Below are 72,089 nucleotides of genomic sequence, written 5' to 3' on the forward strand. Positions count from 1 at the left end.
TCTCTAAATGTCCCTGTACAATTAAAATGGAGCACATTTTAGTTTGTCCACTCCTACAAAATGTTTATCCCACAATCCCTATGCACTGCAGAAGAATCTGCATGTTACATATAGCAAAGCCCCAAATGTTGTTCCCCCCCCCAAAAAAGAGAAGCTTTAGGATGTTAGACTTCGAGTGATGGAGGGTAGGATGGGGAGGAAACATGTTAACCCTTTCTTCACTGGCTTCACCCAAATATCCAGAAGCCTGTTACAAAAAAGGGTATCGTATTTTTTGCTCGATAAGAATCACTTTTTCCTTCCTAAAAAGTAAGGGGAAATGTGTGTGTGTCTTATGGAGCGAATGCAGGCTGCGCAGCTATCCCAGAAGCCAGAACAGCAAGAGGAATTGCTGCTTTCACTGCGCAGCGATCCCTCTTGCTGTTCTGGCTTCTGAGATTCAGAATTTTGTTTGTTTGTTTTCCTCCTCCAAAAACTAGGTGCGTGTTGTGGTCTGGTGCGTCTTATAGAGCGAAAAATACGGTACTTGGGACAGAGTGGGGTTTGTTTGTCTTTTAAGCTGTTTGTTTGTTTGTTTGCTTGCTTAATTTGCATACTGCCTTTCCTCTGAAGATCATAGGACAATTCAAAACATCAAAATACAAAATGAGAACACAATCATCATCATCATTCTCAATAACTCCCCTACCCACAAACACTTTTAAGAGGCCATACAATGTTCAATCAGCCCAAGACCTGGTTATAAGGAGCTAATAGGGAAATAAAACTACCATGACAATGACAACATCTATCCAGCTCTTCCTTGCAAATGACTCCAGGGTGGCAAACACCAAAACGTTAAAACGACCCAATCAAAAACTAAAATTTAAAAAATACCTAAAACAGTTAACAACTAAAAACATTTCAAAAGAATCACACACCTAATAATGTCAAGGTTGCCAGAAGCAGTATATTTCAGTTATCAAATGCCTGGATAAACATGAACGTTTTAAAGGCTTCATGCTGCAATATTTGCACATTAAAATCAGAGTGATTTGCAGCATTGAGAAAAGAGTCTGGCACTATGAAGGCTATATTCAGTTTCGCAGGCTTATTTCATCAGTTTGGTGACTTAATCAAATCCAGATTCATTTGAGACACATTTATATACATGCAATTCAGTGCAAACAAATGTAATCCTTTTGTTTTCCTATGTCCGTATCGGGCGCAGATTTGCATGGATAAAAATGTAAAAACTCTGGGCAGATTTTAAAATGTTCCAGATTGCAGTTTGTAACAAAATGTAGGTTTGAAAACCTACACAAAGCATTCCTACATACAAAAAAAGAAACAATTAGAGGAAAATGCCAGAGCGGAAACAGCATAGAAGCCACACCTGACCACACATTTTAGTTGAGTGTGCACAATTGCACAGGGACTTCGCCGCAGTGAGATGCAGAAACCCAGCCTTCTATTGTTTTTGCAGCCTAATTGAACACATTGATTCCATTGGTCAGAATGGCATTCTATGATTGTGTATATCCTTGATGAGCAATGTCTGGAAAGGTTGCTCTAGTTTCTCATCTGTAGGATATTCCTATATGTATGCATTAATCTCATTACACACTTCGGGGTTGATTTTTCATGTTAAAATTAGGCTTGAGGGCTAAGGGTTGGGTTTAATTTAAGCCTTGAACTCAAGCACCAACTTTCCCTGATATCATGTTTGAAAACAACTTGAGCTTTTCCTCATCCGATAGACTGTTTTTAGATATCTAATTATCTTGTGAGAGATGGTATCTCTACCATGTTGCTAGCCAATGATAGAGCCTTTGAATTCTCATTTAAAAAAAAAAAATAACTACGCCTGTCCATCTATCTATACATCTATCTACATTCAACCATAGTTCTGTTTGGTTGCCTACACAGTCCTGTAATACAACCTGGTGAAGTCATCTCAAGTTCAAAGGCCAGCAGTTCTTTTCTGGAGAGTAAGTCTGCCTCTCTAGGCTTATCCTTATTAATCTGTTTGTCTAAAGAGCTTTTTGCTCTTGAGTTCACTGGTCTTTTGCAGCTTCAGCCAGAGAAAAGGTGATGCAATATGAATATAAGAAAAGCATTGATCTATAATTATATGTACCTGAATGGACAATTCATTTGGAATTTATTTGCTGATGAAGATTCATCCTTGAAACAGTTGACTTATCCCATAAACACTGTTCTGTTCCAGTTCTGTTTGCTGTTCATTACTGCATTCTACACGCAGGGGCGTGGAAAGGGGGAGGGGCGGGCCGCGCCATGTACCATCATGGAGGAGGGTGACAAATTATCAAGGAATAATTACTGCCCTACTAGGGCCGTTCATAAAAAAAAACATTTTTTTTTTTAAAAAAATGCCTGCTCCAAAGGTCTTCTCTTACTACACTAGGGATTATATAGCTATATCTGAAATTTTATGCATATCAGTTAATATCTTGACCTTCCTCCACAAAAATAGCTGTTTTCCTATGTTGTGAAGGCTGAAATTTCAATTCAGTGAAGCAAGGTCACGATATTAACTGATATGCATGAAATTTCAGATATAGCTATATAATCCCTTGTTTAGTAAGAGAAGACCTTTGGAGCAGGCTTTCTTTTTTTTAAAGAAAAGTTTTTATGAACCGCCCTACTGCCCTACCCTCCGCTCGGCTTCCTGGGTCCTGGAAAGTCTGCCTATGTGAAGAAAATGAGACTAGGCCGGGTAGATTAGATAATACAGAGCATGGTAAAATCACAATAAATAAAACCTCCCCTTCAGTAGTTTCAAGCACTACTACAGGTTCCACATAATATCTGTACTCCATTGTTTACTGTGACAGCACCTGCACTTGGGAACTCCCCGCCTAGTGCAGCAAAGTGCGTGCCTTTGCTAGACTCTTTTCAGGCACCTGCTAAAAGCATTCTTCTTTAGGCAAGCATACCTAGATGCTTAGGAAGTTGAAGTAATTTCAATCTTAATATTTCAGCTTTTGTATGTTTTAAGGTAGGATTGTTATTTTTTCTTGATTTTACTGCTGTGGTGTCTTTTTGTTTTTTGTTTTGGTAAACCACTTGCAGGTTTCTTAAAATAATTTTTATTAAATAAATAAACAATAAATATAAATAAAATAACACAAGCCAAAACACAATCCATCCTGTTGATTTAAGTAACTGTCTATAGTCACCTACTTGTTATCAGAGGCCTAGAATCCACATTCCTTTGTAAGAAAATATGAAATAAAGCAAAACCATTTTTGCAGACAAAAAAATAAATAAAAATCAATTGAGGGGGGAGGGGGTGACAATAAATTTTCCGCACCGGGTACCACCTGACCTTCCTACGCCTCTGTCTACACGTTGGCGCACCCACCACTACAATATTGTTGGACATTATCTATTGAAATTCATCCTGCCTTCGTTGTGGTGTTCCCTGATATTTATTACGTTTGCCATTTCTTGTTTATGGACTTATACATACATTATATGTGGAAGTTTATGATTTGTAAATTTTGGATTATGATCTAATCATTAATAATACATTAATAATACTTGTTAGCCACGCATTGCGGTTGAATTTGAGCTGCTCATCTCACTCAGCATCCTGTTCTCAAGGTGGCCTATTGGATGCCTGCGGGAAACCCGTAAGCAGGACCAAAGCACAACAGCACTCATCCCCCGCTGTGATTCCCATACACTGGCATTCAGAAACATTACTACCTCTGAACACCGAGGCAGAGCAGAGCCATCATGGCTAGTTGCCATCGATAGCCCCCTATCCTGCATGAATCTAATTCTCTTGCAAATTGCCATGCAAATTGGTTGCCATCACTGCCTCCAGTGGGAGCGAGTTCCACAGTTTAGCAATGCACCATGTACTTTCTTTCATCTGCTCTGCATCTTCTAACATGCAGCTTCACTGAATGCTCATGCGTTCTAGCACTATTGAGAAAAAACTCTTCACTTTCTCCAAACCATGCATAATTATAAGTTTCTATCCTGTCAACTTACTCACCTTTCATCCAAACGAAAACGACTCACATGCTGCAACCTTTTCCTTCTCATCTGCTTGATAATCTTGGTTGCCCTTTTCTGAACCTTTTCCAGCTCTACAACATCTTTTTCGAGGTAATGCTCTTCAACCAGGTCTTTTCTAATCCATTTAGAGCCGGAGGTGAGTCAATTTAACTCATAAAGGGCTGCCTATTTTTTCTGGCAGGACTTGTGTTGTCAAAGAACCTATTAGACAAGCAGAAATGCAGAAGACAAACAATTCCTCCCATGGAGATGCAGTGATCTGAAAACCTTTACCTAAGGTTTCGCCAGATGACCTGTTTATTGAGCATTCATCCTGAATTGCTTGAAGGGTGTTTATACACTTTCCTGTTAATCCTTTGCTCATGCCACTCTTTTCAAGGAATTTCCCTGCTATCCCTGACCACAAAAAGTCTGTTTCCTTTTTAAAATGTATACGTTGTGCTAGGGCAACAGAATGCTTTAATCCTTTTTAATTGTTCAAGGCAAAATTTATGTATGCACTTAACATGATCTAATGTGTCTTGAGGCACCATGAACTTGTTACACTCCTCTAGCTGTTAAGACACAGGAGACTATACATCTAATTTATCTCCTGGCTTTCCTCCAAGGTGGCGTATGCTCATTTTATTCTCATGGCAACATGGTGATATTGATTAGGCCGAAAGAGCTTAGCCTAGCCAAAGTTTGCCTAGTGTGCTTTGTTTCTGAGCAAAGATATGAACCTAAGTCTTCCACAGCAAAAAACTGTGTCAATTACACCAGACTGGGTCTGTTCTTAATTGTATATTAAAGAATGGTGATCTGCAGAAATTTATTTTAGCATTAGGTTTCAAATAAATGCAGTAGGCTGTATAGTTTATTTTGCTGGTGACTGTTGCAGAACACACTAATTGGATAAACAGGATTTATCGGTTCCAGGCTTCAGCTTGTAGAGTACGAACTCATCGTCTTGTGGTCTTTCATCTCATTGTTCTCTCATTCTTTTTACACTGCTGTGCAGTGTTGATAATGGAGAGAGTTCCAGAACCCTTGGATCTAGAGGCCCAGTGCAAGAATACGACTTTTTGTACCTTGAATGGAAACTTTGCAGAGATAGTATTTCTTACCTGTGCAAGGTATATGCATATGTGTTGGTGTTACCAGACTAGTGTGACTAGTTCATCTTTTCCAGACCTGATCCTACCCTCTCACAAGGTGTCCGAAAGAAAGGAATGGGGGTTAATTTGAGATCCAACCCCCAAGAATATCTTTCTCTTGTGCCCTTGCAATCACAGTCCCTACTGAAAGTCCTGGACGCAATATAGCAAGAGTGGTTAATGAGTTAGAAATTGCTTTATCAAATGTTGTTTATAGATTCATTTTTGTGAAAACAGTAAAATATTCATTTACCAGTGATTTAGTACCAACCACAATTAAGGAACAGAGGCAATTGGCTTTCTAACCATCTTCTCGTCTTCACCTGCTTTGTGAGGATAATGGTGAAGGTTTCTACTGACCAGGGTAAGGTGGAGATAAGTGTCTGCCCAAAGCAAAAAGTCCAATTTCCATTTTCATATAAAAGTTGCAAAACCATTTCAAAATCTGAAAACTGGGTTGTTGTTGTTTTAAAAAAAACTTTTACAAAAAAAGACAACAGAGGCTATTCTGATTATCACCATAAAAATAAACTATTTTTAATAGATACATAAATAAAATGTTTAGAGTTTACCCTTTTTCCATTCCCCCTTCCTCCCTCTTCTTTAAACATCCAAGAGTTTTGCTTCCATAAAGAAAAGTGTGTGACTACACAGCCAGATAACCACTTTAACATGCTTGCAGACAAAACACAGAATGGAAGAATGCACCCAGATAACTCCCCCTCTTACAGTTACTTCTGATTTTACAGTACTTGCAGATTATTGCTACATGAAACAACATTGTCCTAGGAATAACAGTGGACTAACAAATGATCCACAGGAAAACTATGGGAGCAAAAAGTCATTGGTGGGCTGCACCTCAAAATAAATTATGTATGTATTACAAGCTGAAGTTTTCCACTTGTTCACCTTGCTAATGCTGCCAAGTTACCAACCTGTCACAGTTGTTACTGTTCTCCCCTTGTCTCAGGCCTCTTCTTCCCTTGCTTAGCTTCCTTCACAAACAGGACCTACTACAGACTGTTGTTTCAGGGTGAGACTACCCATGGACTAGTGAATAGTGAAAGGGTGGGGAACCTATGGCCCTCCAGATGTTGTGGCAGATCCACTTCCATTAGGCCCAGCCAGCATGGACAATGAAGTTCAGGGATGATGGGAACTGCAGTCCAATATCATCAAGAGGGTCACAGGTTTCCTCTCTTTGGAATAGTGGGAGCTGGCCTTACATCAGCACCCTGAATGGGAAGTTCTGAAGTCTGGAATGGAAAGTGAAAATCCTTATCTTGTTTTCTACTACAGGTGTTGAGGTCTACATAGTGTGGCTAAGGCAGTGGTTTTCAAGCAGTGTGCTGTGGCACCCTGGGCTCTGATGCCCTCTTGCATCTCTGCTTCCCAAAGGCTAACACAGCTGTTTATTGCAGCAGCCTCGGTTACAAGCTATCCAGGCAAATGGTGTCTCTGGCTGGCTAGGCCCCTGTGAGGCAGTGTTAGTAGGCAACTCTATTTGGGGTAGCTGTGGCTGCCCAGAGGACTCCCAAGGAGAGGGGAGAACAGAGGAGTCTGAGGGAATACTCCACAAGGGAGGGTGATCAAAAAAGGGTGACATAACTGGGCTCCTAAGCCCCACAGGGGTGCCGCAGAAAGAATGTAGTTGACCAAGGGAGCCGTGGACTCAAAAAGGTTGAAAACCTCTGGGGTAAGGCATTTGCCAAAAACTATTTTCTGACCTCTCTCTCTTCAACAGAGGAAGCTGTGAACCATATTTAGACTATGCCCATCCATTCACCAGTTGGACATCCTGAATGAGCTTCTTCTCATTATCAGCTGCAGAACGGCTTGTGTTCATGGATCTTTGCCTTCTCCAATCAACAATGGGACCGGGCTGCATGCCTGGCTCTTTCTGCCGCTGGCTACAATCCATACATATAAGCAACCTCTTGCTAAGTCAGTAAGACCTTCTTTTGATATATGCTTCATGGTTGAAGTCTGGCCACCTTACTGCACACAAATCACTTATTAAAGTGAATAGAGAAAGCCTACTTATCTGAAGCTTCATATGTGCTGGAGTGCACACAGCCTTTTGGATTCAGACAGTTGGTATGCAATCTACCAAGCACTGCTGGTGAATACCTTTATAAGGCTGCAATTCTGTGCACAATTCTGTGTATATATTGTATGGGATTGTGCACACATAATCCAGCAAAGAGTTTCAATCTATAACTCTACATCTTTCTGTAATTATAACCATGTATTAGCAGTTTTGTATGTGTGTGCATAGCTTGTTTTTATTGGAAGGAATTGTAGCCTGGCACATTCTGGGAAGGAAAAAATCCTTTCCAGTTGAAAGCTAGGCAAAATTTAATTAGAAGCAGCTTTTTCACAAGTTATTCAGGCTATTTCTGGTAGCTTAATGGCTGGCTGTGCTTCATCAAGATAACATAAGAGGGCAACTCATTTTAATGTTTTATCCCTTTTTTGGTCTTTAGTTTCTCCCAGCAATGGAGAATATTTTACCAGTTTGGCTTTTTACATGGTTGTTAAAATAAACAGGTGCATTCGAACACATATCACCATGTGTTCTACAAAAGTAGGGTACAGAGACAGCATAAGACCACAGGGAGTTGCATTATACCAAGTCAGATCTTTGGTCCACCTAGCTCAGAATTTTCAGCACTGAGTGGCAGCAGATCTCCATGGTTTTAAGATAGGAGAGTCTCCCAGCCCTACCTGGAGTGGCTGGGCGTTGAACAGAGAATCTTCTGCATGCAACACCTTTGCTCTACCACTGAGCTGTAGCCTTTTCCCCTATGGTGTGAGCAATAATGTGTGAGTAACCCTCCACTGTATGGAAGATAAGGTAGTGAGGGCAACTGCATCTGACATATGTCTCTGTTGTTACAACATAAGACCAAAGAAAAATGGCACTTCTACTGTGTTGGTATGTCTGCAAATTATGAATTTTGGGGACTGTTTTGCTCTGGTTTAGCAATGGACTCTTGAGCCTAAACAGTTACCTGGACGTTTAGCTACCACTACATTCGGTAGTCTTTCTCAGTATGTATGCTTAGGATTGCAGCATAAGAAACCATTGCAAAGCTCCTTAGGGAACCACTGAAACTATCCACCTGCAAAGCACCTTAGGGAATGTCCTTTTCTTCTGTCAGGTTTCTTCTTGTTTTTATTTTTATTTTGCTTAGTGTCTGCTTTGTTTTTGCTGGGTTTCTTCTTCTTCTCATTCTCCTTGAACCATGGGCCCCAAACGCCTCCATTAAAATTGGGGTTACTCCTGGGGTCCTTAGGTGGGTATCGGACGGGGACAGCAGTCTTGTTGAACTGCGAAAGCCTACGCAACAGCTGCTTTACCACCTCTGGGTACTTACTGGAAAGGTCCACTCGCTCATATGGGTCAGCTGTGATGTTGAACAGCCACACGGTTTTCCCAGCGGTCCATGAAACTCGTTCGTTGTGCCAGCGACTAGGGCCAACATTACTGAACGACTGCGGAGGGACCCAGTCGCTGTATCCTGGGTTCCCCGTCAATAGTTTCCAGTGGTTCACACGGATCGCTGACTGAATCGCTGTGTTCCATAGCCCAAAGCCAGCTGCCCAGGAACCGTTTTTGGCTTTGGTGTAGATAGGATCAATGTTGTGCAAAATATCCATCCTTGGAGACCGTCGGCCTTCACTTATGGTCTCCCACACGTCATAGCCATCCAGTTCGGTGTCCTCATCAATCTGCCCTTCAGCTAACATGATTAGAGTAGGGAACCAGTCTGTTATGTGGATGAGCTCTTTGCACACACACCCCTTGTTTTTAAGCAGAGGGCTATGAACAAAGCCAACTGCTCGGATCCCTCCTTCCCAGTATGTCCCCTTGCTTCCTCTGAGAGGCCAGTTATTTCCACCGGCTGTGGGCTGCCCTCCATTGTCAGATGAGTAAATGATAATGCTATTGTTATAATAACCGTACCTCTTTAATGCAAAAGTCACATTGTTGATAGCTTCATCCAAGCATGCCAGCATAGCAGCATACCTACGTCGGTTTATATTATTTATCGATCGGTAACGCTCGTAATACTTGCCTGGTGCCTGAAGTGGAGAATGGACAGCTTGGTATGCAATGTACAAAAATATGGGTTTCCTGGGGTTATGGGAGGCTAAGATTTGTTGCACTCTTTGCGTGTACATCTGCGTCGAGTACATGCCATTGTCATGATCCCATGCAGCATTGTCATTCTCATACAAGTCGTAGCCACACATCCGAGGACTGTCGCATTTGTAATGAGTGTAATAATCGCCGCTGCCCAAGAGAGAGCCAAAAAAGGTATCAAACCCTCGCTGTGTTGGCATGCATTCCTTGCGGTAGAAGCCCAAGTGCCATTTGCCAACCATGTGGGTGGAGTAGCCAGCTTCCTTCAGCTTCTGAGGTAGTGTCACATTATCCAGCGGTAAACAGTTAGGCTGAGTGGGCCTTATGACTGAATGCTGAAGACCAGTATGGATTTGATACCTGAATGAGAGAATGAGAGAGAGAGAGAGAGAGAGAGAGAGAGATTTTAGACAAAGGAGAAAAATGTAAAATGCATATATGCTACAAAGTCAGGACCTGGAGTGCACAGAGTACCATGAAGCACAGGCCTATGTTTGTTTACATGGAAGTAAGTGCCACATGGTTCAATGCACAGGAGTAAAGCTTAAAATTGGTGATCTGAGAGATGTCAGATGGAGATTCTGTGTTGCGCACCACAATCCAGGTCTGGCCAAAAAATTATCCATCCCTACTGGCATCTGTGTTTACCAATCGATGTTGCAAACCAGTATTCATTCATTCTTACTGGCATTTTACCTCACTATTCAATGAGAGAGAGAGAGAGAGAGAGGCGCACTCTCAGAGCTGTTCACATGTATACAGTACAGTGGTACCTCGGGTTACAGATGCTTCAGGTTACAGACGCTTCAGGTTACAAACTCCACTAACCCAGAAGTAGTACCTCAGGTTAAGAACTTTGCTTCAGGATGAGAACAGAAATTGTGCGGCGGTGGCGCGGAGCAGCGGGAGGCCCCATTAGCTAAAGTGGTACCTCAGGTTAAGAACAGTTTCAGGTTAAGAACGGACCTCCGGAACGAATTAAGTTCTTAACCCGAGGTACCACTGTACTGGGTTCTGAGGCTGGAACTAACATCCAGTATGTATAGGATTGCATTATGAGGATGGTAATACCTTTTAGAAATGGTATCTATAGTATATGAAATGTTCTGAAATACAATCAGAGTTTAGGGTAATTGTGGAATTTCTATTAAACAGCAACAACAACATATGTCACCCACATGAATACAAAATAGATTCAGCATGACAATTACTAAGTGGTACTGCAAAGCCAAATCAGTAAACACCCATTTGGCTCAGACAATAAGGTATTTTTAAGCTGCAGAAGTCTTTCTATTAGTGAGAAAACATACAAAATATTAAGAACTACATAATGCCATGAAGGCTTATGTCTCTCTCACATTTTGACACTACTTATGCATTAAACATTTCATGTTTCCTCTCTCTTCTTTTTTTAAACAAATGCTCATGCTCCTGAAGAAATTAAACAACTACTTGTGGATCTAGAAATACAAGGACATTAGCATTTTTTTTTGTTATTTCCAGGTTGACACCCTAATTATTCCAAAGCATGCTTTATTATTTTCCCCCAATGCATGCACTTACTGAAAGGGTGCCTGAATGAAAACTTGTATAGAAAGCGACTATCACCCAATTCTGATGCTCTCTGGAGCGGTGTGATTGCAATTGTGCAGTGGTTGCTCCCTGCAATGTCAGTGACTTCCATAAATGCTTTGATGTTGATGAAATGGTTATGTGCTGGCTACCAATGCCTGCCCCATCAGGGTGTGTGTTCATTCTAATATTATGCACCTCCACAAATTCTAGCCTTACCACATGGGCAGAAGTTGCAAGTTTTGCCAGCATCAGTATCCTTGAAGCAAATGCTCTGCAGCTGTACACAAGTTGATTTGTTACGCATCTTACTGACAAAGGTTGCTTTTGGGATTCAACAGAAGACAAGAAACATGTTGTCTGTTTGTTAAAATCATAATGGACAATCTATAGCTGCTCCCTAAAGCACTGGATATGTGTGTGGGGGGGAGGGTTAAATTTAAATCTGCAAGCCGAAACAGAAGTATTTTGCTGAATGGACTGAATTCATTATCTCGGCTAATTAGACACTATTTATAAAGAACAAGCACATGCTAACCAATGATCTAGTAACATATCCTACAGTTTTGCAGGCTTTAAGGGCTGTTAAGAGGTGGGTGATTTGTGCTGTATCTGTAATACTGTATAAATTTTGGGCAATTGTATTTAATTAGATTATTCATTGCCTCAGACCCATCTCTTAGCCAGGACTTTTCGATGATTGTGCTAGTTATGCCAGTTCCACCAATCCAATATAAACTTAGATTAATCTATCATAAGTAGAGGCTTACGTTTATTTAACATAAGGAGAGGTTTACAATATTTATTCAACAATAGTGGAAGCTTGTTTTACATTAATTTCAATGGCACAACTGTTTGTAGAAACAGTACCATAATATTGCTCCCAGATGGATGCAGATGTTAAGCTAGACTTTGTTGGTTTCTGTGCACATGGAACTTTAGTTAAAGTAGTGATGCAAACACTAACAAAGTGATGTTTGTTTCTGCCAACCAGACTGCACAAGCTTTTTAACAAATGGCTTTAGGCCTACACGCAAATCAATCATGTACAACTGGATGTAAAATTAAATCCCAAACCAAGCTAAGATAAAGAGTTGTAACACATTTATTACAATGGGGCTTAAGTTTGCTTAACTTGGGCTAGAGTAGCGGCATACAGGGCAGTACGAGGATTCCTGCATGGGGGCGCCTCATTCATGCCGCTTAAAATTATGTGCCCTGGGCTCTGGCCCCCCTGCCTCCCACATTAAGCCCTGCATGAGACTAAATCTCAGGGTTGTGGAATTTGAGCCCCATGTTGGGTGGAAGATTCCTGCATTGTAGGCTGTTGGACTAGATGACCCTCATGGTCCCTTCCAATTCTATGAAATAACAATAGGCTCATTTTCAGGAATGCCTTACGCCAGGGGCAGGGAACCTTTAGCCCTCCAAATGTTGTTGAACTGCATCTCCCATCAGCTCCAACCAGCATGGTCAATAGTGAAGGCTGAAGGGGGTGGAAGTCCAACACCCATCTGGAAAGCCACAAGTTCCACACTCCTGCAATGTGGTGTAGTGGTTAAGAGTGGTAGTCTCGTAATCTGGGGAACCGGGTTCGCGTCTCCGCTCCTCCACATGCAGCTGCTGGGTGACCTTGGCTAGTCACACTTCTTTGAAGTCTCTCAGCCCCACTCACCTCACAGAGTGTTTGTTGTGGGAGAGGAAGGGAAAGGAGAATGTTAGCCGCTTTGAGACTCCTTAAAGGGAGTGAAAGGCGGGATATCAAATCCAAACTCCTCCTCCTCCTCCTCCTCTTCTTCTTCTTCTCCTGCCACAGACAGATGCCAACCCAATGCCGTCAGCCCCTTCCTTTGTATCTCTCAGGATCTCCAATGGGAAGCTGCCTTTTTAAACATGGCCAGAGAAAGAACAGAGCTACTTGCCATTGAAGGATGCGAGTTGACGGGAGCATTTCAAAGCAATGCCCCATTATCTGCCTACCCGGAATGCAGTTTACCTTGGATGCAGAGAAACATTGTCCATAATCCTTTGTGTGTGCACAGACCTTCACATAGGCATATAATCTGAATGCAGGGGAAGGGGGGATAGGGGTAGAGGAGGATGGTACACACTGAAGCAGGTGGGCAGGAAACAGCACCATTTACTTGGTTTGTACCTGTGAAAGTCAAGATGTGATTCGAAACTGTATAATGCTTTCCACTGCCCACTGAGCAGAAGCCATTCAATCAGGCTAGCTGAATTGTTTCCATCCCAGCTGGTTATTCAAAGAACTTATCTGAAAAATAAGTCATGTCAGACTAACCTGATCTCTTTTTTTGACAGAATTACAAGCCTGGTAGATGAAGGGAACGCAGTGGGTGTAGCCTACCTTGATTTCAGCAAGGCATTTGACGAGGTGCCCCATGATATTCTTGTAAAGAAGCTGGTAAAATGCGGTCTTGACTATGCTACCACTCAGTGGATTTGTAACAGGCTGACTGACCGAACCCAAAGGGTGCTCATCAATGGTTCCTCTTCATCCTGGAGAAGAGTGACTAGTGGGGTGCCACAGGGTTCTGTCTTGGGCCTGGTCTTATTCAACATCTCTATCAACAACTTGGATAATGGACTCAAGGGCATCCTGATCAAATTTGCAGATGACACCAAACTGGGAGTGGTGGCTAACACCCCAGAGGGCAGGATCACACTTCAAAACGACCTTGACAGATTAGAGAACTGGGCCAAAACAAACAAGATGAACTTTAACAGGGAGAAATGTAAAGTATTGCACTTGGGCAAAAAAAATGAGAGGCACAAATACAAGATGGGGGACACCTGGCTTGAGAGCAGTACATGTGAAAAGGATCTAGGAGTCTTGGTTGACCACAAACTTGACATGAGCCAACAGTGTGACGCGGCAGCTAAAAAAGCCAATGCAATTCTGGGCTGCATCAATTGGAGTATAGCATCTAGATCAAGGGAAGTAATAGTGCCACTGTATTCTGCTCTGGTCAGACCTCACCTGGAGTACTCTGTCCAGTTCTGGGCACCACAGTTCAAGAAGGACACTGACAAACTGGAACATGTCCAGAGGAGGGAAACCAAAATGGTCAAAGGCCTGGAAACGATGCCTTATGAGGAACGGCTAAGGAAGCTGGGCATGTTTAGCCTGGAGAAGAGGAGGTTAAGGGGTGATATGATAGCCATGTTCAAATATATAAAAGGATGTCACATAGAGGAGGGAGAAAGGTTGTTTTCTGCTGCTCCAGAGAAGCGAACATGGAGCAATGGATTCAAACTACAAGAAAGAAGATTCCACCTAAACATTAGGAAGAACCTCCTGACAGTAAGAGCTGTTCGACAGTGGAATTTGCTGCCAAGGAGTGTGGTGGAGTCTCCTACTTTGGAGGTCTTTAAGCAGAGGCTTGACAACCATATGTCAGGAGTGCTCTGATGGTGTTTCCTGCTTGGCAGGGGGTTGGACTCGATGGCTCTTGTGGTCTCTTCCAACTCTATGATTCTGTGATTCTATGATAGGCGCTGGAGATTGCTTTTTTCCTTCTCTCTGCTTTTCTTTCATGTGATGTCCTTCATATTGCATGCCTGAGGGATTGCTTTTTATTATTATTATTGATCTGTAAACTGCGTTGAAAGTTGGTGGAAGAGTAGAATTAAAAAATACTTCCTATCATACCTTGATACTTAATCAAGATGCTAAACAGGGTTCTTCCAGGCTGTATATTTTAAACAAATGTTTACTAAACTCCCACTGTTTTATCAACCCAGCAACTCCAGGAGAACACAAAAACTTCCAATGTTATAATCATGAAGCTTTGCTCAAGCAGGAGTTGGATCAGTCACTTTAATGCTTTGCTGAAGAATTTTCTATGCCAGGGATGTCCAACCAGTAGATTGCGATCTACCAGTAGATCCCCGGCTGATCCTGATAGATTGCGGAATCCTTATTGTGTACAAAAAGTTACGGGGGAAAAGCTTACAAACTCTGTGCAATCCTCTCCCCAAAAAGCTCAACAACGCTCCTCCTCCCTCCAATGACAATGGGTAGATCACGGCCAGTTTTTTTTATGCTGGGAGTAGATTGCAGTCTCTTGGGAGTTGGGCATGCCTGTTCTATGCCACGGTATAAGGAGGCATAGCCCAATACTGGCAGGAATATGCTTATTTATTTAGAGCTCTTCAGCCAAAAAGGCTCCCATGCAATCTTACATACAATCAATAAAAATAAGACCTTGCCTGGATGCTTACAATCTCAAACATCAATCATCATCATTATTAGTTTATCATTGATTTTTATTGGGTTTTTTAAATAAATGCTGTAATTATTTGCTTTTAACTTTACAGATACTTTTTAATATCTCTTGCAAACTGCATCTTTCCTACTGAGGCAGCCTGATGGAATAGCTGCTGTCAGGGGACTCTTGAGGGAGAGGGAGGCCTGATGGAGCTGGTCTTTCGGCAGAACGGGATGAAATGAGCCCTGCTTCCTAACTCTGAGGATGCTGCGCATTCCCTGCTAAATGCAAAGCTCTCTGGGAGAATCAGAGCCCAATGGAGCTCTGGATGACAGCCTATTTTATCTGCTATCACTGTGACTACATAAATGGCAACGACAGCGTAACAGATGGAAAGCATGTGTATGTGGCTATTGTTTTATTTGCTCTAAGTTCTGGCACAGTTGTAAAACTGAAGCTAATGTTCTCAGCCTTACCATTAATATTGTTCACTTTCTGAGAGGAAAAACCCTGATTGCATAATCAGCTTTGTTAACTTATATTAAATCTATACAGATGGAACACACACACACACACACATGCACGCAAAAGAGAAAGTTGGATGGAACCTAACCTTTGCTTGCCACGCAGACCCACTTCCCCTGAAAACTGAACTCTGAATAAAAGCAGATCTTCCTCTCTGTCCAACGTGAGCATATGCAACTTGAGAAACAAAAGCTTGGGTTATGAAGTCCTTGTACTGTGAACTCATGAATAGAAAGCCTCATAAAATGAAGGCTGGAATGTCTAAAGTAATTTAAAAGAACCTCCGTTTCCTTAATTATCAACATGTGTGCCTGCAGGTAGGCCATTTGGGCAGATATGCATCTTTTTAGCAAAATGCAGGCCTGTCATCATTCCACAACATGACTGACAACAATGCTCAAGGGAAACTAGCATGGAAGCCACACAAGTGCTATGAGCACCAGAACCATTCTTTGTATTAGCCTTCCCCAACCTACTACCTTCCAATGTTTTGGGCTACAACTCCCATCAGCCCCCGCCAAAGTATGCCCAATGGTCAGGGATGATGGGAGCTGTAGTCTAAAATATGTGGATGGTTGGGAAAAGCTGTTTTATATCCAAGACTACTTCAATGCTGTTATAAGCACCAAAGTCTACTAGCTTCCTTTAGTATCCTCCTAATAGACTTGCCAACTGCTTCATTGGAGCTAAAGATTCCTGCATTGCAGAGGGTTGGACTAGATGACCCTTGGGGTACCTTCCAACTCTATGATTCTAAGATAACAAACTTTAGGCTTCCCGTGATTTGAAAAGAGACCTTCCAATGCCACCTTTGTTCTGGTTTGTTTCATTTTTATTAGTGTATTATTCCCACGTATTCATGCAGATTTATGGTGCAGCCACACTTGGAATACTGTGTACATTTTTTGGTCACGTTTTAAAAGATCGCTGCAGATATGGAAAAGGGTCAGAAAAGGGGCAACCAAAATGGTCAAAGGGCTGGAGCAACTGCCCAATGAAGAAAGGAGCATTTTGGGACATGTCAGAGGACCTTTTTGGCTGACTGCTAAGTGGCAAAACAGACACGATATACTTTATATGCATGATCATTGTGGTTTTACTTAAACTGTTCCTGCTTTAATAATGTAACCATTACTGGCAATGGCCAAGTATGCCTTTTGCCTAGTCTTGAAAGACAGCAGTAACCCTCCCTACTAATCTGAGATCTAGCAACCATCCACCACTAAAGAGAGTCTGTTCCAATGAGTTCTGTGCTGCTTGAAGTTTACATCTGGTATAAAGAACACTGCCTAATCGTGTCAAGGGAATTACCAGAAGCATCAGAGGCTTTGTGTGCCTCTCAAACATAATCTCATACTTTGGGACGGGCTGAGGCTCAGTCACAGAGTGCATGTTTTTAATGCAAAAGGTCTTGGGTTCAATCCTCAGCATCTCAAGGTAGGGCAAGGAGAGAAAACTTCATGATCCACTCTCGGTCAATGTGGACTAAAGAGACCAATGGTCTGACTTGGCATCAGGCAGCTCCCCATGTTCCTAACCCAAGGCGCTGAGTATTACCAGTCTTCTAACAGTCCTTACCCATAATTCATTTCTTTACCACTACTGCTGAAAGCAGCCCTTTAAGCAGCTCCTTGGTCTCCATCACACAAGTCTGACAAGGGCTTGCTCAGCAGACGATCTCTGGTCTTGGGAATTCACTCTCTCTGATTTGCTAAAGTATGAACATATGAATTTCCCACAAACTATTTAAGACTCCACTAAGCATGCTTTCCGTTACTGGGGATTGGCATGGGAAAATTTTAGGTTGTATATTTTTAATCTCCATTTTTAGCATATTTGATATTGTTAGCTATTGGATGTTGGAGGGTTTGTTTTTGTTTTTTTACTCTAAGCCTACAAACGGGGCTGGTTAGAAATTCAAATTAATACACAAATGCCTCTGGAGGCATTCTGACTGAAATAATGAATGAGCCAATAGCGACGACTTCATAATTTATAGACAGGATAGAAGTAATTACCAAGCGTGCATGTGAATGTTTTGATGAAATATCCCAGGGGTGAAATGTGTAGCTTAATTAATTTTTTTCAAAAAAAAATATAATTACATTTTAGAAGCCACAATAGTAGTGTATATTCTGTGGCTGTGTACACACTCTCATTTAGTTTCATCCAGAACGTTCTCCACTGCTGGTTTGAGTAGTGGCGAACATAGCAATATCTATCCTGTTGTTTATTGAGAACTATTGTATTCTGATGAATTTTCCCTTAAACCAGCTTGGATCCATTTTTTGCGGGGTGGGGGTGGGGTGGGGGGCATGTGACCTAGCTGTGCTTTTAGGCAGTATTGTGCATTTTAATTTCTTAAAATGCAGATCTTTAAATTCCTAAATTGGGAGGGGTCTTGAGAGGACACATGGAAAGCAGGGGCTGGGGGCTGGTAAGGCCCATGGATTGTCCCCGCTCTGATCTAAATGAACAGAAAGTTTTGCTGCCTAAGAGTAGATCAGAAACAGGGCCCCACTGTGTTTTTTAATCCTGACTTGCCCTTGCCATATTGTGTTGTTCTGCAAATAAGGAAGTCAAAGTAAGCTTTCCTTCGAAGGTCTAAAAATATATGCGATTGTCACAAAATAATAAAGGTTTATGCACCAGATTATGGTGTCCACATAAAGCCTTGGTACTTTCAGTATTAAATGTTGAGTATACTCTTGGCAGCCTAATAAAAGAAGATGCTATTGCGACAACAGGTGCCCAAGGTTGAATTCATGCCAGAAATTAGCTCATAATCTTCTAAGAGAAACTAAGTTTTGCTTCCAAGAACGAACAGCTTCAATGTGAATAGAAGGGTGTGTGTCTTTAATACTCAGTGTGACAAATGTGTATGCTGGGTTTTAACCAACATTCATGCTTTTCACGTGTGTTATGAAATTAAAGTCAAAGCATGCCTGACAGGCTGCCTTGTACTGGGTTAGATGAGTTATCCAGCTGGCTCAGAACTGACTGCTTGGTGTTGTCTACATTGACTAACAATGGCTCTCAGAGGCCTTTCACAGCCCTACCAGGAGATGCAAGGGACTGAACGTGGATTTTCCAATGAGCTACAGCTCTTCCCCGACAGTAAGCCTGGACATGTGCCTAATCACACTTTAACACACATGTCTGCATGTGTAACTGTGGAGGAATGATATTTTGAAGTCTTTTATCCAGAAGCATTCCACACCACGGGAGAGACTGCATTATGCCTTTATATCTAGCATTAGCAGTCCAAATTTTTCAGGGGCTAGACTGACAGAACAAGTGATTCGGAAAGTCCTTTCAGATTCCTTGCCTTGAGCTGCAAACATTCTGGAAACTAAGTTTTATATTTTAGTAGCTGGGAGAGATAGACAGAAAAATGGGAGCAACTGCTGCTTTAAAAGATGAAAACACCCAGGCAGATTAACCAATCTTAGGGTCAGTCACAATTTGTACAAATTTTAGTTCCAGCTATCCAACTCAGGCTCACTGAGAACATAAACTGCAACCCAAAACCCTCACCAATATATCACTTGACAGCTTTTAACTAAACTCAATGTAAGTCTTTCTGGCTGAAAAGCTCTTTGTCACAAGGTGAGCAAAAAGCAAGCACCTTCAGCAAGCAACAATTGGAGATCCCAGAAACATCAAAGGAATACAAGACAACCTAGTTGCAATGAATGCAACTGACATTAACTTTGGCCATCAATTAACCTTCCCTTCCTAGATTTTTCCAGGTGTCCTTTATTAAAAAAGCCAACTTCTCTGTTGTTGCTGGGGCTTTTAAGAGAGCACATTGACATTTGGCTCTGCCTGACAATTTTTATTTTTTTTAGTATACCTCTTAGGCATTCAAACAGATTTATGCAAGGCGGAATGTAAATTCTCATCAAATTAATTTAGAAGTGATGACACAGCACACTGATTAGGGGTCACTGTATACCTGATGTGAAATAAAAGGCCTTCTCTTCTTTTCATGACCTTTGAACATTTTATTATTTCAGTAATTGCCTAGTTGGGGTCCAGAGATATTTTAGAATGCTAGAAGGCGGACTGCCAATAGCTGCCTTTCCTTTGTTAACATTTATCGACTGCATCAGATGCAGGGAACGTCAGGCACCACATTGGTTTCATTTACATCAGTTGCTATGTAGGGACAAGGAAGAAGTTCCAAAGGGATGTGTTGTCATTAGTATATTGAGAAATATAGTGTATTTCGAAATAAGTTTAAGGGTATAAGGAGGGGGAAAGAATCAGACATCCTTGTTCTTGAAAAATGTATACTGAATTTGGTTATGGGAACATTTGATGCTGACATGTCAGTTTTCTGCTAAGTCTCATAAGCTTCCACTTCCCACTTTATTTATACAGCAGTACATAAATATTTTGTGAATTATACTTCTCTGATCCACGGGATGAATCTAGGCTTTCTCCTTCCAGGGTTGTGTCTCTTGTGTTATTACAGACTCATTATATCTTCTAGAGTCAACAAAGAGTAATCCCACACAAAAAAAACCCCAAGAAACAGCAAAAAAGAAATCCAACTCCATAGCTCACACTGAAGAACAGAACAGCAAATGCCATACTTGGCATTGTCAAGATAAAGCAGCATTATGACGGATCTACCATGCAGATATTGCACTGTGTCTGCTGACAAAGGCTTACAGTTGAGATCTGCCACTTGAGGGCTGTCAGGACCATGCTGGCAAGACAGCTCTGGAGCCAGAGCCAGGAAGAAAGTCTAAAGCAAATCAAACTAGAGTCCCTAGGCCTATCCAATGGTTTCTGTAGAATGATGCACCAAAGAACATATGCTGAAACAAGCCAAGACTGGAACTACAGGCAGTCTACTGGACACAGTTCTAGCCCTCCAGGTCAGGGAAGAACATAAGAAAGAAGGCCAGCTAAATCAGGTCCCCAGGGAGAAGTCAGAGATGGAACACGGCAAGCAATCTAGAGACAGCCAGCAGCGCTACCGCTGTGGACTATAAAGATCTGGTACAACGTGAGTCCGCATTTCTCATGGTGCTTGCTGAATAACCAGAACAGTCATTCAACAAGCAAATAGGAACGGCTGAGCTAAAGCAAGCTAAAGCCAGAGATTTTCAGTTTAGGGGCTTTATTATGGCTGGAAGAGGATACTATGGGCTCAGTTGGATGAGCCTGTATCAGCCTGAACAACTTTACAGTGGAAAAAGGAACAAACGTCACTTAAAAACATGAGCAATTTTAGAATGTTGCTAAACTTCTTGAGTGCTTTCCTTTGATTCCTAGCCTGGGTAATCATAGATTTGTGGTTTTTACCGCCAACTTCATAACAGACCCTTCCTTACATACAGTATATAACATGCATGCTATATGTCCCTTTACTGGTGTTTTAAGTGGTTTTCTTTCTTTTCTGCTGACTGAAACAAGTTTGCCCAACCTAATCCACAGGTATCCCCTCCCCATTGTAATCAAGTTCATAAATTGAAAAGGCTGTCTTCTAGTTTGTTCTTCTAGGAAAAATGCACCTGGATTTGTATTAAAATATGATCGTAATACAATAACTTGTACTGTGCAAATATTTAGTAAGCCACTTGGAGCCTTTGAAGGCTATGAAGTGAGATGTAAGTACTCTATTCTAAATAAAGTACTTTTTGATAAGGAGACATAGATTCAAAGGCCTTTCCTGATAGGTGCCCTCCATAAGGTTTCCAGACCTTTATCTCTACATTTCATATCTTGTCTGGCTAGCAGAAGGTGTATAATTAAGCTCCTGAAATCCCATTCTTCCATTCATGTGGTAAATTTCATGTGGCAATAGCAGAGGACTTTGCATCTTCACAAGGCAGGAAAGTTCCATCTGCATTCCTAATCTAACAGCTAAATTAGAGGAACCTGAATGCCTTTTTAAAATATGACAGAAATACACCTATAAAACTCTTCCCCTAAACAAAGTGCCAGATCTGATGTTACTTTCTAAACTGGATATGTAATGTGACTTGGACTTCTATGTATCTCCTCTGCCCATCTGCCTTCCCCAACTCACCTCTGTTGATAATGAACATTTCACTTGACCAGGAGTCTATCTGAATTCTCAAATTCAAGATCTCTGATAAAGATGAATACTGTTTTGCTTTCTATTGGGGGAGGGAGAATATCTGTCACACATTCCCTTTCATAGTGCATTTGAAAAGTAACATCAAACCAGAACTTACGTGTAACACACACACAATTTTAATGATTTATATGTGTGTATGTGTAAGGGACGCAGGTGGCGCTGTGGGCAAAACCTCAGCGCCTAGGACTTGCCGATTGCATGGTCGGCAGTTCGAATCCCCGCGGCAGGGTGCGCTCCCGTCGTTCGGTCCCAGCACCTGCCAACCTAGCAGTTCGAAAGCACCCCCGGGTGCAAGTAGATAAATAGGGACCGCTTACCAGTGGGAAGGTAAACGGCGTTCCATGTGCTGCGCTGGCTCGCCAGATGCAGCTTGTCACGCTGGCCACGTGACCCGGAAGTGTCTGCGGACAGCGCTGGCTCCCAGCCTATAGAGTGAGATGAGCGCACAACCCTAGAGTCTGTCAAGACTGGCCCGTACGGGCAGGGGTACCTTTGCCTTTACCTATGTGTATGTTTGTTCATATTTGTTTACAAGCCTTTTCTTATCAGGACATCCCCGCTGTCCTGACAGCATATCTTTTCGAGACTTCAAGTACAAATTATGGAGATTTATTGCTGCAAAATGAATTGTGCTTATATGTATTTTTGGCATGATGATACTGGTGTAAAGTACAAAATGTTCCCTAAGAACATTTTAAAATGCATGCATGACTTTTAACACGTGTTCATGAGATGGTGAAGGAAATCTACAACACGAAAATGCCTCTGGAAACAAAAGAACATATGTGAATAGGTAGGAATCACAGAGCATGTTGCTTGCTGAAATGAGGAGCATCTCTAAAAATGGTTCATTTGTCGTGGTGAGCAAGGGATGCCACATAAAAGAACTCAGTTTTTCAAAGAGCAGTATCTTGTTTGCGTAAACTCTTTCGCTGTTCCCAGACAAAATGCTTCCTCCTACATAGCTCCTGAGGAATGTGCTTATATGACTTCTCAGAAACACAAGGTCAAACTCTTTCCAATTATGGCAGTCTCTTCCAGTTGCTTTATAAACAGTGTTTAAAGGCCTGGTGTGATCTAAAAGGAATCATCACCTGAAGCCATCACTGAATAGCGTTATGACGGTAGGCTACGGATTATAGAGGTAAAACAAAATATCTATATAACTTTGTGCAAAATGCAAAAAAGGGGGAGGAAACAACTGTGTTCCTGCCCTATATTTAATGACAAATTTCTTATAAAACAGTGCGCCCTCTTCCAAAATGTAATAGATTATTTCTTGCTTTCATTTGTTATTTCTGGGTGGGAGCTGCTTCTCCATGGCTCCGCCCATGAGTCTATGGTAGAAATATCAACAAGTCAGTACAACTTGGGACTGGGGCTCCTTGGGTTTATTGCGAACTTGTCCACATGATGCCACCATAATCAAAATGCTGCCTCGTATTATTTTTCCATTCAGTTAGGATATATTGCTTCCATGGAAAATTTGGTAAGGAAAAAAGACCCCATAGAAATGGTAAATCTGTATTATATCCAGGCAGCGAAGGAGGGAAAGGGATGCCATTTTGATTAAAACATTGTGTGGATCCTGTGGAAAAATTGCATACATAAGCAATACCAAGTGCTAGCAAAGTCACCTAATTAACACAAATGGAGTCCAGAGAGAGAGAAAAGACCTGATAACACTTTACTGAGCATGCTGAATTAAAACAGTGTATAATTTGAGGGGAAAGCAGCGAAGAGGCTTTGTCTTTTTAGTTCAGGCCTTGTAAGGAGATATTCAATGAAACATATAGAGGAAAAAATATCTCAGAACTACACAGCCAATTAGAAAACATGCTACCTCAGTAGAGATCACAACGTTCTGCCTGGTTGCTAAACAACTCCCTCTTTGTTAGCTGACTTATTGATAACAGAATTAGCCTTTAATTAAGACACAGAGTGATCCTTGCTGTTGCATTGCCAACATCAATTCTGCAACAAACCACCATGTAGAAGCACCACTTTCACATAAGACTGGTCACTGAAAACTTAGGGCTTGCCAATCAGAAGGTCGGCGGTTCAAATCCCCGCGACGGGGTGAGCTCCTGTGCCTGATCCCTGCTCCTGCCAACCTAGCAGTTCGAAAGCACATCAAAGTGCAAGTAGATAAATAGGTACCGCTTTGGCGGGAAGGTAAACGGCGTTTCTGTGCGCTGCTCTGGTTCGCCAGAAGCGGCTTTGTCTTGCTGGCCACATGATCCGGAAGCTGTACGCTGGCTCCCTCGGCCAATAAAGCGAGATGAGCGCCACAACCCTAGAGTCGTCCGCTACTGGACTTAACAGTCAGGGGTCCCTTTACCTTTACCTAACACAAGAGAATTTGGGTGATTCACCTAACTAAATCAAAACACTTTGCAGAAGAAAAGGTGTTTAAAACACTGTTGTGCACCATCCACAAAGAATGGCTGTTTTGCAATACAATGTTCTACCCCTGCCCTTTTTTGCCCTTGCACATCCCAGATCTTGCTGTCCACATGGGTGTAATATCTGTGCCCTATAATTCCTTTTACTGAGCTTCTTTGAAATTACCTAAGCATCTTTACAGAGAGGCAGGAGTCAATTGCTCCAAAAGCTAGTGAAGGTCAAACTAACCTTGGCTCAGATGTTAAGTAGACTTGATTATTATGAGCTTTCATGCTGACTGCATAAGGAGGGGAAACCTTATTTGTTTTCCAAGAGTTCTCTCTGCCAGGTTGTAATGGGGATGGGTCACTGCCATCCCTTTCATCCTGAAAAGGCTTGAAGCTTTGCACACATTCCAACAAGCACTTGCAAGCCTCAAGAGTGCTTGAGAAGTGCCTGTCTTTGCATACTCTTCCTTTCTGAAGACCAACAATTTTTTCTTCTAGACAGGCTCTGGTAGGGAGTCCGAGCCCATTGTAGACAGAGGTCCCTGGTGCTGTGCAGAGCATGTGTAGCATCCATTTCTTGCTGGGAATTCCACTGTTTGTAGTCTACCCCTTGTCATAGTCAGATCATTTCCTGTTGAGATTTATGCTTTCAGCATCTTTCCCCCCTCTGTAGAGGTGGGAGATCTATTTGTTGTTGTTGTTTAGTCATTTAGTCGTGTCCGACTCTTCGTGACCCCATGGACCAGAGCACGCCAGGCACTTCTGTCTTCCACTGCCTCCCGCAGTTTGGTCAAACTCATGCTGGCAGCTTTGAGAACACTATCCAACCACCTCGTCCTCTGTCGTCCCCTTCTCCTTGTGCCCTCCATTTTTCCCAACATCAGGGTCTTTCCCAGGGAGTCTTCTCTTCTCATGAGGTGGCCAAAGTATTGGAGCCTCAGTTTGACGATCTGTCCTTCCAGTGAGCACTCAGGGCTGATTTCCTTCAGAATGGAGAGGTTTGATCTTCTTGCAGTCCATGGGACTCTCAAGAGTCTCCTCCAGCACCATAATTCAAAAGCATAAATTCTTCGGCGATCAGCCTTCTTTATGGTCCAGCTCTCACTTCCATACATCACTACTGGGAAGACCATAGCTTTTACTATACGGACCTTTGTTGGCAAGGGGGGATCTATTAGGATGGGTATTTTTCATGCGACTTCTGCATGAGAGGTCCGGAGAGCAGCAACACAAGAACAGGTCTTTTCTGCAGTGGCTCCCCATTTGTGGAATGCTCTCCCCAGGGAGGTTCATCATTATACACCTTTAGGCGCCAGGCAAAAATGTTCTTCTTCAACCAGGCCTTTGGCTGATTAACATTCTATGTCATTTTAAATGTGTGTTTTTCAGGGAGGGGGTCATTGTTGGTTTGTCTTGTTCTTATTATGTATTTTGTGTTTTTATTTTGTATTTTTATGCAGTGGACCCCCCTAAAAAATATAGTTACGGCTCCAAACAAGACTGCCTTCCCTTTCCCAGGAGATTTAGATTAGCAGGGCCAGCAAAATTTGCAGAGATTCTTATGAAATTTCCTTCCACTACAGTCCATAAACTACTTGCTGCATTAAGTTCTGAAGCATGTCATTTTATATCTATCATAATATTTTAATAGTCTGTAACGTGATCTTTAAATTTGCAATCCATAAACTATACACAATGTTGTTGTTTTCTTCTAACTTAGAAAATATTGGGCCACAGTATTATTTGGTACATCTGCAATGCATGAGTATTAATTTTATTACCGGGTACTTGATCTTGCAGTGGTATTTGTATATCATTCCTGTGTATTAAAAGCACTTCAAATGCATTATGTAGTTGCAATTCCTACAACAACCCTGTAAGGGTGGGACAAGGCACCTATATGTCCCTCTTATGTTGCTGGAGTTCAATTCCCATCAACCCCAGCCACTGGCCAGGCAGGCTGGCTAGGGTTGACGGGAGCTGGAGTCTGACAATATATGGAAGGCTACAGGTTCCCCACCATTAAGAACAGGAGAATAGCCTGCTGGATCAGACCAATGGTGAAAGGTAAATCAGCAGTATTATTCCCCTTATTGCATATTGGGAAGGAGGGGCTGAAGCTGGGAGAGAGTGGGTTGCTTAAATCCCCCAAACAAGTGATTTTCAACATCACCCAATATATGACTATTTTGCACCCAGTACTGCTTATTGCAGGGTAAAATCATGCTTCCAATTATTGGCTGTTTGTTGAAGCAGGAAATATGTAGTTTATTCCACAAACCACATAATCCTACTTGTACAACGGAATGCCTCCTGCAATCTACAGGATCGCTCTGTAACTATTTGGCAGAAAGTGATTTGTGATCACACTTGGTGTAACTGTGAGCATATTTGCCCCCCTTGCAGTGCCAGCCCTACTATTAGGTAGAGTGGGAGGCCACGTCAAGCAGATAATTTGGGTGTCATGAAAGGGCAAAAAATGGTTAGCTATTTAATTTATTGTTGTGGTGTTTTTACTACCAGGGAGGAGAGGGGAAAGAAGTACTTGTGGGGTTTTCAGCCTCAGACGCCCCAAAAATGTGGCTGGTAAAGGGTACCATGTACCTTGTCCCGGGCAACAAAATGTCTGCCTCTGTGGCTTTCCAGTAATGTGAGGAGACTTAAAAGTTGGATTTTATAAGTTGAAAGTGCCCAAAAGATTAATTTGGTAATAAAAACAGTTTATAAAAACAGTTTTACGTCTTTTGCAGCAAGGGGCTGCGGGGAGATGGCTTCTCCCGGTGCTCCGAAGCCGGGCGGGGGGGCAGGGGACACCTCCCGCCGCAGCGGGGACACCTTTTGAAGGCAGGCGGGGGGGAGCAAAGACTTTGGCCCCCCGCCCGCCTTCAGAAGAGGTCCAGGACCTCTTCTGAAGGCTGGCGGGGGGCAAAAGTCTTTGTCCCCCCTGCCTGCCTTCCCAGGGGCTTTTAAATCGCCCCGGACAGCGGAGAAGTCCTCCGCTGTCCGGGGCAATTTTAAAATGCCGCCCGCCAGCATTTTAAGATCGCCCGGACAGCGGAGAAGTCCTCCGCTGTCCCGGGGTTTTTTTAAATGCTGGGGGTGGAAAGAAAAGCCCTTGTCCCCTCCCCCCAGCCTTCAGAAGAGGTCCGGGGACAGACTGTCCCCGGACCTGGTCTGAAGGCGGTTTCCCTAGGAACGCATTAATTGATTTTCAATGCATTCCTATGGGAAACCGTGCATCGCAAGACGAAAAAACCGCAAGACGAAGAGACTTGCGGAACGAATTAATTTCGTCTTGCGAGGCACCACTGTAACGCAATTCACTACAAGATGGAGTAGTAATGTCCACAAACCCTGGTAGATTCCAAAGCTGATTAGACAAATTAATGGATCAGAGGGAGTATGTCTCTGAATACCAGCTGCAGAGGAACAGCTGAATGAAAGGTCTAATGCACTCCTATCCTATTGAGGGCTTCCCACAGGCATCCGGTTAGCCACTGTGGGATGAGATAGGCCTTTGGGTCAGATCTAGCATGGCTGTTCTTCTGTTAGTGCACAGTGTTTCACCTGTACCTTAAGACAGTAGCAGAAGAACCGTGGAGAATGAATACCTCCTAATTACTCGCACAATCCACCAAAAGCTGGACAGCATTCAAAGTGCAGGTGCTGAACAAGCAGATGAGTTTACTGTATTCCCTCCAAGAGCTTTATTAATACATGTAAAACAGAACTTACCCCCACAACCTATTTTGTCCTATATTTTCCCTCCCCCATTTCCTGCAGCGCCACCACTTATACAGGCTAAGCAAGGATCAGGTTATTATAAGTCATTGGTTTTTATGTTTTCTATTAGTATGCTGTAATTGTGTTTAACACATCTTATGGCTTGCCTTGGGCCTTTGGGAAAGTGTGAAATACTAATGGAAATAAAGTAATACATTCCAGAAAGACTTTATCCTAAAGGCTCAGTATTGTTGGCTCATATCCTAACACACACACTTTTTTCTCTTCCGTACTGCAGGGTATAGGTTTTTTTTTTTTTAACAGCAGCAAACACACAAGTGCAGGGATTGTTACACAAAGGAGTTCCATGGTATGCTCAAATGGCTACCTTGCCGTCAAATTGACATGTTCCACCCTGCTTAATGGAACCCTGGCCATGTCGAACAAGCCAAGTTCAACAAATCTACCCATTGTTTAGAAAGATTTGGATCTAGGATTCTATACATGTGAATCAAACATCTGCTTCCCTAGAAACACCTCATTCTCATCTCATATCAAGTTGCAGAGCAACGGGTACTGGATTACACTTTTACGGCGGAGACAAGCTTGCAGTAACCAAAGAAGTGAATTCCAGGACTTGTAGTAAATCAGCCAAGCATGGATTGATTTGAAGAAAAGGTGAACCCAACTGGGTAACCTCATCTGGCAGTGCAGCCCCATAAGACAGATTAATTTTTATATCCCCACTCTCAATATTTATTTGATTAGATACCGCTGAACATTTTCCAGGTGTTTTGGGGTAATTGCATATTTCAAGGTTTATTAAAGATAGCAGAAGGTGCCCCTTTCTTCCTGCCACCTTTTTAACTGAACTTAGAGGAAAGAAACAATGGAAACTTATAGAAGAGATTCATTGTACGAAGTCAGCATGTTCTGAACAATTTGTCCCATTCCCATATACAGAGCCGGCCCACCCATGAGGCTGGGTGACGTGGCTGCCTCACGCGGCATCCTCCCAGGGGTAGAGTGCCCGTTCTACCGCCCAGCTCTGCTGCCAGTCTCTCCAACCTCTAGGGGCAGAGAGGGACTGGTGGCAAAGCTCTGGGGAATGCCTCCCCTCCTGCCGAGTCAACGAGAGGGGAGGTATTCTGTCACCCAGCTTTGCTCTGTCCCCTGCTCCTCCCACCCCATGGTGTGTTGGGACTTTGCATTGGATTCTGCTGAAGGGAGTAGCTAATGCAAAGCCCCACTGGCAAGTGTGAGGATCCAGAAAGGATCTTCCATCCACTTCCCGTCAGGTAAGACTCCCTATGGAGTTTGCACTCCTATCACAGGGGCAACAACAGGGCATTTCGTGTCAGCTGCCGAAACATCTCAGGCCACTCCTGAATATAAATATAGCTGTGTTGGGCTGTGTTAGGTGTTGCAAGAATATCAACAGTGTGGTGTAGCATCAAAAACAGCACCACTCTATTCTACCTTGCTCAGACCACACCTGGAATACTATGTCCAGTTCTGGGCACCACAATTTAAGCAGGATATTGACAAGCTGGAGAATGTGCAGAGGAAGGCAACCAAGATAATCAAGGGTCTGGAATCAAGCCTTATGAGGAACAGCTGAGGGAGCTGGTTATGTTTAGCCTGGAAAAGAGGATACTGAGAAGAGAGATGATAGCCATCTTCAAATAGCTAAAGGACTGTCACATGTAGCAGGTTGTTCCCTCCTGCTCCGGGGAGTAGAATTCAAACCAATGGATTAAAGTTACATGAAAGGAGATTCCGACTAAAAATCAGGAAGAACTTCCTGGTGGTAAGAGCTGTTCAGCAGTGGAACAGACTCACTCAGAGTGTGGTGAACTCTCTTTCCTTGAAGGTTTTCAGCATAGGTTGAGTGGTCATCTGTCATGGATGCTTTAGTTGAGATTCCTGCATTGCAGGGGGTTGGACTGGATGACATTTGGGGTCCCTTCCAACTCCTAAATTCTATGATTCTATGATACTGCTTTAAATGTATAGTGCAGATGAGGCCTTTGTCTTCTGATACCTGCTTACAAATCAACTCTTCCTTTTGCTTTTATGTTCAGATAAAACCAATCCTATCCGAAACATATAGCTAATTTGGTTCTTTATTTTCCTGATCTACGCGGTCTTTGTGCTTCTGCTAACCTGGAAAAAGTATGTAATGCATGAAGTGTATCAGCTGTTGCACTCAATCAAACTTCCATCAGCAGATTCCTTTGGTGGACTGGGAGCTGTGCAGATTGGATGCAGATTCATGTCTGGTTGTGAATCAGCCATGCATCCAGATGCAAAGGATCCAATGGAACCCTCATCTGTGCTGCCAGAGTTTGAATGAAGACATGTGGACTTCCATCAGTACTGCCATAGTGATGGGAATGTGCATTTCCACCCTTACAGTACTAGTTATGTGTCATGTCTGAATGATTCTGTCTTGTGGTGTAGCTGCTTCACTTTTTAAATGATTTTTAAGGTTGTTGGAAATTCCAGTGGACTCTTATATCTGCATAGTCTTAGAGGGGGTTTGGGAAATGTGTGAATTGTCCTTCAGCTCAATTTTAGTTTATAACCTTCAGCACCATAAAATACTGATTTGACTGACCCCTTCTTTACATTCAGTGGTTTCCATCAGATATAGAAAAACAAATCATTTTTCTTGCTTTGCTACGTTGTTCCCATGGAAGAAGTCAGCTAGTTTGTTTTGGGCTTTACTTTGTTACTATGATGAGTAGAGATGACTCATTCAACACTGGAAGCAGATTAGTGGAGTAAGAAAATATTGTTTTTAACTTGGTAACTTTTCACAGAATTACTTTTGTACAGCCTGGCACTGAAAAGGTTGAGTGGGGTGTGTGGGAAACCAGACTTCAAACCCAAAGCCTGCCAGTTAAGAATACAAGTGGAACAGCAGCAGCAAAAATCAGGGGTAAGCCATCTAAATACAGTACAGTGGTGCCCCACAAGACGATTGCCTCGCAAGACGGAAAACTTGCTAGACGAAAGAGTTTTTTCGTTTTGGAGGTGCTTCGCAAAACGAATTTCCTATGGGCTTGCTTCGCAAGACGACAATGTCTTGCGAGTTCCTGCTGGTTTTTTTCCCTCCCCCCCTTTTTCTAAGCCGCTAAGCCGCTTATCAGCTGATCCGATCAGCAGATAAGCCGCTAAAAGCCGCTAATAGCGCTAATCCGTCAATGGGCTTGCTTCGCAAGATGAAAAAACCGCTAGACGAAGAGAATCACAGAACGGATTCTTTTCGTCTTGCGAGGCACCATTGTACAGTAGGAATGGGTCCAGTCCAGCCCTACGGCCCTATGCCTAATTGGTTTGCAGGCCAGTGCCCGCCCACTCCAGTGATCCAGAGCAACCGGAGGAGGGTGGTGCCAAATGACCCTCCTCTTCTCCAGCCACGTGGGAAGATGGGGGTCCCCCCGCATGGAGTAGCCAGGGCCACACCATGCAGCAGATGCCACTGCCCCCGAGTCTCCAGATGAGCGGATATTTCTGATGTTATCCAGGAGAATTTTCTGTGTTGTTATAGGGGCAATGAAGAAAGCTGCTAAGGTGCTGACCACTAGACCTCACGGGATTCCACTCCTGCTTATGAGAAATGCATGCAAGTCAGAACACTAGCATAGAATTCTTCAGATTCCTAAATATTTTGTGTATCATTGAGTCTACAAACTTTGCCAGAGACAAATGGAAGAATCTGCGGGGGGGGGGGGGAAATTCTAGCGGTGTTAAGTGTTATTATAGGCGTCCTTGAAAAGCTGAATCAGACTATGATTTAGGACAGGATAACTGAGCTAGACGGACCTCTGATTTGATGCAGAAGGAGTACTATCACAAACCGCCAAAAGCTCTGCTAATAAATGGGAAATATATTCATTTGCTGTTTTAGAACAGTGTCATATGGGTGCAGACTTGGAATAAATAAGCACCCAGGCTCTTGATGCACTTTTATGGAGTCCTGGTGGGACCAAATGAGTTCTGCCAAATGACATAAAATGAAATTTCATCCGGAAGAAGAAAGGCAACACTGCCAAGTAATATAATCTGGAATATTTATCATCTCCTTAAATTGTAATATTATGCAGCATAAAAATGACATATTTGTCTAACACCTACTTACTTCATAATTGTTAAGGAGTTTGGGCTAATGTATTCCTACACAATATTCACAACTTTATTTTTAGCAGCAAATACGATACAAAACCTCCACAAGTATAGGATACATTATTAAATTAATTATTCAAAGCACTTACTTTTCTTGTTTTGCTTAATTCAAAATTGTCCTTTTAAACAGGATGTGAACTTTCCTTTCTTACTTTAAAATGTTTAAATCTGCCTCTTTCCCTCTTTTACTGTTGCAAAACACTAGCAGAGCAGTCCTTTGCATAGGGATTGGGGGGGGCGCTAGATGGGGCAGTGGTGTTCCTCTGCCAGCCCTACTGGACCCTGTTGGCCAACTACTGGTCACTGCCTGTGGCCCCAGCTGCCACTGTAGCAGAGCTATGGCTGTAGCAGTTGCCCTGCCATGCTGTAAAATCCCACCAGGCTGGGGCAAGAGAAGAGTGTGATTTGCCCCCTATTACCACCATCCTATGTTCTAGTTACTGCCATAAATGTTTGTAGTAAGCCACCAATCATGATCCTAATATCCCTCGTGGGCACTATTTGAATCCCATAAGCTTATAGGCGGTACTGTTTGTTGATTTTGTCCCACTGTATGTCATTTTGCATTTTCTAACAATGGACCTCGTCTGCCATTTTGCTGCACTCGCCAAGAGTTTTGACTCACTGTACTGCAGCTTTTCACACTATGCTTTGGATTTCACCATTCTGAATACTTAGGTGGCACCTGCCCATTTGTCTACATCATTGCTGACCTTGACCTCAAAGTATTTATGAACACAGTAAATTCTACCACCAGTTCCAGCACAGATCTCCATTATGAGACCTGTTCATTTTCCCCTATATTCTGCTTCCTTTAAAAAACAAACAAACAAAAAATATTCCCTATCAGAGAATGTGTCCTCTTACTCCATTTTTCTCTGGTATCTTTGCCATGGGACTTCATCAAAAGCTGTCCAACTGTATTATAACTACAAGGTCTCCCCTATTTACATGTATGCTACATTTGTCATTGAAAGAAATGAAGAGAGTTCTGAGCCACTTGCTGTGAACAGATACAGTTCAAATTGTGTCAACGTGGAAATACAGAAGTACAGTGCAGCCAAATAAAGATATGTGGTTCATTTAAATCATCCCGAATAAAGAAAATCATCCTCCAAATAAATCAACAGTCAGCTCCTTGGGAATGTCAAGGAAGTGTTCAGCTATAATTTTTAACAATTATAACAAAATGCATTACTCAAGTGCAGCTCGAAGCAAAGTATGGAACTGGAATATATTCCACATACTAGGGCTGGAGGTGGAAGGCCCACATATCAGATTACAGTGTAGGCAACTGCCAAGATGCATAACAAGAGGGATATTTAAGATACGCCATATTTAAGATGACCCAGTCAGATGGGCGGGGTATAAATAATAAATTATTATTATTATTATTATTATTATTATTATTATTATTATTATTATTGGCTGGGTAAAAGCATGCTCCTAATTTCAGCCCAATAATGCCTTTCTATCCCCTGATGGAATGTTGGCATTGTGAGGGGCTTTTGAACAAGGCACAGGTTTAGGACATCCTACTAAACCCGTGCTGTTCGGAATCTTCTTAAAACATAGAGCTCACAAATCAAATGGAATAGATCACCAACAGTCATTATTCACTCTGAAATGAGTGTCTTGGGTCACTAGCAATAGGATTATTATAAACTTTACAAGCATGTTCCAACAGCCAATCCATAGCTGTGGATGACTATGGGCAGGCGGCGATGCTGGCACAGCTTCGGATTGGCTGCAGGAAATTCCTGGAGCCAATCCGACGTCTCTGGGCAACACCCCTTCCTTCCTGCTGAGGTGGCCGCGTATGGCCAAGAGCTGTGCGGGAGGAAGCGGTGGTTGTGGGGAGGCTGCCTCCACCGCCCAGGCCAGCAGCATGGGCTCTGCGCCCCATGGACATCTGGCCGAGGCTGCGGCCGACGACGCTGCGGAGGCGGCGTTGGTGGCTGCGGCATGAGTGGCGGCAGGCGGTCCTTTCGGGAGAGGGGGTTCCTTACGGAGATGGTGGGTCCGGTCCCCCACAAGGTCTGAGGCCACAAGGCCCCCTCCTGAAAAAGTTTGCTGACCCCTGCATTACATCGTACAAGAAATCTAGTGATATATCTGGGCTAGTTTTATTAATGCTTTTCTTCTAAATATAATAACATTTTCAGTATTCTTATTTCTATACTTGCGACTGCAATTTGTTTTAACTGTCTTTAAATCTGAATTTTAAATTCACCCTGGGACCTGCTGTTGAGGGAAAGGTAATAAATTTATCATCATCATTATTAATGATAATAATGTAATCCAGGAAGCATAGTTCTATGGTCTCTGAACGTTCCCATTTACTCAGCTGAAAATACATCCAACCACTAATCAGGAGAACTCAGTTTTATGTTCTATACAAAACTTAGTATTAATAATAATAAATAAAAATATGAAATACGATCACTCTCCAAACATGTGCATAGACATGTGGGACAGATCATATAAAATACTGAAGTTAGCTTTCTTATTAAATCTTTTATGGCTCTCATAAATGCTTGTTTTCCATGGCACACAATGCCTTCTGACAACTTTGCCACACAAGACCATTTTGTTTTATTCCAGAAACATTTTTTTTACATTGTTTTAATTTGCTTTAATTACGTACATGCCATGGGAAAGAGTCTATAACATCATTTGAGAGACAGCTAAAGAAGCAGGATAGGTTTGGTCTGGAGGCCAAGGGTAGAAAAGATAAAGGGGGACATGTTGCAATTTTGGAATATTCAGAAAAATAAATGTTCCCAGTTGTGCTTCAGCGGCTCAGGAAAGAAATTCACCACGTGGAGTGGAGTAGCTATTTTATCTTCCCTTTTCATTAACCAGGTCTCACACAGCATTCATTCTTCTGGTGTTGAACAGAAAATGGTTGTGAGCAAGTGAATTCAAGTTGAATCCGAATATCCCCGAAGTCATTACAACTTGGGGAAGAGGATACTTTATCTCTGATTATTATTATTATTATTATCATCAGTTGTCACTGATGGCAAAGTTCTGCCGTGACAAAGTTCTGCAGCTTAATGGTGCTCCTGAGTCCAAGAGCTGTTCCAGGAATTTCAAGTTGCAAATAGGCCTAGGAATGGTTTACAGTACACCAACACCATCTGATGAAAAGGCTGCAACTCTACTTTTTCAGGGTTTGCACTTTAACTCTGCCATACATGTAGCCTCAAGATGACTAATATGTTTGGTGTATGATTGCACAGAACTGTAGATCTGGAACACAGGGACCATATAGTCCAACCCCCTGCGGTGCAGGAATCTTTCACCCAATGTGGGGCTTGAACCCACAACTCTTAGATTAGGAGTCTCATGCTCTACCAACTGAACTATCCCTCAGGGCCTTAGCTAACTGTTGGTGAGGTTCAGATGGATCTTAGCACATTACAAAAATATTGGATTCCTTCAAAGTCTAAAGGCGCCAATTCTAATTTCTAAAATACTTACCGCCTTTAAGATCACATGCTTGTTCCCTTGTTCCCCATCTTCCATAATAATCTTGGTAACTGAGACAACCATCCTGGGTTTACTATCCATGAGCCATCTTTAAACAGCAAGGACATGTTGGCCAAAGCTCAAAAACTGGAACTGTTATTAAGGGCCTCTAAACTTGAGATCAATTGTATCACAAGTTTACCAAGTTTTTGCTGAATATTTTATGTGTGAATTTAACTTACTGTAGACCAGATAGTCACATAATGCAAAAACCACACTATTTTAATATGAATTTATTTATATTACGGAAGTAGGAAATGGAGAATTCCAACAATCCATCTCTGGCATTCATACAAAGGAGAAATAACTTTATTATGTACTCTTAATTCCACTCTGGTCAAACCCTTCTGCAGTCACACCCTTACTCTATTTCTTACTTTTGTTACTTTTGTTGTAGACTATCCCTTGCTCTGAAAATAAAATGGCAAAGAAAATAAGTTTGCATCATGCCAGTCTGGCAGACTGTAAAGAATATCAGAAGGAAGTGCATGAAAAAATCTTAGTTTTCCTAAAACCACTTCAAAAAATACAGCAACTGGATTTTCAGAATAATTTTTCACAACATTCCACTTTAAAAAACTGCACTCAGCCTCCTCCCAATCTATTTGTTTTAGTTCGCTCCTTGTCTAATTTAAACAGTATGTGTTTTATAGTTAGCAATCCAGATTGGTAATCCAAGCTCCTTTGGATTTGGTTTGTTCTGTTCTCTGTCATCTTCCAGTTGTTCCATACTTAACAGGGACAGGTCATCACCTGGACAGAAACACTCCATAGCCAGATGAACAAATGACTGTCACGCAGCCTGAACAGACTGCCTAACAGACTGTGAACTGTAGGTCTTTTCTGCAGAGCATTTACTGGTGGCTCCATAACTCTGGCTCTCACTTTGTTTCCAGCTGTTCCAACAGAAGTAAAACAGTTTCCATTTTATTAAAACAACCTTGCTGATACTAACATGAGTGAAAGGAGAGTGCTTCCCCACTGCCCGCATTCATGCTCCATGCTAACTTTTGTGATTCTTCATACGCCACCACACATACAGGCACACAAAGATATCATTTCCGTTTGCAGTGGAATAATATTTTGGTACCCACCCTGCTTCAGACATGCCTGCACACCCAGTGCACAAATGTGTGGATTCAGCCCAGAAAATATACGTAATTACATAAACAGCCACCAGGTGGGAGGTTTCATTTATGGATAAGAGAACAATTTACTTGGAAATGGTCCACAACAGGAAAAGGTTCCTTCATATGTCATGTTTTATTAGACTGTATATTTGTGAGTACACCCGTGTCTTATAATTTTTGTAATATACGTAGAATGATGGTAGCCACAATAAAAGTAACAGACAAGGGGGGGGGGGGACTTGCATCTTAGATGTGAATACGTGCTATCGTCATAACTTCAGGTTTCTGACCTCTGCACTTAGGGGGAAAAGTTTAGGGCCAAAAATGAACTCCATGCTGTTCTCATGATCAAGTATGTTACATTATCTGTTGCGAGTTATCCCAACACTGCACATAATTATGACCAGCAGAAGCTGACGGCCAGCGTCGTTGTTCAGAAGACACTATATCAGGCATGATCTTAAAGCCCTAAGCTTAAAACCAAGATGAGTGGGCAATGATAAAACTACAGTAACAGCGAAACTTTTGTACACAGTTATCAGAATGAATGATAAAGGTTGTGAAATGGACTGCACATCTAAAGTGTTATAAATAACAAGTTTGTTTTCAGCTGCTTTGGTGATACCGAAAACACATTTCTAACTTTCTACAAGAAGGAATTATACTATGGGAATACAATATGTCAACAAGTGATTCGATTAGCATATTTTTGATCCTAGGATATGGCCTTTTAAAATACAAGCTTGTGAACTGGATTAATATGGTATGAAACGGTAGAAACAGCCCTTTTAAATTTGCACTCGGACACATCATGCTATGACAACATTAACAGCTGAAGATGCAGACAATATTGAGCTGTGTAACAATGCACTGGTTAAGTTCTTTAAGATGTTCTTGCCAAAGTGCTTACTATGGCTTTAAACTCAAATTGGCTTTCTCATTGGACTGAGGTTTCAGTGGACATCTTGCGCATTGGCCAATGACTGTCTGAGTGATTGTCTCTTGCAATAAGAATGGGGACTTGCATATGACAACAAACTGGGACAACTTGAGCTTTCATTCATTCCCTTGGAACTTTTGTTTGACTCTCCAGATGAGGCTCTTCTGCTGGCTCAAGGCTCCTGATTCTACCTCTCCCCCCCAAGCTGTGTTAATAAAAACAGAACTCAAATGATGCTCACTAGTTGCTGGTAGCTTCCACATGAATGGAGTGACAAGAGGCTTTTATGCATTGTATATCCATGCAAATCAGCTGTTATCATAATATTATGAAGTGGGTAGCTCTCAGTTGCCAAATGCTTAGTTAACAAAGCACAAGTTCTGATTTTAGTTCACTCATTAACCCACTTCTCTCCTAAACCTCAGCTAAGGACAAAACTTCCAAGCGAAGTTAAATGTCAGATGTTCCAGGAGGAGGGTACCTGTGCTAAGTCTGCAAGAGCACATGCAGACACCCTAGTCCACAAAAGCTTGTGCCACAATAACTCCGTTTGTATTTGCCATACTTGTGCAAGAGAGATTTTAGAAGAGGCATCTTGCGAGGCGCAGACACTCGCCAATTTCAGTTTTCAAGGGTTATTGAAATTGACACCCACCCTTTAAAAAAAACCCTAGCGCCAACGTCTTACCTTCCCGTGATGAATTGACTCCTGGACGGGGTGCACATGGGCTGGACGTAGTAGTTCTCCAGCTTCACCCCTTCCGCCGCCAACTTATCCAAGGTGGGCGTCCTGATCTCCGAGCCATGGTAGCCCACGTCCCTGAACCCCTGGTCGTCCGCCAGGATGAAGATGAGGTGTGGCGGAGTAGGGGCGGGCTCCGCTTCGGGTCCTTCTTCCAACTTGGCCGTCGCGCCCGCGCTCTCGGGGTCGCCAGCCGCGTCCCAAGCCAGATAGCCGTAGGTGAGCAGGCTGAGCACGGAGAAACCGGCCAGCAACCCCCCGGCTAGCATTTTCCCTCGGCAGAGCCGGGCCAAGAGCTGCACGCCCCCTCCCCGCCTCTCCCGGGGGGAGGCAAAGGGCCACGAAGAGGCAAGCCGTCAAGGGGTCCCTCCGCGGCAGCAGCGGCGGCAGGGCGAGCCCATGCTGACAGACGAGGTCGAGCGCAGCGCCCTCTGAGAGCGGCCGTCGGGGCAGCCTTAGGCGTCTCCAAGCATCCCCAGGTGGCCAGGCAGCCTCCAGCCAGCGACGCCGACCGCTGCCCGCTACTCCATCCTAACCCTAGAAGAGGCACGGCCCCCGTCTAGGCTAGCGGGCACAGGCGGCGCCAACGCTGCTGCCGGGAGGGAGGCGCGGGGCGCTCCATCTGCAGCGTCTCCCCGAAAAAGGCGCCCGCTTTCCTGGTGGGCGCGAAGGGGCGAGCCCACAGGACGCCGTCCTTCCCTCGCTGCAGGAGCGCCGGCGAGCAACTCTCGCTCCGCTCCCTTTCCCTCCTGCCGCCTCCCTCGCCCCCACCCATCCCGGGCGAGCAAAGCCAAACAAAACGCCGGCCCGCCTCAGCCCAGGCGCACGCGCGCGCGCCTCCCGCTGGAATTGACCGGCGAGGAAGGCGCTGGGCCATCCCCGAGGGGAGGGCGAGCTGAATGGGCTCTCCCGGGTTCCCACAGCTGTCTTGCTTAGGAGAAGGGAGAGTTTAGCCCCGGGCTTCAGCCTTGGAGCGTCCCAAGTAATAAAGGGTGCCTCTGAGAAAGTACAGAATGCACCCACCCCGCCCTCTTGTCGCTGTATTTCCTTCCAAGACGGATCTGAGGACTTTCAGGTCACACGTGGACACTTCTGAGCAGCCCTGAAATAAATTCAGTACCGAAACCAGAAATAAAGTTCTGGAATCTGTCGTGATCCTGTAATAACAGGTGTGGCTTCCACAGAGTCCTTCCAGAAGTCGGAAAAATCCTTATTCAGCCCTGAAAGTTTAAAGAATCCTGTTTTGTTTTGTTTTTTGCATATGGCCACCCTGAAGGGGAAAATAGATATATGTCGGAATACCATATGCACGCTGGAAGAATAGCTGCAAAACAATCATTTAAACCAGTGGGGATGGAACCACAAGACAGCAGGAGACTGTGTGTAGGAGAGCATATAAAACTGCAAAATAAAAGGAAGCCATATGTTATGTACTGAGTTGAATAGGATTCAAACTGCAGCAGTCTGATTGGTCCTAGAACAATAGGATCCAAATTGCAGCAGTCTGATTAGTCCTAGAACAATAGGATTCAGAATGCAGCAGTCTGATTGGTCCAAGAACAATGCAGCAGTATGATTGGTTGGCAGGAACCACCCAATCCTGCTCCAGATAGAAGTGAATCCACAACCTGATTGGCTTACAGTAGAATTCCGGAATTAGCCAATCATGTGCAGCCCATTGTGTAAATAGTGTATATAAAGCAGATACTGTGAGGGGACTTTCATTCATTCCTCCTCACCACTATGAGCTGAATAAAGAGCATGAAATCACTTTGCGACTCCGAGTATATTTCACTGGCGACGAAGGTGGGATCCCGCTGAGCTGACTGCCACACACAGCACCGCAGCACCGCCACCTGCCGCACCGCTGCCTCGCACCGTGTATCCAGGCTTCAGCTCCGGGACACAAGGAACTCAGAATGGCAGCCAACAGCAGCTTCTCGCCATTCAACCCAGCATCTGGAGACTGGGAAGCGTACGCCTCCCGTTTCACCTTCCTCCTAGAAGCCAAAGGGGTCACCGACGAAGAAGACGCCAAGAAGAGGGCGATATTCTTCAGCGTCTGCGGAGAGGAGACGTTTGAAATCGCCCGGGCTCTCCTTGCGCCTGAAGACGTCGCTACTGTTCCATACAAAACAATAATGGAACAGCTGAAGGGGCACTTTTCGCCGCAGCCCTCAGTGGTGGCTCGTCGAAATGCCTTCTACGCAAAGCGACAAGCCCCTGGGGAAACCATAACTGGGTTTGTGACCTCTCTCCGCCAAGCCGCCCGGTTCTGCAACTTCTCAGAGCTGGAGAACATGCTTCGTGACCGCCTCGTCGGTGGCCTGAAGGATGAGAAGCTGCAACGACGCCTCTACGCTAAGAAGGACCTAACGTTCCAGGTCGCTCTGGAGGAGGCCCTGGCAACGGAAGCTGCCGAGAGGTCGACGCAAGAGGCACGGCCGAGCCTGCCATCCCAACCGAGGGTCCACCATGAAGACCTCACCGACGACTCAGGATCCGACAGGGAGGAGGTGCACCGAGTACAGCAGCGCACTCAAGCAGCGCACAGACCACAGCTGCCTCGACGAGAAGGAGGAAACTGCGCAAGCTGCGGGGAGAGTCACGAGAGGAGGACCTGCCGTTTCCGCAACGCAGAGTGCAGGCAGTGCAGAAAATCGGGACACATCGCCCGGGTGTGTCGGGCTCGGCCCACCCGACACCAGGCATCAGATGACCAACCCAAGAGCCCCAGGTCCCGGGGCCCAACGCACCAAGGCAACTCGACGGAGCTCACAGACTGCCAGGTATACCAGTTGCCCCACCCCAACGTAGAGAAAATTTATGTAGAGGTACAGATAGAGGGGGCCCCATGCCGCATGGAGCTTGACACGGGTTCAACTCTATCCATAATCTCGGCAAAGACCTTAAGGAAACTGTGTCCTACTGGGGGTCCCAAACTCAGGCCGGCCCCATTCACCCTCCGGGACTTCCAGAAACGTAAGGTCCCCACAATGGGGGTGGGGAGCTTCAGGGTGCAATACCGAGGGCGGACGCGGCAACTAGACTTGCTTGTGGTCAAGGGCCCCTACATTAGCTTACTGGGATTGGCATGGTTTGGACCACTGGGGCTAGCTGTCACCGGGGTGAACCACACTAGCTTACAAGTGGACGTGGACGCCATATGCAAGGAATTTCCAGGGGTTTTCGACGGGAAATTGGGACAGTATACGGGCCCCCCCATTGCGCTACAGCTTGACCCCGCAGTACGACCGGTCAGGCTCAAGGCCCGCCGGGTCCCGTTCGCCTTGAAACCCCGTATAGATGAGGAATTGGACCGACTCGTGGAGCAAGGAGTGCTGGAGCCGGTGCCTAATGCCCCCTGGGAAACTCCAATCGTCACACCCGTCAAGCCTAATGGTTCGGTCCGCATCTACGCAGACTACAAATGTACCATAAACAAGGCCCTCACGGCCCACGCATACCCAGTGCCAGTGGTCAGCCATGTCCTTGCCACCCTGGCTGGGTCGAAAATTTTTGGCAAGCTGGACTTGGCCCAAGCATATCAACAGCTGCCAGTAGATGAGGCCACAGCAGAGGCACAGACGATTGTGACACACAGAGGAGCGTTCAGGGTAAAGCGGCTGCAATTCGGGGTCAGCGTGGCACCAGGCATATTCCAGAATTTAATGGACTCTCTCCTCAAAGGGATTCCTGGTGTCACCCCCTTCTTCGATGATGTGTTGATTGCCGGGCCCACACCAGAGGAGTTTGAGGACCGCCTCCGCACCGTTCTGCACCGTTTCCAGACGGCGGGTCTCAAGGTGAAGCGGGAAAAATGTCTACTAGGAGTGCCTCAGGTGGACTTTCTGGGATTTATGGTGGACGCAGAAGGGGTCCACCCGACTGGGGACAAGGTACGGGCCATTTGTGATGCCCCAGCGCCCAAGAGCAAGACTGAACTTCAGGCCTTCTTGGGACTATTGAACTTTTACCATTCCTTCCTTCCCCACAAGGCGGCGGTAGCGGAGCCCCTACACAGACTCCTGGACAAGCGGGCCCCTTGGGTGTGGGGCCAGCGCCAGGAGGCCGCATTCCAGGCAGTCAAGGACTTGCTTGTCTCAAACTCTGTCTTGGCACACTTCGACGAGAGGCTGCCGGTGGTGCTAGCATGCGACGCCTCACCCTATGGCATTGGCGCTGTCCTGGGGCACCAACTCTCGGATGGAAGAGAGGTACCGGTGGCGTACTTTTCCCAGACACTCAATGCAACCGAGCGGAACTACTCGCAAATTGACAAGGAGGGTCTGGCAATCGTGAAGGGAGTAAAAAAATTCCATGATTTCTTGTATGGGCGGCCCTTCACCGTGGTGACTGACCACAAGCCGTTGCTTGGCTTGTTTGCCCCCGAAAAGCAGACCCCCCAAGTGCTGTCTCCTCGGGTCCTCAGGTGGTCAATTTTCCTTGCCAGCTACCAGTATGCACTGATTCACCGACCTGGGAAGGCGATGGGCCATGCGGACGCCCTCAGCAGGCTACCACTGCTGGAAACAGGCCCCGACCCAGCACCTGCACAAGAGGTTATGAGCCTGGAGCTGCTTCCCGACCGCCCCATTCAAGCAGAAGAAGTTGTACACCATTCCAAGAAAGATAGGGTCATCTCCCGGGTCCTGGACTGGGTGTGGAGGGGATGGCCCAGCAGCAGCCCCGGGCCAGAATTCGCTGGCTACACAACCCGCAAACATGAACTGTCGGCGCACAAGGGGTGCCTGTTATGGGGAAGCAGAGTCGTTGTTCCCCAGCCCCTCCGCAAAAGGGTCCTCACAGCCCTACACGAGACACATCCAGGGGTAGTAAGAATGAAGGCCCTTGCCAGGAGTTATGTGTGGTGGCCGGGGATTGATGGAGAGATAGAGGCCTGGGTCAAACACTGCCAGCCCTGCCAAGAATCCCGCCCAGATCCCCCAAGGGCCCCAGTCCAGTCCTGGGAGTCCGCCCGAGCACCATGGTCACGCCTGCATGTGGATTTCGCTGGCCCCTTTCAGGGGAAAACATTCTTCATAGTGGTGGACTCCTACACCAAATGGCTGGAAGTCGCACTGGTACCGTCCACTTCCACGTCCGCAGCCATCCGGGTACTACGCAGGCTGTTTGCAACCCACGGGCTCCCTGACACTCTCGTCTCAGACAACGGGACTGCATTTACGTCAGGAGAATTCCAAACCTTCACAGCACAGAATGCCATCCGCCACATCCGTTCGGCACCGTTCCACCCTGCCACCAATGGCCAAGCAGAACGCATGGTGCGGACCACCAAGGACACCCTGCGCCGCATGACGCAAGGGGACTGGGAGTACCGCCTTGCCACATTCCTTCTAGCACAGCACAGCACCCCCAGCTCAACGACTGGCCGGAGCCCCGCTGAACTACTAATGGGTCGGCGCCTTGCAATCAGATTGGACCGCCTTCACCCCGATAGAGCTCAGGATGAGGTAGTGGTGGGGGAAGGCAGGAACCCCCGGACCTTTGAGGCCCAGGACCCAGTGTACGCAAAGAATTTTGGGGCAGGCCCAGCATGGGTACCCGCCACAGTCACCAGGGTCACTGGCCCAGTGTCGTACGAGGTGCTAACGGATGGGGGGCAATGCTGGCGCCGCCACTGCGACCAGATACGGCGACGATTCCCGGGAGAAATCCAGGAGGAGAACATGTCAGAGGAGTCCCAAGGGAACAGCGGGGCAGTGAGGCCCATAGAGCAGGAGGGGCCAGCAGGAGAGGCAGAATCAGTAAATACAGAGAGGACCCGTGAGGCCAAAAGGACACCAGAACCAGAACCACGACTGAGCGAGCCGGTTGCGCCAGACCAAACAACCCCATCACAGCCAGCATCCTTGGAACACAAGCCAGAACCTGGAGCCCGGACCAGGGAACACCCCAGGCCGCAACGCACACGTAGGCCGCCGGCATACCTTGAGGACTATGAATGCGACCTCCCGGGCAGGACTGGAACTTAGAGGGGAGGGGTGTTATGTACTGAGTTGAATAGGATTCAAACTGCAGCAGTCTGATTGGTCCTAGAACAATAGGATCCAAATTGCAGCAGTCTGATTAGTCCTAGAACAATAGGATTCAGAATGCAGCAGTCTGATTGGTCCAAGAACAATGCAGCAGTATGATTGGTTGGCAGGAACCACCCAATCCTGCTCCAGATAGAAGTGAATCCACAACCTGATTGGCTTACAGTAGAATTCCGGAATTAGCCAATCATGTGCAGCCCATTGTGTAAATAGTGTATATAAAGCAGATACTGTGAGGGGACTTTCATTCATTCCTCCTCACCACTATGAGCTGAATAAAGAGCATGAAATCACTTTGCGACTCCGAGTATATTTCACCATATTTATTATGGGATGTGCTAGTGGTGGAGAGAATAAGATGAGCTAGAGGAATCCAAAAAATAAAATGATAGCACATGGGAATGCATCTATCATAAACAAACACAATAATGAAGGATTAAATTTACAGAAGTCCAAAAATTGGGCAATTCACTAAGCACTGTACAGTCAGGTAAAACCATTGTAATTGACCATAACATCAGCTGAAAGATAAAAGAAATGGCTAAGTGCTGGAAGTTTAATACTCTCAGCTAAGAGGGAGTTTCACAGAACTGGGACCACAACTGAACACACAGCTCCTGGTGGATATCAGCTGTCCATCCAAGCCATAGAAACCACAAACTGTGGTTCCCACGCCTCCCAGACTTCAGTGATTGGGCAGAAATATGAGGAATCAAGTGGTCCTTAAGGTATTCAGGATAGGTGTTGTTAAGGGCCTTGTAGAGAACCTGACCTGGTAGCATGTGGGCAGCCAGAGCAAGCTTTTAAGTATCAGTTACAGTATTGGCCCGAATATAAGCCGCACCCACAAATAAGCCACACTTTTAAAATTCAAGGGGGAGAAAGAAAAAAAGACAATACCCAAATATAAGCTGCTCCCTTAAAACTGGGTTATGGGCTGAAAATCGCTGCGGTTGGTAGAATTGTAACTGAGCCAATTTAAGCCTTTGATCTTGAAAGCCCACAAAAGTTACCGTACAATTGCAAATCACTATTCAGTTGCTACAATTCTGCAGGCACTCACACCCATAAATGGCAAATGTAGAAGAAAATCCTACAGGTTAACTGCACAACAGTCTCAAGCTCACAAATCTGCAATAAAACATTTTTTTAATTTCATTTTACCGTATGTCTGTTTCAGCAGCGATATCGTAAAAGCCAATTTTTGTAATCCACTGAGCCTCTTGTGCTTGCCAATCAGAAGGTCAGTGGTTCAAATCCCCATGATGGGGTGAGCTCCCGTTGCTCTGTCCCAGCTCCTGCCAACCTAGCAGTTTGAAAGCACACCAGTACAAGTACATAAATAGGTACCGCTGCAGCGGTTTCTATGCGCTCTGGTTTCTGTCACGATGTTCCATTGCGCCAGAAGTGGTTTCATCATGCTGGTCACATGACCCGGAAAGCTATCTGTGGGCAAACGCCGGCTCCCTCAGCCTGAAAGCGAAATGAGCGCCACAACCCCCTAGTCTCCCTTGACTGGACTTAACCGTCCAGGGGTCCTTTACCTTTTTACCTGTGCTGTAAGGTGTGCAGGCAATGTATTGGACACTTTGTATAGATTGGGGTGGCCAGCTCTCAAGAGACTGTGATCTACCTTCAGAATTAAAAACTGGCAGTGACCTACCCCCTGTTTTTTTTTGGGGGGGGGGTTCAGCTCAAAGTTGTTGAGCTTTCTTAGGGGGGAGGAAAGCCCCATTTTGGGGGGCTTAAAAAAAAGCTTGTTTGGGGGGAAGATCCGTTTGGGGGGGTTAAAGGCAAGGGACAAGGGTAAAGTCACTCACAAAAAGGTCGCAATGGATCAAAACAGCAGCACATAGAAAGCTGTTTTCCCTTCCAGAGACCATACAACAATGTAGGGCGGGGCGAGGTGTGTGGCAGGAGTCAGTTTTAGCTACGCTAAGGAAAGGGAGCCAGAGATCGAGCGCGATCTACTAAAACCTTGTGGGGATATACCAGTAGATCGCGACCGACCTGTTGGACATACCTGTTATAGATATTCAGTGCTCAAGAAAACCTTTGGTTTAAGACAGTGGTGGCCAAACTAGCTAACAGGACCAGTGGTCAGGGGAGATGGGAATTATAGTCCCAAAACAGCTGAAGGGCCAAGTTTGGCCACCACTGGTTTAAGATCAGATTTAAGGTGATCTCATGTTGCCTCCCCAAGCCAAGGGAGTCATTCAGTTTGTTCATCACCATTCTTTCCTTGTGCTTCTGCTGTATCACCCTTTTGACTCTATGGTTGCATAGCTCTACATCCAATGCATCCTGCTGACATTCCAAACAACTGAATCACCACTGATGTCCCTTCCCCTTCTACATGTAGATATTCACATGATCTTACAAGCCTTTTAATGCCTCTTGTCCATTGTTTTCAGAAATCACCATTCCTTGATTTATGAGTAGGATGGGCGAATCTGTCAATTTTGGTTTCTCTTATTTCTCCTTTTTACAAGTTCAGTTCTTCACATTTCAATATCAGCTTGTGATTTTTTTTAAGTCCTCATGAAAATTCATCCATGATTTTCTCCTAATATACAGAGTTTCGTATAATTTTTTGCCTAATATACACATTTCTGTAAAGCAATAGTTCCTAATTTAATGCATTTTTGCATATCATTTTCACAAATATATGCATTTTTATGCACACTGTACCCTAGTACGTATATGCATTTTTTGTACAAATTATTTGGCTGGGGACCTGCATTGCAAAACTTGGGCAAATACAAATTTTGAAGGATGGCTGTGTTTTGCTTCATCTATTTTTTTGGGAAGCATGAATTACGGTACGTAGCTTCACCTTTAAATGTGAATTGCATTATATTTCATCCCCTCCCCAACTTATGAAATATATACTTATTTTCAAGGGAAACATGCATAGGATTGTGCTCCACATATGTCTGCAATTTTTAAAAAGGTCACCCCACCCCCCGTTATTCTTAATTTAGTTGGCCATGCCCATGTTCCAAGCCATAGAGTTACACTTTATTTTATCTCCATAGCCATGCCCTTACAACATGGTGTTATTTTTCTTTAGTTTACTTAGTACACATTGCTGGTGCCATGTCTCTTGACAGGCCATTTTAGCATCTCTTTGTAGAGGTTTCTTTCGTTGCAAAAATATTGTTTGCAGTATTTCAAATACCACCACAAAACCTGGAAAATATGAAAGCACAGGATCTATTTTCAACCACAGACTGGCTTGATTTGCTGCCTCCCATTCTGGTGCCACTGAAGAATATGCCTGGAAAATGTAACTTTAAAATATTAGCAACTTGGTTTCTTAGAAATGTATGCATACATCAATATTATTTCGTTGAGCTGAAGTGCTCTTCCATGTAATCAAATGGCCTTGATTGGACCTGATTGATCTTACACACCACATTTTCTAAATCTCTTCACTGCAGCCTTTCCTTCTTAACTGATCATATAGTGGAGAGGTTAAGAGCATGAGTTATGAGATGGAAATCTCTGGTTGAAATCTGAGGTCAGCCATGTCTACTGTCTATCTCTAGGCAAGTCTCAGATTAAGCAACCAGGCTCTCATATACAGATAATAGTTAGCCTCCATCTTTTTGAAAGAGCTGCTGTAAGGATTACCGGTAGTTTGTTGGAGCAAAAACAGCAGAGAACTGTGAAGTCTTGAAAACTTAAGTTTTATAGTGGCATAAGCTTTTAGGCATAAGCAATCTAATCATTTAGCAAAGGTGTGAGGAACTGGATCTGGTTGTTGGGCTGGATCCTTATCTCCCCCACCCACAATGAACCAATGGCCACTCACCTGATATCACAGTGAAGCCAGGCGACCCATTTTCACCCTTCTCAGTGCACTACACTTTGAAGCCCCAACAATCAGTGATTTGTTAGTCCACCCAATCAGTGATTGTTGGGGCTTCAAAGCATATGCGCTGCTCTCTGTAAGCAGCAGTTGATCTGCTAGTGCTTGCAGAGAGTTAATACTTTGAAGCCCTGATGGTCAGTTGATTGCAAAAAGCCATGTGCAAACCTTTGCTGATCACTGTGTGATGTGCGTGGCTTGGCCAAAATGGCCTGGCAGGCCTAATTAAGCCTGTGGACTGGAGATTCTTCACTGCTGACTTAGGGAATACGCTACATAAATGCTATGCATGAGGGTGATAAAACAGCATCTGGAATCACTGCACTCCGAAATAATGATAGGCTCATTATCATGCTGCATTTTCTTTCTCAGTGGGTGAGCTGAGTAGAACTTTTGCTGGAGTTGTATTTATATTCTATTAGGAACTAACCTTTTCATTATTTTACAAAGGTGCTACATCTCCAAAATGAATAAATCCACCCCATGCTGTGAAAGAAGAATCACAGTTCAGTGACAGAGCACAGGCTTTTTCTGCAGAAGGTCCAGATTCAAACTCCAGCATCTTCAAGTGAAAAAGTATCAGGCAGCAGGTGATGTGAAACTTGAGGTCTGCCTGAGGCCTGTGAAAGCCACTGCTAATCAGAGCAGACAATACCTGGACCATAATCTGATGTGATACAAGATAGCTTCCAATGCTGTATGCCCGGGGTAGGCAACTTAAGGCCCGGGGGCCAGATGTGGCCCAATCCGACCCGCAGACAGTCCGGGAATCAGCCTCTTTTTACATCAGTAGAATGTGTGCTTTTATTTAAAATGCATCTCTGGGTTATTTGTGGGGCATAGGAATTCGTTCATATTTGTTTTCAAAATATAGTCCAGCCCACCACATGGTCTGAGGGACGGTAGACTGGCCCATGGCTGAAAATGTTTGCTGACACCTGCTCTATGCTCATCCTTTTAAGATAAATGATGCACTTTTATTTATTATATTTAAATATGGTGTCTGCTAACCACGCATCAACAATATATTGCAAACATACCAAAGATTATTGGAGCTCCTTCATTTAATTGATAAAACCATAAGCTTTACAAGTTTGTAAGAAGTCTAAGCTGCAGCAAATTTTAACAAAAGCTGCTAATTGTGTACCACAAACTATTCCTGGAAAGTGGGAAGCATGAGGTATATGAAATTATATATCCACCAATAACACAGAAGAAGCTTTTAGTATGAATTCTTATTAGTATTTGTAGTTATTTTACAGGAAAATAAAAGAAACTCACACATGGGCAACTAGGGAAGTTTCCAAAGTATGCACATGTGCTTATTTGCTGGAATATTGGAGAGAGGGGAAAAAGCTGGAAAAATGTATGTTGAAGATCAGAAGAAAAACAAAACAGGAATTATTACTTTGGCAAATATTGCAGGAAGTATTCATAAACTAAAATGTATGCATTGTACTATGAACTAGGGTCAGTCAGGGGTGGGTGGCATTATTTACTAAGATCTATTTAGTTCTGGATCAACTTTTGAAAGATACAACACTTTCGTTCATTAAAGACAAACTTTAATGAACACTATGACTGCCCCTATAAGATTCTCAATGAAAAGTTTTAGGCCAAGTATATGTCATTTGGTAGTTTTGAGTCTCCCGTTTACGGCTGTATCCACAAACACAGCTGTGCTCACACAATGCATGGGCATCCTTTCCTCCATTGATTGTGGCCTGAGTTTGTAACATAGCCCCTAAAACCGCAATAAATCGTCAGATATGCTTGGGAGTTGAATATACGCAACCATGCAGAACTTAAGATTTTGACCACAACAGCAGTATAAAGAAGTATGTTAAGGGAATAAGTGGTAGAGGAGGAATAATTGCCTTCCCTCTGCTATTATTATGCATTGATTTTAGAACTAAGGTTTTTCTCCAGGGAGGATGTTGATGCTGTGTGCCAAGCGGATCAGAGGGTCATGATACATGAGTCAGTATAGCAGCTGGAGTTCTTGAATGCTGATAGATGAACATTAAGGTGAAATGACCTACATCTCAAACTGTTAGTGGAATGAATGCAGTAAGAGTTTCAACAATATTTTGTATCCTGTTTTTTTAATAAAAGAAACCCAACCCATACGTCACTCCTGAGATTCAGAGGAAGCACAGTTTATGGTAACACGTTTCAATAAAGAGTTCATCCTTATTTTCTACTGGTGGCATTTCATCATTTGATTTAGTGATTATGGAAACACTGACACACAGGAGATCACACCTAGCATTCTTCCTGTCTTGCATTATCATAGTGGCTCCTTTAGTACTTCATAGCCTTGGAAACATTCCATGGAGGTCTTACAACAACTTGGCTGCCATTTCGCATTATATTTGATCAACCTGCTCCCAGTATTTTTTTTAAAAGAAAACAGGTTTGTCAACGTGGCAATACCATAGCCTTGATATGAGAGAAATAAGTTAATATATATGTTTCAATAATAAAAATGGAGCTATCATCTGCTAAAGAATGATTTATGACATAAACCCAGCATGACACATAGATTTTATTAACAGAGGTAAGAAAACTTTCCCTAAAAAAAGACTCTTGCTGAAAAATTACATAGAACTTACTACATTTCCTGCTACATTAGTTGAGAGAAATTAAGTATTTAATACTTTTTATAAGAACACAAGAGGCATATCAAGAAACCTAGCAGAACAGAGAAAATCAGTGGAATATGGTTAACTTTGGAAATAAAATATTGACAAATCAAAACAAAGAGCTTGCTAATATGTTTGGCGAGCAGAGCTAAGGATTCCCTAAAAGACAAAAGGCCTTCCTTAAAACAGGGCTAGAGAACCTGTGGCCCTCATGCTGTTGGGTTCCAACTCTCATCAGCCCCAACATTAACCCTACTCTGATGCTACTTTAAATAGTCAAGGCTTCCCCCAAGGAATTCTGGGAACTGTAGTTTAGGGGCACTGAGAGTTGTTAGGAGGCCCCTATTCAACTCACAGAGGTACAGTTCCCAGAGTTCCCAATGAAAAGGAATTGATTGTTAAATGACCTGGGAACTATGGTCTTCTAACAATTCACAGAAGCCTTTAACTAGAGCTCCCAGAAGTATTCAGCACCTGAACACTGGCTACCCTCAATCTACTTCTCAGAGATGCTTGATAATGCAAGTGATGAGAACAGATAGAGGATGTCATCTATTCTGGATCACATATGTTAAGATGAATATGAAAATTTAATGAGTTAGATAAAAAACTCACATGGTAGAGTTGTCATTTCAAAACACAAATTTGAAACCATTTTTAAAGGCAGTTTGTATTAGTAGGAACTGAATAGCTCAAAACACTTTTTTGCATATCAGGTTGCCATGCACAATCGTTATTTCAGAGTACTGATGAAATGCTTGATTGACATCTTCAGCTTTGATTTGTCAAACAACGGCTTTAGGAAAGTGGACTATTTTATAACTCGGGTGGACGTGTTCTAGGTTTGAAAGCTCTCAGCGTGCAATTCATCAGACCGAGTTCCTCTGGGCTTTCAACTTCAGGCCACTCACCTTTCTTATTAAAATGAATAGGCATTATGCAGGAATAGCACTTAGTGAATCTTACTCAGGAATTAGAAAAGATTGAGCAATACTGGGGTCATTTCACTTTGCTTCATTTTCTGCTAACCTTTTGTAATTGCCACACACCATTTCACTTTGATCTTACCTTACATGGAAATAGAAATTGGACCCAAGCACTTCAGCAAGAAGTCCCATTCCCCAAGTGGATGCTAGGTTTTCTGCCAGACCATCATTGCAGGAAGCAGTGTATTACGAGTATGAATAAAAATCTGATGATTCATGGGAGTGACTTCATTCTTTTTGCTGTCATTGGTGAAGCCTGGTAATTAATTCATAGAAGAAATATTCATGAATTACCAGCTTCCACCAGTGAATTGCTCTGTGGTTTATGACATAACTCATACTATGTCTGTTATTTTGTTTAATATTATATTGCATTTTTCTTCAAACCTCTATGGGAGTTTATAGGCACAGGGCCAGATTTTGATGTAAGCATCAGTGAAGGGCGTAAATCTAGATGGACTTAATATAAGTCTTTTGGATTGTTGCCTCTATTTTACAACTCAAAAACTGAGTCAAAATGTAGATTTTCCTGCATTTAATTATGAATTTATGTTTATTTTGCTATTTAGGTGGTAATCCTGTTCCCAGCTTCCTTGGAGCCGGGGTCAAAGGATCAGGTGCAATTTGGTATGTGCTGATTTAGCACATAACCAATATTCAGGACATGACCATCTCATTTCATGCAGTACTTTTTTATTTTAAAAATGTGCAAAATTATTTAAGACAATTGTTGTGTCCAATGCTAGTCCTACTCTGAGTAGATCCATTGAAGCAAATATATATGACTAATTTAGGTCCATTGATTTCATTAACTCTGAGCAGAATTTAGTTCAAAATAACCCAAAGTACATATAACAGTACTTTGTACTTAAACACAAAAGAAAACAAAAACATGTAAACAGGTTTTTCTAGCAGCTCTGTGCTGGTCAAAACGTAATTGGAAATATTATCACATTACTTTTCAACAAACTGTTACATGCCACCCCAATCCCTGAGCGCTGTGAGATTCCAGGGGTCTTGGCGCTTACCCAGGGTTTGGGTTTCCTTCCAAAATTAGGCATAGTGGAAACTATAGTGCCTTTATGGTATATGGTTTATTTACACATATATACAAAGACTCTCCTCCCTGGAAGAGAGGGGAGTGGTTGTGGGCGGGAGACCGAGCTCCGCCCCTGGTAGGGGGCATTAGCCCCCTCCCCTCCTACCTGGCTGGCGCCCACGCCCACCGGAGGTGGCCAACCAGGTGCCTCCGGGGGGCGTGTGTAGCAGCTTAATGCTGTGGTGCTAGCTCCGCCTCCTCCTCATTCGTCGTCGTCCCTCAGCGAGTCTACACATATATACAACCTGAGTCTACAAGTGGAGAAAGGGTTCAGAGCATTCACATCTCAAGATGATTCTTTGCTTCTTTCTTAGGAGCAGCAGGCACAGATCTACATACAGGGGAATCAGCCATGCTGCTGGTCTCTTTGTTACAGCCTGTTCTAGCCAGCAGGCCAAGGTTTCTGCTGGTTCCCCTTCTCCTGTTTTCAAACCTCTTGCAGAATACCAAAATTTCCTTCAGCATATGTCATCCAAGCTGAAACCCTGAATCCCCCCCCCCGCTGCCCACTAACACACACAGCTGGAGGAGGAGCCCCACCCCTTCCCTGTCTTACACAGGCTTAGCCCTATTGATGACTTCCCTGATGAGTTGATGGATGGCTATCACCAGCTTTTGTTACCCTTAATCTTATCTCCTGGTGATGCCCTGGTCTGAAAAAGCAAGGTTAGCCTGCATCTTTACACTGCCAGTCAACTCCTCTTAATTCTTAAAGCACTGATCAAACCCAGGAATCCAGAGGAAGTAAGAGCATCCACAACCCAGGGAAATCAGGGCACCTACAAACCCGAAGCAAAAAAATATATAAAAAATTAGGGGCAACGTTTTGTCTTGAGAAAGGTATTAAAGGTAAAGGGACCCCTGACCATTAGGAACACTTGTGGCCAACTCTGGGGTTGCAGCACTCATCTCGCTTTATTGGCCGAGGGAGCCAGCGTACAGCTTCCGGATCATGTGGCCAGCATGACTAAGCCGCTTCTGGCGAACCAGAGCAGCGCACGGAAACGCCGTTTACCTTCCCGCTGGAGCGGTACCTATTTATCTACTTGCACTTTGACGTGCTTTCGAACTGCTAGGTTGGCAGGAGCTGGGACCGAGCAACGGGAGCTCACCCTGTTGCAGGGATTCGAACCGCTGACCTACTGATCGGCAAGCCCTAGGCTCTGTGGTTTAACCCACAGCGCCACCTGCATCCCAAGAAAGGTATTAGAAACATGTAAAAGCTGCAGTGCCATGATCAGCTCTGCTAGTTTGAATTGAACTGTCCTGTACTGTAAATTAAAGTTTATGAGGACCCTAAGAAGAAAAATCTAACTCTAGGCTGCTATGACGTTGGCTGGCTACATTTGCAGTAGGATGATTAAGAATTAATTAATGCTTCTCCCTCTCTTCAGCATGAAAGGTTTCCCGGAGTGGCAAACAAGCTACTCAACCAATTAAAACCACATAATTATTATATTCATATAATGTGCATAATAATGTGTGTAATAATGCGTAACATGCATATAATAAGCAATAATTGTTCTCGTTTTAGTAGAACCAGTAAAAAATAACTCACTTTCACTGAGGTCAGAGAGCAGGACTAGAATAAGAAAAAATCCATGTGAATAAACTCATATCTGCCAATCGTCCCACTTTGAGGGGGACATCTTGAATGCCTTTTAGTCCGGTACAATGGGATATTCCAGGATCCAATCAGATGCCTGGAATGGCTCCTGTAATTCCAGGATGTCCTGCTTAAATTGGGACTGTTGAGCAGTATGCAAAACACCCTTCCTTTACCAGCTACCTAGGAACTGAGCAGGGGGAGCGTGTGAATGTCTGTGAGGAAAAAGAAGAGACTGCTGGCTTCAGTCTGGAGCAGGGATTGAGAGCAGTGAAGAAGCCCTACTCTTCTTCTAGAAAAAAATAGTTAAGAAAGAACCTTCCTCCTCTGAAGGAACACTAACTTATTAGCCCTGCCTTCAGCTTGGCCTTTCCTGCCTGCTCTTTCGCTCTGTGACTGAGACTGGGATATATGGAATAATATCTAAAAGAGTGCTGTTTTACTGCTGTTAAAGATGAACATATTTTTAGGAGGTGTTAAATATTACAAACACCATCAAAAGCCATCTGTACCATACCAAGTCGGAACTTCATGCCATATGTGGAAACTTTATATGCCACCATTTCCAGAATTGCATGTTCATTGTGTGTTTCTACTATAGTATTTGCACTCTCAGCAATAAAAACACAGATGAATTTTCAGAAATCCTCAGCACAAGCCATAAAAGCTCCTCACAGCAACAAATCCCTTGTTTGATTTTACCAAAGGCTTTGCAAAGGAGAACCAAAATCCAGTTTCACATTTCAAACCACCCAGCCAATTTCATGCTCTCAGGTCCAAACTAGATGAGGCCATGGCCACCTTGTTGGGTTAATAGCATGCCTGCCTGTGGAAGACTGCCAGGGAGTGCCCTACTGCCCCACATTGTGGAGGATCGCTGGGAAGCAAGACTACAGCCAGGCAACACATGCCACTTATCTTCATTGCAACAGGGTCTGAGAAGACAGAGAAGGAACGGTTGATGACAGTGAGGTCTCAGTTCCTTACAAGTGAAGTAGAAAGGAAGGGAAGGGGTAGAGATGGCTTGATTTGAGTTCCAGCTGAGCCAAAGCCTAGCAGGAAGAAGGTGCTGGGAAGGAGCTCAGGGGGTAGCAGGTTAGAAGTGAAGTCTCACGCTACCCCTCACCACTGCCCCAACAAGGAACTGCCTGATTGTATTCAGCAGAGAGAAAGAGTGCGAAGGAACACCCTGCTATTAATAAACAATTGTGAATTGAACAACCCGGTGGTTACTGCTATTTGTGTGAAGGAAGAGGACGGTCAGGGTCATGGGCACACAGCCTTTGACATACTCCTACCCATGGAAGCCCAACACTGTCTTATGCATGCATACAGTGAGAGGTGCAGGATCCGATTTCAGCATTAAAAGGGGCCTGCAAGTGAGGAACAGCTGAACACTTCTAAATCACTAGCTAAAACTTTCATGCCAACTTTTGATGCCATTAGCCAGGAGTGCAGCCCCATTCTTCTCTTCCCCCACCTCCTTCCTTTCAGTTTAGAACAGAGCCCTTCAAGCTTGTGTCCCCAGATGCTGTTGGACTATAACTTCCATCATCCGCTGCCATTTTAATTCATGGTTATGGATGATGGGCATTGTAGTCCAACAACATCAGGTGACCCAAGGTTGAAGAAGGCTAGTTTAGAATGCTTACCTCTAAAAAAATGTGAGTATTGGCTTAACGTCAAAATCTTACTCTTTGCTATTTGCTGAGATATACAGTCAGCTGTGTGGAAGGTGGATCTCTGTGACCCTGTTTCAGTTAGTGACTGGAATAAGTGGAGAATGTGCACTGCTTCAGCAAACAGAGAAGAGTCAGCTTTTTAAAATGCAGATGGGTGATATTTAATGCCCGCAGGACTGCATCATATGAATAGAGGAGTGTGTCTGCCTTGTTGCTAGGGTGTAAGACTGACAGAACTTAGCATGTAACATGACTGCTTCGAATGATGGAATTGGCACTTTTACAGGTGCCACATAATACCCATTCCACATTTGTAAGAACTCGATAGTTTAGTGTGGCAGCACCTACACTTTGAAACTCCCTGCATATTGAGATCAAGCAGACACCTTCACTCTTTTCGGCACCTGCTAAAAACATTCCTGTTTAGACAAGCCTACCCAGATGCAACAAAATAAATAAATAAGATGGGGGGTGAGGGTGGAGAGAAGCAAATTACTGAACCTGATCCCAGATTAGCACGGTTAATGTTATTGGCTGACAAGTATTAACATTCTTTGAAAAGATCTGATAATCTTCTTGACGGCCACAGCTCAATTAACATAGCATAACCCTGGCTCTTTAGAGGGCTAATATAACCATGGGTGGAATGTGGCCTTATTGGAAAAATTCACTTGTGAATCAAAAGTTGTTGATGAAACATGGTAATTCTGTACACCATTGTATTCCTTTATCTCCCATGTGAAATGATCTCTCTCTAGGAACAAACTGCTGCAACCTCAGGTGTCCTTTTACACAGAATAAAAAGCTTTTGGAAATTGTAAATATGAAAATTCTGTGTGTGATATATTATTGGCACCCAGTAATCTCTCCATTAAAAATTGTAGCACCAATAAAACCTTAATAAAGAAATAGTACAAAAAGCAACTTTTTGAATGTTTTGTGTTAGAAAAAAAGACACTTAATCAAAAATCAAGCATCTGCCTGGCTTGATCAAAAATATTCCCAGGATCTATCTGGAATTAAGTGCAACAACATTTCAAGCTGTGTGCCAACAAGAAGAGAGTTCATTAATTTAAAAACACAAATAGTTATATTTTACCTGTGATGATTATAGTAACATGAACTAAATTCAGTCCTGCAAATCAGTCAAAAGCATTAGCAGAGAGTCTGCATCTGCAGATCCCATAAGAAAGGGATGAGAGAGGCAATAAAATGTATTTATTATCATGGCTTATGTTAAATTAAAATTGATGACTACAGGGAAGGGAATTTAGTATGGGAATTTGGGATACCTTCTTTTCATCTCCCAGTAAACCTACTGATTTGCTTCCTGGTACCTTAATTTCTTTATATCCATGCATGGCAGGTTTTTGCTTTAGTACAGCATTCTTTATATATGGTCCCTGTTCAGTATCTTATTCCAAAACTATATAATCAGGGAGCTTAAAGATCTCCTCTGCAAGACCCTTGAGCTCCTTTGCTTTCCATTACACTGGTTTAGACTCACAAATGATAATGGGAAACTGGTTTAGCTCCCCGCAAATATATTGAATACCCTCGTTCAAGTAATGGCACCGTTGACTTTTGACAGCAGTCAAAATAAAGGCTCCCACTGGGTCTGATGAGTGAAGTGCTTCCAAGAAAAGACAGGTACTACTTCTCTGCAACAATTTAACTATTGAGAGTTATTTCCAGAAATACTGAAGTAGGAATGGACAATTGCTCATTTTTTATACTCATTTTAAACTCAGTTTGCTACATTTGGAGCATCACTTTGTGATTTGTTTTTTAATAGTCCATGAAAGTTCATTAGTGTTTCAAATATACAATCTAAAGTTAGGCTGGAACGGTGAAGTGGCCAAGTTTGCCAATGATACTAAATTGTTCAGAGTTGTTAAAACAAAAAGAGATTGTGAAGAGCTCCAAAAGGATCTCTCCAAACCAAGTAAATGGGCAGTAAAATGGCAAATGCAGTTCAATGTAAACAAGTGTAAAGTGAGGCTGTTGGGCCAATAAACACATGTTAATTTCACATATGCACTCATGGAGTCTGAATTGGAGGTGACTGACCAGGAATGAACCTTGGGGTCATAGTAGATAGCTCAATGAAGGTATTGACCCAGTGTGTGGTAGTCATGAAAAAGGTAAACTCCATGCTAGGGCTCATTACAAAAGGATTTGAAAATAAAACTGCCAATATCGTAATGCCATTATGCAAATATATGGTGCAACCACATTTGGAATACTGCGCACAATTGCGGTTGCCTCACCTCTAAAGTTGGAAAATGTTCAGATACAGGCAGTGCTTTTTTTCTGAGGAGATGCAGGGGGATGCAAACCGCTAAACATTTTGTGAATCTAAGTTTGGCCTCATTGAGGTGCAGTATTTCAATGTGAGTAGGAAAATGAGAGTACCCCTAAACATTTTTTAAAGAAAAAAAAGTACTGGATAAGGGCAACCAGAAACATAGAATTGTAGAGTTGGAAGAGACACTGGTGATCATCTAGTCCAATTGCAAAAGCACCAATTCCATCAATAATAAAATCCGCTGGAGACAATATTGGAATGCTAACAGTGCAGTGAATATAATGGACAGGGAGAGGGGGCACATTAAAGGCCTTTTTTTGAAAGATCAAACAGGAATATGTAAAGCTTCCGTGATTAGCAAAAGGTGAGAAAGAGCTTCCAGTTTAGATTGTTTACATAAATATAGAGTGGGAAGCAGACAGGGAATGAGCCATCCAGTGTACTGGAAGAACAGAAATAAAACTAATTAGCTGCTGATTACTGGTTTGTGAGAACTAATTACACAGAGGCAGGCTTCCCTGTCTTATCTGTATGCACATGTTGTTCTGTTTACTGAAGGAATATTAATTATACCAGCCAGCACAATTTCCTTCATTAAGAGGAGAGTACATCCCTTTTAACTGTAGTGGCGGTCAGCGAAGAAAAACCTAAGGCTTGTACTAATGATAACCGTGGAAGCAATTTTGGTAAGGCTCACCCCGGTTAGCCCTCTCACTGTTTTGAAGGCGCACCAGCCCCACACTAGCAGCAGGGTTACTGATGAAATGCAAGATTGTTCATAGTAAAAATAGGCAAGAAAAATTAAATGAATAGGGAAGAGCTTTGCACATTACAGTATAAATCTCTACTGATTTCAATTTATCTTGGACTATTTTGGATTGTAACCTTGGCTTTTAATTAAAAAAAACTTTCTGCATGTTACTAAGAAGAAAGAAAATTCAGTGAATTTGAGTTGGTGTACAAACATGATTAAAATGGAGAGGTTAGCAGACCATGCAAAATATGATACAAGAAGAATTAAATTTGGGGGTTGTGGGTTACAAAGGTCTTTTGCCACGAAGTAATGAACTTTGACCCACTGGAATTTACTAAAAGATGGATCAGCATATAAAATAAACAAGCCTATTGTGTAAAAGAAAAAGTTTGTATTTTTGCCAGCACTTATCTCATTCCTAGCTCTTATTCAACTGTCCAGAGAGCTATTTAAAATCAACCAGGGTTGAAAAGTAATCATGCCCCACCCTCTCCTGCAAAGTGGCTCATAATGTGAATGGGAATGGGAGTGGAGGTGTGCAAGACAGAACATTTCACAGGAAGATGATTGTGAACAGAATACAGTTTGCCATTGAGCTCAAAATGCAAGACAGATGTACTGAACACGGCAGTGGCTATGCTTTCTAAAACAAATCGGAGTGTTCTTTTCTTAAGTAACCAAAGGTTAAAAGCAGCCATGCAAAGAAAATAAAAAAGAAAGAAATCAAAACTTGGATGTGGAAGGAAGGTCACCAACTTTATAGGCAATAAACTTTATTTATTTATTTACCCACTACATTTCTATATAACAGGAGTTTTCTGGGCACCTCACAAAGGATGCAAATGACAGTTTGCTGTTACCCATCTGGAATCCTCAGAACAAGGTGGACTAAGCATCAAAATAAATGAATGAGCTGACACTGTGCTTCAGATTTAGGCTGCAAGCAAATACAGTTGTCTCACATACAGTAGATATGAAATTTGTATGCAGCTATATGCAAATAGATGGGGAAGAAATGGAGGCAGTGAGAGATTTTACTTTCTTGGGCTCCATGATCAGTGCAGATGGTGACAGCAGTCACGAAATTAAAAGACGCCTGCTCCTTGGGAGAAAGGCGATGGCAAACCTAGACAACATCTTAAAAAGCAGAGACATCACCTTGCCAACAAAGGTCCGTATAGTAAAAGCCATGGTTTTCCCAGTAGTGATGTATGGAAGTGAGAGCTGGACCATAAAGAAGGCTGATCGCCGAAGAATTGATGCTTTTGAATTATGGTGCTGGAGAAGACTCTTGAGAGTCCCATGGACTGCAAGAAGATCAAACCTCTCCATTCTGAAGGAAATCAGCCCTGAGTGCTCACTGGAAGGACAGATTGTGAAACTGAGGCTCCAATACTTTGGCCACCTCATGAGAAGAGAGGACTCCCTGGAAAAGACCCTGATGTTGGGAAAGATGGAGGGCACAAGGAGAAGGGGACGACAGAGAATGAGATGGTTGGATGGTGTTCTTGAAGCTACTAGCTTGAGTTTGATCAAACTGCGGGAGGCAGTGGAGGACAGAAGTGCCTGGCGTGCTCTGGTCCATGGGGTCATGAAGAGTCGGACACGACTAAACGACTAAACAACAACAACAATATGCACCAAAGTCTTAGGCCTTTTTTTTTTTTTTAAAAAAGGAGGGACATATGCCGTAAATTATTCTAAGAATGAAATACAACCACTGGGTCTCTGTTCAAGGTGGCGATAACCAACCACCACAGCTGTGTAAGTACCAGTAGTAAGTCAGAGATGTCTTGAGGCCTCTTATAGCAGCGCATAGTTTCAAGACAATACATGTACAGTAACATGTTTCTTTACTTGCTTTCATTCCACCTCCCTTCTCCACCTTGCCTACACCCCTATCAGTGTTTGCCAAGTGGTGGATTATTATTTTTTATGCAATATTTCATAAATTATATGAGGCAGCAGCTTGCTGACATAGTTGTGGTTAAAATGAAATTCCAATGCATGGGGAGGGGGTACAGAATGTGACAACAGAATCGCTTGGTTTACAGGTACATGCAGACAGCACTCCTTAAAAGGATCTTGCATCAGCAATACCTAGCCTGTCCAGCTTGTGATTTTAAAAAAATTCGGCACCGGGTGAGGCTGGAGAGTGGAGCTGAGTGAGAACAGAGCTAATTTAATACATGCAACTCCCCATTTACATGTGTTCAAGGCATGCGTGACCACACCCGCCTGCATCTCCGCAAACCTAGCAATGGCAAGAAAAGGGGGGGGGGGAATAGCACGGAAACAGCAAAAATGGCAAGAAAACAGCGTCTAGCAATCCAGGAGCCCTTGCACTGACCTTTGAGGCCTGTGGAGAATTGGAGTTTGAGCACAGAGTTTTGGAGGGAGCGACTGTGGTGTTTGCAGGTTTTTCCAATAGTGTTCCCAATATATGCGATTTCACTTAAACACACAGTGCCTCAGAACGTAACCCCTGCATAAATGGGGGTATCAGAGGAGGAGGAGGAGTTTGGATTTGATATCCCGCTTTATCACTACCCGAAGGAGTCTCAAAGCGGCTAACATTCTCCTTCCCTTCCTCCCCCACAACAAACACTCTGTGAGGTGAGTGGGGCTGAGAGACTTCAAAGAAGTGTGACTGGCCCAAGGTCACCCAGCAGCTGCATGTGGAGGAGCGGGGAATCGAACCCGGTTCCCCAGATTACGAGACTACCGCTCTTAACCACTACACCACACCAGTTTCCTGTTTGTTCCCTTCTTGATGCTGGCTAAGCAGATAGAATGAACTGAGTCTTTATTAGCATTCTAGCAAAGAGTTAAAGAGTGGGGCTTGGAAGTGGGCAGAGTAGATTTTCCACACTGCCACTTCCAAGTTATCACTTTGCTGTGTCAGCTTCCGCAGCTTATACATTGGTAAGCAGGGCTCATTCCATCGTGTGCTGGAAGACCAGCTCCATCAGGTCTCTTCTCTCACCTGGAAGCAGCCACTCCACTAGGGTGTCTCAATGGGGGAAATGAGAAGCAGGGCTCATTCCACCAGCTTTGCCAAAACACCACCCACCAGACCCTTCCGGCCCCTGAGCTGCTTCTATGCCAGCTGGTCATTATAAGAACTACTATTTAAGAATTGGCACCAGAGTTTGATTTCCCCCCTATCCCCTTGTGTGTGTGTGTTGCATGAAGCAGCCTGTAGGCAGGGATGGTCTTGTTTTAACGGAAGGCGCATCCAGGCTTGCACTTGTTCCGTGCCTAGAAAGCATGGGTCTCAACGGTTGTGCCCTTTCCCCACCCCTTTCCCTGGGGAAACCTGCTCTTTGGTGATAAAGCAGCGCAAACACCAATCTGGAGAAAACCCAATTGGCGTTTCCTCTCATTCAGCGATAAAGATTGGGTTTCCCTGGAGGAAAGTGGCAGAGAAAGGGAGGTGTGGATGAGCCCTAGCTGTATGTAAACCACTGTATGTGGACTTGAACTTGAAGTACTTCTAAAATAAAATCCATTATTTTGGCTGCAATTTTTTCTTTTCTCCAGCAGTAGATTTGATGACATGTATCCCCTCCTTGCACACTGAGGCCCCTGCTGGCTTTATCTGCTCAGGACTATTCCATCAAAAGGTGCCCAGCAAGCATTTTTAAAGGGTCGTGCTATGCTGTCACTCTGGTCCTGCTCGAGAGGGCAGATGTTTCTCCCCTTGTAATCTTATATTGAAGATACAGAGGGCAGAGCATCTCTGACTGAATTTCAGACATGCACACACCTTTTTTCATCCCAGGTAAATAATTTTGGGATTAATCAATAGAGGTCTGTTGTCCCCACACCCCCCCCCCACACCCATAGCATGCTTTAATTCTTATCACTACCCTATTAAATACTCTCCCACCACCAACACAAACAAATTTGGCACTACAGAATAGTTAGTTTTGTACAAGCCGATTCCCCCAGGAGGGGTTTGGATAGACACGGTCACGCAATAAAATCACACAGTCTTCCCAGGCGGGCTAGTATTTCCTTCAGTATGGATAGGCAGTAATTGAAATGAAAACCTCATGTAGCCTCCTTTTCCCATTTGGGATGAATTACCCACGTAGATACTTCACTGCCAACTCTGTGTTACTGACAGTGTCATTAAGCTCAGTGCCACCAGGGACAAATCCTTTTACACCCTGAACAGTGATACTTTTATGCTTCAAAATGCATTTTCTGGTATTCCTAACACTGTGTGTTGTGTTGGGGCATGGGCACCTATCCTGTGCAGGGTAAGCAGGGGGGTATTAGGCAAAATTTTCAAAGCTTTCATTGTTAGAAACGAGCTCCTGTTTACACAGGCAATAGTTTCATTTTCTTTTGCTAGGACTCACAGCTTAGAAGAAAGACCTCTTACTCTTTTGCCTGCATTACCTTTGCAGACTGTACATTTGAATTCTGCCATCAATTAAGGATGAGTCAAAATATTGCACATATATGTGCTTATGACAAGACTGTGACAACTTTACATAGCTGTTCCCATGACGCTTCAAGAAAAGTAATTTGCACTGCATTCTACGAATAACTTATACTTGAGTAATCCTGGAATATTGCCTTAAGACTTCAAGACTTCTATTGCAGAACAACAATGTGAGTTCTATAGTTTAACTATGGGCTTATGCACACTTACCTTTTCTCTGCTCTTTCCAGACACAGTCTGCACTTTAAAACGTTGTGTCCAAGATTCCTTTTTCTTTTTGCTCTGGAGCTTTTCCTGTGAAAAGCCACTCTTTAGTGCTCAGTTGCAGCAAATGGCAATCCGCTTGAAGCCTGAATTAGTATTTGCTGTGATTGAGCATTACAGAGCAGGTTTACACAGGGAAAGTTCTGAGGTGAAAAACAATGACGCTCAGGCATGGAGTTTTTCAGCACTGACCTGTGCCTGGAAAGAGCTGGGCTAAATGTAAGTATGGATAAGCCCTATGTGTTGTGTGAAGAAGTGCTTTCCTTTATCTGCCAGAATCCTCCAACATTCAGCTTCATTGGGGATCCATGAGTTGTAGTGTTATGAGGGAGAAAAAATGCTTCTCTATCAACTTTCTCCATGCATAATGTTATAAACGTCTATCAAGTCACCTCTTACTGTCCTGTTCTCAAAACTGAAAAGGCTGCAGCCTTTTTTCATACATGAGTTGCTCCACCCATTGATAATTTTGGTTGCCCTTTACTGAAAATTTTGCAACTCTACAATATATATATATATATATATGCAGGTTTTGGTGTCTTCGGGTGTCTTCCCGTGTAAGAGTCGGGGTGTCTGTGCGACGTTTCGACGAGGTCTCACTCGTCATCTTCAGGCTGGTGCTTTCGGCTTCTTGTTACTGGAACAGTCGAAACGTCGCACAGACACCCCGACTCTTACACGGGAAGACACCCGAAGACACCAAAACCTGCATTCCTGTACCCGTGAAAATCTACGAAAGCATATATATATATATATATATATATATATATATAATATTTTTAGATGAAGTGACCAGAACACAGTATTTCAAATCCAAACATCTCTCACATTCTTGTTTTTAATGACACACAAAGTCATAATGGCAGACGAAGGATATTAGAGGCTTCACCTTCCTGCATATTACAAATTATTCTGTATTTTTGTAATGGCATTTTACATTCCATTGTATTTTTACATATTACTGTGTGTTGCATTGGTATTTTATATGAGTGGGCACTATATAAATATTTGTATTGAAAGAAACACAAGCCAAAGCTGTTAGTGGAAGATGTGAATTGTGCCTTGCATGTTTGAAGACCCAAGCTAAATGCTTTTGTTGGAGCAGAGTTGGGGAGTCTGGAATCTTAACATCTCGACCAAGGAACAGGCCAGATCTTGCATGTTTCTTAGGGCATTTTACCTGTTGAAGCAGTTTCCACAAAGTATGAAGTTGCAGAGCTCAGGAGCAAAAATCCTGTTAGATTCAGTCATGGCCAGAAGTAATTCCAGTGAGGTAGTTTACAAGGTTGAAAGAATGTTGCCCAACAGCCAGAACAATGGCAAAGTTCCCTTTGCTGGTAGGTGCTACAGATATGTCAGATAACATTTATGTGAGATTGCTGGTGAATATAAATAGCCGCTGAGATTTAGGCCACTGAAAGGAAGCAGCAGCCCTGTATGCTGTAACTTACTGTCTGTCCAAGCGACCACAAACATCCTGTAAGCCCCTCATAAAATTTGGCTACTTCAGAAATTACTACTGTTGGCATTGCTTACTGAATAACCCTTTTCAGTAGGCTGCATTCTTTTCAAAAACTAAAACCTTCAGAATTTCTTCTGGAGCACACCCACTGACTCCCACAGGGCATTTACATAAAAAGGAGTTGTAGTAGTAGTAATAATAATAACTGAGGAACAGAGAAAGGGTTTACAAATTGTGCTGTTATTTGGTGATACCTTGCCACCAGCACAATATAATCATAAACCTGCATAAGGGGTTGTTAGTGGACCCCAAACCCTTGTCCTGAAAAAGAGGAATATCAGGGAAGTTTTAAGATTGCTAAGAATCCACAGCTCCTCTCGCAATGCCCACCCTGCAGGCTTTTTACACACACTTCCTTCTCAGCTGCTACAAGGAAATGTAAGTCTCATTTTGCATGCCTCTGGGAGCAGCTGACAGACAACAGCAGGAAAGCGACATCGCTCTCATGTCCAGCTTATGGGCTTCCCATAGGCATCTGCATGGTCACAGGGGGAAACAGGATGATGCTAGGTTAGCATCCCAGGCCAGGGATGGGGAACCTCAAGCCTGGGACCAAATGTGGCCCTTGGGACTATCCCCAGGCTACACATGCTCCCAAGCCACACTGCTTGCTAGCCCCGCTTTGCCTGCCTGAGTGTCTCTTTAGCTGGCTGGAATATGTCCTTAAACTCTGACAATGCTTCTTGCTTGCCTGGATGGAGAGTAGAGAGAGAGGTGTAGCCTACTATACAGAACTAAAATGTGAATTCGTTGCTCAGCCCAGTTTTGTTTCTTGCGCCATGCACCACTGGCATGTAGTCCTCTGGAAGTTGCCCAGAAATGAATGTGGCTCTCAGACTGGAAAAAAATGGTTAGGCTTTTGGTCTGATCCAACAGGGTTAATAATTCCTTATGCCCTAGAGCAGGCAGGGAGGCTGGGTGGGTGGGCAAAATGAACAGACAAGCAGCAGAAACATTTGAACTGCTCATTTGTTAAGAAGAGAGAGAATGGGTGGTACTCAAGTAAGTTTTACTCAAGTTAGACCCACTGAAATTAATGATTCCAGTTACAGATAGGTAGCCATGTTGGTCTGCCATAGTCAAAATAAAAAAATTCCTTCCAGTAGCACCTTAAAGACCAACTAAGTTAGTTCTTGGTATGAGCTTTCGTGTGCATGCAGTGTATCTGAAGAAGTGTGCATGCACACGAAAGCTCATACCAAGAACTAACTTAGTTGGTCTTTAAGGTGCTACTGGAAGGAATTTTTTTATTTTGAAATTAATGAACACAACATACAGTAGTTAGATCCATTCATCTGACTCAGATCAAAGCTTAGCTGAATAAAACTGCTGGTTGCAATCTCACTCCTTGCCAGTTCTCCTCTGCCTTTTTTTCTTACTGCCTGCCCCTTTGTACCTGCTGAGATGGGTTGATAATCAGGAATGCAGCTAAGATCCTTGAGTTCTCCTCCATCTGGCAACCAACAGCTCCTTGCAGCCAACAGCTCCTAGGCAGGTACTTATTCTCTCTGTCTTTTGCCAAATGAGAAATGATGAGCCACACCCTGCTTTAATTTCTTGTCCAAGATTATAGGAGAGGAAGGAAGTAGAATTTAAATGAAAAGTGGGGAAGCTCTAGGCAAACTGCAGTAATGAAACATGCAAAACAGGGACACTGTTGCCAATCCTGAAACTAAGCAGAAACTGAGGGGATATATATATATATATATATGCAGGTTTTGGTGTCTTCGGGTGTCTTCCCGTGTAAGAGTCGGGGTGTCTGTGCGACGTTTCGACGAGGTCTCACTCGTCATCTTCAGGCTGGTGCTTTCGGCTTCTTGTTACTGGAACCAGTAACAAGAAGCCGAAAGCACCAGCCTGAAGATGACGAGTGAGACCTCGTCGAAACGTCGCACAGACACCCCGACTCTTACACGGGAAGACACCCGAAGACACCAAAACCTGCATTCCTGTACCCGTGAAAACCTACGAAAGCATATATATATATATATATATATATATATATATATATATATATATATATATATATACAATATATATCCAGTTTTCCTCAACTCATAACAGTCAACAATAAAGCAATTGAAAGCTATCAAAACAACAGCTCTCACAATCGCCCACAGCATAATAAAACAAATGACAGTAGCTGTCAGACACCACCATTACCCAACTGCAGCAGATGCAAGATTCCTCAGCAGTCATCTGATCTCCAAAGGTCTCCTGAGAAGCTGCTCTCTGCAGCCATTTCTGGAAGGGCAAACTCTTCGTTCCCAATACACTTTGCCACTTGAGGTGAAAGACATTTAGCTTCACCTCCCACTCCACGAAGAGAAGCCAACTGGACAGGTACCAGCTACAGGAGAGTGTCCTCCACATCTGAGGACAGTGGGCTGGTGATGTTGGTGCAGGAAAAAATACAAAACAAACTCAACTCTGTCCTCCAACAGAAGGTGAATGGGATTGCCAAAGTCATTTCCCCCCAGAACCTTGCATCCTTTCCACCACCACTCCTTTTGCCACATGCGTAAAGCTGAATGAGCACAAGTTAAATACACCTAGGTTGTGGGCTCACTGTATTTTAATTAACTTATGTACAGTATGTATGTGTTTGTACACACACACACTTTACTCTAACTTATGCAATACACATTACTTAGCTTGAGAACAACCTTGCAAAACTGAGCACAACTTTTGAAGGATGGCTGTTGTCAGGGAACTGACATCGGAGGGAGAGGCGAAGGGGAGGCTCCCAGACGATGCTGGCGAAGGACCCAGCAGCAGGGGGAGAAACAGCTCAGTAGAGGGGGAAGCCAATCAGCGCAACACCAGGGATAAAGGGAGGAAGACGGGGGGAAGTGGAGAGAGGGCTCCAGGACTCTTCACTGGACATCAGTGAGGAGAGCCCAGGTCCTCCGCTACCCACGCCTTCCCTGCGCAGAAGACTCCCGCGCAGTGAGAGGAGGAGGAGACTGGGTGTCAAACAACTTTTATGTTGGAAGAGGTTCAAGAAATGCCCACTGACGGATTCTGCCAGTGACTGAGGCAGCCACCATGAGAAGGGGCTGTGTAGTCAGAAAGGTTTAACAAGGCAAAATTAACCGAGAAAGGCACCAGTTTGCGCATGAGTAACTCATACCTATTACAGCTGTGTTTCAGTTTACATCTTGCTTTGGAAAGTGTAGACTGGGTCAGTTTACCCTTTAAGAACAAACTTACTTTTTATTTCTCTCCTATCTACCTGGAACCCAACACCCCAACTTCAAAGTGGTCCTCTTGTTATACCATTAGGCCACAGCTGGAGGCAGTAATGCTTCTGAAAACCAGTTGCTGGAAGCCACAAAAGGGAAGAGTGCTGTTGTGCTCAAATCCTGCTTGCAGGCTTCCCACAGGTGTGAGAACAGGGTGCTAGACTACATGAGCCATGGAGCTGTTCCAGGAGGCTCTTCTTAGGTTCTTATCAACCAAGGATTTAAGCTTTTGGAACAACCTGAAAAACAAACAAACACCTTCCTTTCTTCAGTGGAGAAAACTGTTCTACATTCATAACTGTATAGTCTACAATTATTCCCATTTTTAAAGTTATGCCCAGAGCAACATATATAAAACACAACACACTACTGGAAAGTCTCCAGTATGGAATGCTAGAGCTTATAAAGCAAAAGAATCTCTAAGGTAGAAAGCCTGGATAGATGAATATTCTTTGTCTATAGAAAACTGAGGTAACTATGGGAAACTGTTCAAAATAACAGACGCACATGGAAAGTAGATGTTGGATTCCCCAGCTTCAGTTTACTTTGATAAGGCCTGTGAGTGTAATGGAATGGATTGGAATAGAATGCCTTTCTATCTGAACTATGCCCTCTATTAATTCCACACCAGAAAACTACATACAGAGGGATAAAACAACAACAATAGTGTAATCCTTTAGGGCCAGATAAGCATGGATTATGAATAGGTTGGCCTCTTTATATACCTTAGAATCAGTCTGTTTCCTTATGTTTCCTCACAGACTCAAGTAAGGTCTGAGTCATCTCTGATAGCATGCAGGGGAGAAGCAGGGTTCTTTTACCTGCATATTTTAAAATAGATTTCATATTTGTTCATACTTTCTTTCATGACTTGAGATTTAGTAGTTTATCAATCTGAGGTTTTTTTTAAAAAAGTATTGCAAATTGTCTCTGACTTGTTAAACAGCTGTATAAAAAAAGACCAAGATTTATAGCAAGTGATGTGGATCCTCTACACCATTGCTCCCTTATGATTAACTCCACCCTAAATCCCACCTTGGTGCCAAAGCAGAGACAGAAGAGAACTGGGTCCATTAAGTCTAAGGTGTCAAAGTAGAGAAAAAGAAGTCCCGATGACTCAAGTGAATACGAAAAGCAACATAATGAAAACAGTGAGGGGATTCTGTCCAGATTGCCAAAGATTGCATACAGCCTAATTTGAACATCTCAGGGGATTTGTTTTCGGTATTGTCCGATTCTTGGATTCTTAAAGAACACAGGTGTCTTGATACTTATCCATTTCCCAGCTCCGGCTTCCCGTTAGACGTGTTGTGTTGGCCGAATAAGAGCAAGTTATGTAACTGTGTGCTCTCCTTAAATGTAGGACTACTGTGCGTGGATCCCAGAGTCTGGAGCTGATTAAAAATTAGCACAATCAAAACAAGACATAGGAGGAGGCATTCTTGCAATCGCTTTACGAAAAAGTTTGTTCCTCCAAGAATATTAGCATTTGAACAGCATTCATTGAATTAAAACCAGGCCAGCAGAACATATGGCACTTAGATTTCTCCTGGATGAGGTCATTGTAAACTGTGATCTCTCCAAGTAGAGTTTTCCCCCCTTACAGACATTTATACACCATCTTCAGACTTTAGACATGATATGCAGAATGAAATTATTATTCTCCCAGCCCTTCATCCAGTCTCAATCCTCTTCTCTCCACTCCATTCTGGCAGGATATTCACTGTATTCTAGAATTGCTGGCAGACTAATGTTGGATATCACCCTTTTCATACCCCATTTTGTGCTGTCTTCAGCTGTTTATGTAGAAACTAACTACAAGCTGAGTTAATGGTTAATTAACTTTATTTCTTATAAGACCAGGGAGCTTGCACAGAGTAGTAACAAACTTCTCCAGTAACTTGTCCCTAAAATCAGCCTCCATACCTGAGGGAGGGAAAGTGGCTAATATAACATCATGGGGGATCCTGGAAATTGCAGTCCAGGTGATTAATGTCTTCCCCAGGTAAACTAGTGGAAAGTATTGTTAAATATAAAATAGACAAGCAAATATACAAGCCTTCCTGGAGCAGAACTTCTTTTAGAGTTCTTTGAGCATGTCAACAGGCATATAGTTGACATAGTATGCGTGGACATTCAAAAAGCAGTTGACAAAGTACTGTACTTCACAAAACAACTCCTGAGTAATGCTTCTGAATACCAGTTGCTGGACACTACAGTGAGGAAGACTGGTCATTCTAGTGCTCAGGTCCTGCTTCCAGGTTTTCTACGGGCATCTGATTGATCACTGTGAGAGCAGAATGCTGCACTATTTATCCAGCAAGCTCTTCTTATGTTAAAACAGGGGTCTGCAGCCTTTAAGACAAAAAGAGCCACTTGGACCCGTTTCCGAAGGAAAAAAAACCTGGGAGCCGCAAAACCATTGCGACATTTAAAACAAATATATCTCCGGAGCCGCAATCTGACAGCGGGCGGGAAGGTGACGTCGGGACGGTGCGTGACTAACGCACACACCGCCCCCATGCAACGTCACAGCCAGTACAGCGCCCGCCACAGTGGGGAGTCTCGGGGTGCACAATGCGCATCCTCCCCTCACTAGTATCCACCCTGGAGCTGCGGCAAAGGTGTAAAAGAGCCACATGCGGCTCCAGAGCCGCAGGTTGCAGACCCCTGTGTTAAAACAACCATCCTTCCTACCAGCAAATCCTCCTTCCTCATCTGTTATTTTATTAGACAATTTAATGTTCAGAATGGCCACATGAATATCCTGTATAAGGTGTGGGATGGAAAAACGTGCCGTACTAAAGCTTATCAGTCATTTGGAATCCATATGGTGCCTGCTAATGAAATTCAGCTAGGCACATTCACTGTACAATACTTAATGTCATATCAGAGATGTAAAATGTCTAGACATTTTGGAGTTATCTTTTTATTGTGTGTGTGTGTTTCTGTGTGTGTGTGTCTAATTGTTCAATTTTGGAAGGACCCAAAATCTTTACGGACCCAAGACTGCTGTCTTTTCTTGCACAAAGTCTGCGTAATCATTAAAATAATTAAAAAGCATGTGTACAACTACTCCCCCCATCCTTCTTAGCAAAAGGAGACGCAACCCCCAAAATCTAGATAAAGCATGAAAAAAAGGAATTAACTCTTTTATTCCTGGTGCCACGT

The 72,089-nt window shown here is 43.5% G+C and overlaps 1 protein-coding gene across 1 annotated transcript; it reads right to left on the reverse strand.

Moving 5' to 3' along the window:
* Positions 1-5,674: 5,674 nt before the first annotated feature.
* On the reverse strand, positions 5,675-39,174 carry ARSJ (arylsulfatase family member J). Its single transcript, XM_082236971.1, has 2 exons — positions 38,365-39,174; positions 5,675-9,678 (listed from the first exon to the last, which is right to left on the reverse strand). Exons 1-2 carry the CDS (start codon positions 38,685-38,687, stop codon positions 8,286-8,288), a joined length of 1,716 nt encoding a protein of 571 aa, XP_082093097.1. The 5' UTR covers positions 38,688-39,174; the 3' UTR covers positions 5,675-8,285.
* Between the last annotated feature and the right edge of the window lie 32,915 nt (positions 39,175-72,089).

This window comes from Podarcis vaucheri, assembly GCF_965113315.1.
Source record: "Podarcis vaucheri genome assembly, chromosome: 9".
Lineage (NCBI taxonomy): Eukaryota > Metazoa > Chordata > Lepidosauria > Squamata > Lacertidae > Podarcis > Podarcis vaucheri.

Bases quoted from the DNA above. Each gene is read 5' to 3' on its own strand.
- ARSJ (XM_082236971.1), bottom strand. From the start codon at position 38,687: ATGCTAGCCGGGGGGTTGCTGGCCGGTTTCTCCGTGCTCAGCCTGCTC. The intron at 9,679-38,364 runs GTAAGACGTTGG...TCTCTCATTCAG, and splicing joins AGTCAATTCATCACGGGAAG to GTATCAAATCCATACTGGTC.